Here is a 69,173-nt window from a genome sequence, read left to right as displayed (position 1 = left end):
CAATATAAATCTTCTAAACCAATGTTTCTCAACCTTGGCAACTTTATATTGCATGGACTTCAACTCCCAGCCAGCCACTGGCAGTGGGGATGGGGATGGGCTAATTCTCTCAATAAACCTTACAAGGTTTCAAGATACTAAAAATGGAGAAAGAGGGTGGCGATGTATTCTCAAAATGGTGATTTCTGACCATGTTAATGTGATTATAAACAGTCATCTCACACCACCAGCTGAGCAGCATATGCATTTGCTGGATGAATAAATATATAAATAATGTGCTGCCAGAATAAACAATAAAGAACTCCGCTTGGAAGAACTGCCACGTGTCATTCTTGGTTTGGGTCCTGGCATTTTGGATCATAAGCCTGTATCTGAAATATATACTCTTTCTTCTCTGATTATTGAAGAGTACAGCATATTTGAGAATTCAGTCTACGTCTGAATAATTTAAGAAATTTAATTTGCAATTCTGCTAGTTATATCAGAGGTTTGGGGACATACTATCTTTTTTGAAACATTATTTTTACTGTCTTTGATTGTGCCACACAGTTTTTTTTAAAAAAAGAGAACTGACCATCTTCTTTTGTTGGTAGCTAGGAAAAAAAATAAAAGGAAGTGTTTCATTTTAGAGGGGGTCTGAGTGTGAACAATTATGTTGTTTGAAAAATTTATTCATTTGTTAAAGGTAATTAAAATACAATTTTATATACATTTATCCTTTTAATATAAAATCAAAGCATTTTATCAAATATCTTTTCAGTTTATCAAGCAACACAGTGGAGGGCTTTTCAGTGAGAAATAAATGAGTTACAGGATTTAAAAAGTACTTGAACTGTATAACATTGTTTAATTAACTTTATGTAATCTTACAAGCTGCATTGCTAAACTAACTGGACATTTCGGAAGTTAACATCAGCCTTTGTGGAAAGCAGGGAGCTGTTCACATTTGAGGGGAAAGTATCTGCTTCTCCTTCCTGCTATGACATCTGGATAGTTTAATTTATAACTTACTTCTTACTACCAATATTAATTTCCTTATATTACACAAACCAACCAGTTTGTCGGAAGTCCCATAAGAAACTGCCTGAATAAGTGAAAACTCCCAATTATGGCTCCCATAGTTATTCATAAGTAGACATGTTGGTTCTACATTTTTAAAATAAAAATTGGAACCAAACTCTTGATGTACAGTATCTGCTGAGTCATTTGAGTCCGGGTGTAAAATCTTTCCTTTGCTTTCCCAATATAGATGATGGGCGCTGCCTATAATACCAGATGGTTAGAAAATGGAACCCATCCCAATGACTTTTAGTAGAGCAGATAAGACAGACTTACATAGCTTTAAAAATGTAGGTGCCAGAATGAAGTGATAGCACAATAGTGCTTATGCATTTGGATGTTGTTTTTAAAAAAAATTGTTTTAATTGACTTAAATGACTAATTGCCACAAGTTTTGAAATAGTTAGCAATACAAATGTTGTCAATATAACTAAAAAACAAATCCTGCAAATATTGAGAGACATTTCCAGAGTGACGTATTTTTTTTCTCTGCTGTACATATGGGAAAATGACACCTCAGAAACCTTGGCTGAGATTAAATCCTGCAGTTATTGTTATTATCACAGAGAGGTAAAGTAGACGACTAATGTCACGGAGACACGCTATGTGTGATTTTCATAATCCAGTATCAACTGCATTTAGAAAGCATTAAGATTTAGTTTCCATTTCTAATTATTATACTGTTTATCGCTGGACTAGTTTTTCATCATATTACTAATTTAATTTGCATACTAGTGAACAGTTAGTTTTGGCGAGTCTTACAGTGAAGAGATCTGCAGATGATTTATCTGTTAGTCGCTTGTATGGGTGCGCACTTTCTTTCTTGGAAGGACTCCTTGTTCTTGTAAGTTGAAGAGGGAATGATATAAGTCATCTTACCACATAACTTTTTTTATTGCAAAGTTATTATTATACTACATTCTCTGACTCTGGAGGAAGGGATCCTACCCAGAAACATATTTTAAAGAGAGAAAGAAAGATGGCAGAATCTCAACCTTCCCTACCTGGTGTCTCTTAGATGCGTTAAACTTCAACTTTAATCATGACCCTGTTGAATTAAGGATAATTAATGAGGCCCAATGAGGGAGATGGGGGCGGGAGATGTTTAGAAATATGACACACCAACTAACAAATAAAAGCAAGGTGTATTAGTTTATCACAGATCATGTAAACAATGTGGGATAACATATTAGCCTCACTAGGTGGTTCAGTGGCTAAGACACTGAGCTTGCCAATCAGAAAGGTCAGCAGTTCCGCGGTTCAAATCCCTAGTACAGGTCTCCTGCATGAGCAGGGGGTTGGACTAAATGACCTCCAAGGTCCCTTCCAACTCTGTTACTGTTACATATAATGAAAAAGTAGTAAAACCAGTATATCCTTGTTGCTCTGCATTCATAACTAGGAAAAGGAAAAGAGCACATGGGTTACCTAATAACTGTTAAAATTGTTAGCGTGATGGTTAAAGTGCGATTCATATCACAGATGGAAAATAAAAACTTTGGCTTTTTTCTTATTCATTTAGATTAGAGATCTTCATAGAAAGGAAAATAATTTATTATCACATCTCATACATACCATTAAAGTGATTTGATTTGCCAGCATTGTTTTAATGTATTAAACATAGATGTTACTTAAATTGACAAGATTACACAAATCGAGGTTCCCTGCATTTCCATTTCTTTTCAAACTAACATCCAAAATGAGCTTTTCTCTCCATGTTTCAGGGATTGAGCCAAAACTATAGGCCAATCTTTATATAATGTAACAGTGGTACCAGAGTGTAACAGCCTTTTTATTTTTTTTTTATCTTGGAGATGAAAATAATTATACCACTACTTATAATGAATAATATCTAAGAGGGCCATGCTAAACATTCAAAAGAGTTGCTTTACAACAAGCATTCAAAGAAACACTTTTTTTCTATTAAAACAGTGACATCCTTTTGAAGATAAGAAATTTTTCTCCAGTTGTCTATACATTTGTGTGTGCACAAAAAACATTCCTGTTGGACTACCAGTGAAGCACAAAGCTTTGCAAGGACATGTATATGGAGACAACTTTTGAAACAGCCATGATAGTTTTGTGAAAAAACTTTAACTCTACAGAGTTATTTTAACATGTTTTATGAATCATCATTGTTCTCACTAATACTAATCACCTCCAGTCATTAAATCCAATGTTGAGTGATCGCAACTTGCAACTTCCTGTTGGCTTTCCCATTGACTTTCCTACCTGGAAGCCGACAGTGAAGATTGTAAATAATGCACATGACCATGGGACATGGCAACTCTCATAATTGTGCACTGTTGCAAAATGCCCAACTTGTGATTACAGGACTGCAGGCAAGCTATGATGGCCACAACTTCAAGGAATGGCTGTAAACCACCCTTTTCAACATTGTCAAAATTCCTAATGGTCACTGGAAAATGATCAGTAAGTGAGGACTACCTATATATTATGCTGTTGAGGCCTTTTTATTGAACAATAAATATAAGTAAATATATTTTGAGAAAAAGAAGAGTGCAGGAGAAAACATGCTAATAAAAACAAAAAGCACTCCAAACAAGAACTTTGTATGGGATCAGGATAAAAGCTTCCCTTGGTTCCTTTGTAATAGAAACAGGAACAGTCATTCTGATAGTTAACCTCATATGAGGTTAGCTGGACAGGTAAAGGCTATGAAACTGGTTGTACCAGTCTGTAAGCCCAGGTTATGCTTTCTCTCATATCATAATGCAGCTTCTACTTTTGCACCATATCAGTCTAAATACTGCTAAATTACTTCCACTCATTTGTGAGGTATATTGAGACGAACATCCGACATCAGCAACTGACATTAACTGGTAAAGAGCTCAATCTAAACCAGGGGTGGGCAAATGTGGCTTTTTTTACAACCTGTGGACTTCAACTCCCAGAATTCCTGAGATAGCCAAGCTGGCTATCTCAGGAATTCTGCGAGTTGAAGTCCACAGGTTGTAAAAAAGCCACATTTGCCCACCCTTGGTCTAAACCATATTGTTTGCCATGATGCAGTGAAGAGAAAAACTGCTGTCACTTAGCCGTATTATTTAACATAAGCTTTAGGAAACGCTCTACTTTCACCTCAGTACACACTGTGTAGAGTTAAAGTAGCTGGAACTATATGAGTTTATTTTTATCAGCCTCTTAACATAAGGATGATTGACCAATTGAAAGTAATCAGAGACCAAAAGCTGAAATAACAAGAGGAAGAAAAAAAATTAATAAAAAAAGAAGCTACTGGGAGAAGCAATAAAATCTTGTTCTAAGTGGTTTTAGTATCATCCATTATATCTTTCTGGCCCAAATATTGTAATTAGAAATGGGACACATGGTGTTGAGGTGATTCCCCTCCTTTCTCTGGGTTCAGAAGCAGAGTGATTGACCCTGAAGCCCCTGCTTATGGAGTGCTGTAGAGTAAGGAAGATGATCTTGACAGAAATAGGCCACATCCGTTTCCAAAGTGACAAGAGAAAAAAGATCTTCGTCTTTATCTTTATTTGATTTATATACCGCCCTACTCCCAAAGGACTCAGGGTGGTGAACAGCCAAACGATAAAATACATAAATACAAAATTTAAAAACAGAATAAACAATTTGGCCCAGACAGATTTAAAACACCCCAATTATTTAAAAACAGATTAAAATTTTCATATTAAAAAGAAAAAGGGAAAAGATTAGGCCAGGCCCGCCTGGTGGAATAAAAAGGTCTTGAGAGCGTGGCGGAAGGTGCGCAGATCTGGGATCCTCCGTATCTCTGGGGGGAGCTCATTCCAGATAGTAGGTGCCCCCACAGAGAAGGCCCTCCCCCTAGGGGCCACCAGTCGATATTGTTTGGCCGACGGCACCCGGAGGAGCCCCTCTCTATGAGAGCGTACCAGCCTGTGGGAGGCTATTGGTGGTAGTAGGCGGTCCCGTAGATAACCAGGTCCTAAGCCATGGAGCCCTCTAAAGGTGGTAACAAAACCTTGAAGCGCACCCGGAAGACCACCAGGAGCCAGTGCAGCTCGCGCAGGAGAGATGTTACATGGGAACGCCATGTCGCTCCCATTACCACACACGTGGCCACACTCTGCGCCAGTTGGAGCCTCCGGGTGCTCCTCAAGGGGAGCCCCATGTAGAAAGCGTTGCAATAGTCCAGGCGGGAAGTGACGAGGGCATGAGTGACCGTGCATAAGGAGTCCCGATCCAGAAAGGGATGCAACTGGCGAATCAGACAAACCTGATGAAAAATCCTCCCAGTCACGGCTATCAAATGCTCGTCTAAAGACAGCCGGGAATCCAGGAGGACGCCCAAGTTGCGAGCCCTCTCCGTGGGGGGCAATGATTCGCCCCCAATAGTCAGTGATGGCGCCAACTGACTATATCGGGACGTCGGAAACCACAGCCACTCAGTCTTGGATGGGTTGAGCCTGAGCCTATTCCTCCCCATCTAGATCCGCACGGCCTCCAGGCACCGGGACATCACTTCAAGGGCATCGTTGGGGTGGTCCGGGGTGGAGATGTACAGCTGAGTGTCATCAGTTCACCCCGAAACCACAGATGATCTCGCCCAGCAGCTTTACATAAATGTTGAACAAGAGGGGCAAGAGGACCAATCCTTGCGGCACCCCATATATGAGGGACCTCAGGGTCGACCTCTGCCCCCCTGCCAACACAGACTGCAACCGGTCAGAGAGAAAGGAGGAGAACCACCGCAACCCAGTGCCTCCCACCCCTAACTCTTCCAACCAGTGCAGCATGATACTATGGTCGATGGTATCAAAAGCTGCTGAGAGATCTAATAGGACCAGGACAGAGGAGCAACCCCTGTCCTGAGCCCTCCAGAGATCATCTACCAACGCGACCAATGCCGTTTCCGTGCTGTACCCAGGCCTGAAATCCGACTGGAACAGATCCAGATACGTTGTTTCATCCAGGTGCTGGGGGAACTGTTGCGCAACCATGCTCTCAACAATCTTTGCCACAAAGCGAGGGTTGGAGACTGGACAATAATTAACCAACATTGCCGGGTCTAGGGAAGGCTTCTTGAGGAGAGGCCTCACCACCGCCTCTTTCAAGGCGGCGGGAAAGTCACCCTCACCCAATGAAGCATTTATAATCCCCTGGAACCAGCACTAACCAGGAGGGACACAGGTCCAACAAACATGTGGTTGTGTTTAGTCTGCCCAGAATCCTGTCCACGTCCTCAGGAGTCACAGGATCAAACTCATCCCAGATAACATTCTCAAGACCTGCCACAGTCCCTCCCCCTGAGACTACCCAATCAGAGTCCAGATCTTCCCGAATCTGAGTGATTTTGTCATACAGATATTGGACAAAATCCTCGGCTCTACCCTCCAAGGAGTCCTCCTGCACTTCCTGGTGGAGCAGGGAGCGGGTCACCCTAAACAGGGCGGCCAGGTGGTTATCTGATAATGCAATAAGAGCAGCAAAATAACTACATTTTGCTGCTTTTATTGCCACTAGGTAATTCCTAATATGAGATCTTACCAGTGTCTGGTCCGATTCAGAAAGACTGGCCCTCCAACTACTCTCTATGCGTCTTTTCCAGCACTTCAACTCCCTCAGCTCCTCAGTAAACCAAGGAGCCAAATGAGATCGGCGCCGGGTCAGAGGCCGCAAAGGCACGACCTGAACCAGAGCTGCAGCGGCCGCCCTATCCCAGGTGGCCACTAGGTCTCCAATCGAGGCGTGTGCCAGAGCCTCAGGAAATGGCCCAAGCTCCATCTGGAACCTATCAGGTTCCATCAGGCGCCTGGGGCGGAACCATCTTACCGGCTCCGCCTCCCTGCAGTGGGGTGCAGTGGTTTGAAGGTCAAGACGAAGAAGAGAGTGATCTGACCATGACAAGGGCACAGTAACTATATCCCCTATCTCAAGATCACTCAACCACTGTCCAGAGACAAAAACCAGATCCAGCGTGTTTCCCCCCATGTGGGTAGGGCCATGGATTAACTGGGTCAGGTCCATAGCTGTCATGGAAGCCATGAACTCCTGAGCCACCTCAGACGTCTCACCCACGGACGGCAGGTTGAAATCCCCCATGACCATAAGTCTAGGGGTGTCATCCGCCACCGCAGTGATGACGTTGAGTTGCTCGGGCAGGGCTGCTGCCACATGGCAGGGAGCCAGATACGTGATCAGCAAACCCATCTGAACCCCGTGACCCCATTTCACAAGGAGGGATTCACAGCCGGCCGTCTGAGGAACAGTGGCTTCCCTCGGTCTCAGACCTTCTTTAATGATAACCGCTACCGCCCTCCCCTCCCCTGTGACCTTGGCTGATGGAATGCGTGGAAACCTGGTGGGCACATTTCAATGAGGGGAACCCCCCCCTCCTGGCCCAACCAGGTTTTCGTAATACCTGCCATGTCCGCTCCCCCCTCCTGAACAAGATCACAAATGAGGAAGGCTTTATTTACTATGGACCTGGCATTGCATAGCATCAGCTGAAGGCCTGGGCCCTGAGGGTCTGTGCAACCTGGGGAACTAGTGGAGCCTTGGGGGCCGGAGCATGCCACCGCTCGTAGACAGCGAGTGCACACTCCCCTAACATGATATGCCCCCCTGCTCCCGCCGTATCTGCCCCTCCCACCCACTTTATTGATGTTCGAAACACTATCCGGATGAGCTCTGATCCCCCCCTCGACCCCGGGTCCCCCACCCCCCACGCCGCACTTCACGGCCAGACCCGACCCTCCCCCTTGTGGATTATCCCCCATACCCACAGCCCGAGTTCCAATCTGACCCTCCCCCTCCCTGGGACTCCTTAAAAGTTTAACTAAAAATTTCGATAAAAAACCCCTCAACCCCCTGGTTTTCACATGCCACCTCTCTGGGTCCCAAAATCCGTCATTGAGGGCCCTCGATAGTGAGGAGGGCCATATCTGCAAGAGGGGGGTATCTCGCAGCGCTGAAGATCCGCTGTTGAATTAAGTCCAAAACAAAAAGAAGGTATAGCAAGTGATTCAGGCAAATATACCTGTCATGGTATATGCAGATGACCTTGGAAGACAGGTGGAAGGGCCACAACATAAACAATGTCAGTCAATCAGCAGCTGAATCGGCATATGAAATGTGAGCTTAGCAAATGGCCCAGAAGAGATTTTCAGACTTGCAAGATGGATATCAGAAGCACAACCAGAAATATTAGTTTTAGTTTTATTGTAAGACTACATTAACAGAATCTTGAAAATGTACATTTCTTCACCTTTCACTTTTACTGTCCAAGAAACTAGGGAGGGTCCCTTCTGAGATGTTTGGCATGTCAAAATTCCTTCTGCAGACTCTGTTACTGCTTGTCTGACAGTTGTCTAGTTTGCAGCTTTCCATTTGTCTCCGAAGGTCATTCCCACATACCATTACATCACCTCCCTAATTCACATCAATATGTGAACTTTATTAATTTTAATTAATTAATTAAAACTTCATTTTAATTCCAAGATTCTTCTATTTTAGCTCACTGGAAATCTAAGAACCTGGAGATTTGGAAACACAGATTTCCAAGCAGATTATCTATTTCTCGAAGCTACTTCAGATTCATGTTCCCAGAATCTGCATTTATAAGCTTGCTCCTCTCTAGTTATTGGCTACTTTACCTTATTAGAACTGTTTCATAAATTCATAAACTGTTTGATCAATGATGTTCTACATTGTAATTGCTTTGTGGGTTTATATAAGGACATCACATGAAAAGATAGAAAATGGCTGAGTTAGGGTTGAAATATAAAACAAAACTTGTCACACGTTTCTGTTTACTAGCACTGTACGTTTTACTAATATTATTACTGTTATTACTGAATAACTTCAAAAACTCTGCCTTAGGCTTCAGAGACTTACAAATTTGCTACAGGGGAGACCAATGTTATTTCTCACAAGATTTTTATTCCAATAAAACCCAAAGGATTCTAATGTAGCTAGAGGCACAAATCTTCCTCTTTAGTTTGCTCATATTTTCAAGACATTATTGTTCTTTAATACAAACAATATTGCAAACACAATGGAAAACTGTTAGGAAAGAAGACTGAATAGTGTCCCAAATCTGTTAGGAATTATTTGCCTAGAAGCACTTTTGCAAACAAAAGACATGCTCATGTCATTACTTGTTTCACTATAAGATACAGACTGTCTATGCATGGCAAGGTTTTTGTGCCGAAGTTTTCCATGAACCAATTAGTTTTGGGAAGGTCTTTCAAGGGAAAGATATAGGAGAAAAATAGAGATTAAAAAAAATAGGTCTTTGTTCTGGTGTGTTGCGTGTGTGTGTGTCTTAATATATGGTGGTGAGAACACAGCCTTATACCATGAGATTCAGTATACCTGCTCAGTAGGTTACAGCATGTGAACTCAGAAAACTGGGTTGTGTTTAGCAATGATAATGCTAATTGTCTGTTGAGCAAACCAGAGACCAAAATGAGGCCATGTTTCTGCCCCCACCGTACATACCCCATGAAAGCTGTGTGTGTTGGATGAGAAAGACTACTCCACAAAGCAGCAGCACAAAGAAAAAAAAATTAAAAAGTGCGAAGACTGTAAGACTGGGGTGATATAGTGCTGTGTAATGCTGATTTGTTTATTGAAGTGGCCCATTTTCTAAATTCGATCGAAGTAAACAGGCTGAGCTCCGAACTAGAAACGAAACAAAACAACTTAAAACTAATGAAGGGCTCGAATGCACCACCAAGCACTTCAAAAAGCCCACCGGGCTAAGTACGGTACTACGCCAATTCCGAAGAGCAAAGAATTTGTGACAACATCGCGGGCTGTAGTCAGACTCCAGAGGCTGAAAGTACATTCATTGGGTTGGAGGTGGGGCCCTCTCTGCTACAAAAGTGAATGTGAGAGTGTACGATTCCGGACGGGGAAGTGCATGTGTGCGCGGTCGATGCACTGTTTGTGGGCCGAAGGTACAGTGTGCGAGTTGGGCTGGCGCGCTTTGGAGAGGGGTTGATGGGGAAGTTGTGCCTCTCGGTCGGGGTGAGGTTGGCACACGCAGCGCTCCCTAAAGAAGGAAAAGCGGGCGGCGGGCGGTTACTTGCAGCAGCCTAGAGACTCCCACCACTTCTCTATCTGTATGAAGCACAGCAGAGGCTGTGACTAGGGGAGCTTCGGCTAATCATACCGGCCCCCGCTTTCGGGCGGCAACGGAGGCGGGTCTGGTCGTGGGAGAGAGAGGGAGGGAGGCGGGTCGCGGAGGCAGGAAGGGCTGTGGCTGGAACCAAGGCTGTGACGGGGGCAGGGCTGTGGGACGGAGCGAGGCCCGGAAAGAAAGGAGGACCCTGACTGCGGAACCGGGCTGGGCCGTGCCGGCCCAGGTAAGAGACCGGAGTTGTGGGTGCAGGAAGTGAAAAGGGCGACGAAAAACATACCCGCGCCGCGGCCGGGACACCATGCCGCTTGCATGTAGTGGAAACCAAATATCCTGCGAAGGAGACGGGTGTATATTTCATTCCCTCCCCCCAATAAATTAAAAGATGTGCATGCCCCTTTATGAGCCGAACCCGAAAAGGCCGTTTAGCCCTATAGTAATATTTTAGCTTAGGCACGTGCAAAGCGCTTTATGTTTACCTGGGAACAGTTAACCCGCGCGCGCGGGCGCGCGGCTAACCCGTGTTTCCTTGTATGTGTGTGTCACTAAGATACGTATGGCTGTAATCTTAACGTGATTGGCTCCCTATGTGTATACGCAAATGGTGGTAAATACTTGCCACTGAGTGACACGTGCAGGGGTTGAACCCCTTGCGTGTGTTATGGACGAGATAAGGTTGCCCTGTTTTCTTATGGAAGTTATTTGAGACGAGAGAATTAACGGGGTGCAGTTTTCACAAAGCAGCTCTATATCTCCGACTCTACATGTAAAGGTCTAACAAGACACCAGCGCTACAGGAAAAATGTTGTTTATCAAATCGACGAATCACTTTCTAAAGAAGTGACGCTAGCCTAGGGCGATTTGGGGGCAAGGTGCCTTCAGTGTTCCGCCTACAAACGCACGCTCAGCGCCCCCTTTCTGAAGAGAGAAGGAAAAAGCTATTCGGCCCCAACTGCAGGCAGTGACAAATTTCCATGGGGTTTTTTAAAACGTACCATGGGCATAATGCTGGATTTGATGGCCCAAATGGGCTGGGCTGTCATGTATCGTCTTAGCCGGTCCGTAGAGGCAACCCCATCTATCAGAGCTAAATTGGATAAGCTCAAAACTACTATTTTGTTTTTGCATTGAAAATAGGTTGCTATACAGCCCTTGTTCAAAATAAGTTCTTGGGCTGATGAACTTTTTAAATCTTAGATTGGCTGAAGATTGCAGGGCTTGTTAGTTTAGCTGGCTTTTACTTTTTGTTGTTGTCTGTTTCCCTGTTGAGCTGTAAACAATATGTATGCTAGAGAAAGGGAATGTTTTTACCTTACAGTTCCAAAAGCAATAAATCTGCATGCAGATTCCCCCCTCTCTCTCTTCCCCAAGTTGTTATGGTCAGTTTCAGTTTCAAAGCAGTGTCATTTGGGCAAGTGTTAAGGGATGGGCCTTCTCTCCTAGCTTTTTAAGGCTTGGTTGTCTGCCTTTTCTTGTGCGTTTTGATAGTTAAGGTACTAATTCAAGAAGCAATAATTCTTTCTCAAATTCAGCCCCTGAAATTCTCTGCTGCTTGTTTAGTTAAAATAGTTGCACTTAGGTATTGACATCACTGTATTTCTTTTCACTGTGATTGTGTGAAGATGTGGCCTCTACTGAACAATGTACAACTTTCTTAATTGTCCCAAAGGTGCTTTTTCAAGATGCAACTGGACTTTCTGGTTTATCTTTGAAAATGTTTTGTTGGTCATCCAAGAAACTTCTTCAAGCTGAAGAAGCTTCTTGGATGAGAAGCGAAACATCTTCAAAGAAAACCCAGAAAGTCTAGTTGGCTGTTGAAAAAGCACCTTTGGGACAACCATGACCTGGATGACTGAGAATCTCCATAAATTTTCTTAATTATTTTTATTTATTTATTTATCATTTGTCACTCATTTCACAATGTGAGACAACACTAAGCACCTCATACATTTCTCTACTTTTTTTTTAAAAAAATCTGCTTTTAAAACCTGAACTGAAACAATAATGAAATAAATAATAACTTTCCCAGTGTTTCTACAAGATTTATTTTCACAAAATCAAAAGTGAGCATGATTTCATTTGCAATTTTTGTCTATTTTTTTCTCATATATATCAAATCTTAAAAAGATTTATACACTGCTTTCCAAACAGTTTTTACAGATAGTTTATTCTGGTCCATGTCAAAGTTATCAGATAATAGTTAGATAATTAACTATTTTGAAAGCCTAAACAAATAAAATGTATTGTCTGATTCAAAAAGTCCACGTGACAGACATTCAGTTTCATAAATAGGGCCACATTTATCCAACCTGCCAAGGTCTTTTGCATGGAAGGAAGCGTACAGATATGATCCATGGCGTTGGCAAAATGGAGGAATCCCAATTCTTTGGGTATGTAGGTCTTAAGAATATGTAAAGGCTTATGGGAAGCTCTTACATTTTGAATGGGATAGAAACCAGGGAAAGTTAACCTCGTAGTCTATTTTATACACTTTGCTAATACAAGCTTTAGGTAAAATTTATTGATGCTGTGTTTCCCTTATTTTTTATTATTATTTTCACACTGTAAGGTCTATATGTATTTTAATTTCCATAACTTTGTTTGGTTACTTTGTTTTTTATTTTATCCCCACTTAGGCAAGTTCTAAGAGTAATAAGTAGCATTTTGCGGGGGGGTGGGGGTGGGGGGGGAACAATTGCTTCCATTTAGTAAATTTGTAGCTATATTCTAAAACAGACATACTTATGTCTATATCTACATACATATCTATTTCTGTCTCTAGATCTATATAGCTATAGAGTATTCGTCTTTAAAGGCCACTAAAGTACTGTGGGAAGTTATCCAGTGTTAATTTCTTTGACTGATTCAGGTCTTATTAATTATTTTATTTTTAGCAGTTTTCATATTATATCGCAATGCTCTGAGGTAATTTTGGTGAGGAAAAATTTTATTTGGGCAGTCTCTGGCAAGGAAAGACAAACTTTGGGGTCTGGGACATATTTGGAATTATAACTGGTTGTGTTATATAAATGGCCACCATGGAATACTTGCCTATTAACAAAATGGCTACCAGTCTGAGCATAGTCAGTCACAAATCCAATTTATTGGAAATCCAACTAGCCCTCCAGGATAATTTATATCATCCCACTGGCACTTTTGTGAGGTCCAAATACTTTGTGGCACATAAATAAAATGCTAGAGGCTAATTATTTCCTTTGTAGTATGTCGGCTTCCTGTTTGTGTTTTTAAATGCAATTGGACATTCAGAAAGAAATAAAAATGGAAAGCTTTCATATTCTCTGGAACTCTATGAGATCAATTATAGGGAACAAAGGAAATCTAAAAAACTAGAGGTTTACCAGAGGTTTAAGATATGAAGTATGAAATTTAAAGTAATTCCTAACATAAAAATTATGGACTAAATATAGGTATAGATCAGAGGTGGGTTTCAGCAGGTTCTGACCAGTTCTGGGGAACCGATAGTGGAAATTTTGAGTAGTTTGGAGAACAGGTAGTAAAAATTCTGACTGGCCCCGCCCCCATCTATTCTCTGGCTCCTGAGTCCCAGCTGATTGGGAGGAAATGGGGATTTTGCAATAATCTTCCCCTGGATTGGGGAGGGAGTGGGGCTTTTGCAGTATCCTTCCCCTGGAGTGGGGTGAGAATGGAGATCTTACAGTATCTTTCCCTGCCTCACTCACCAAGCCATGCCCATTAAGCCACACCCACAGAACCAGTAGTAAAAATTTTTGAAACCCACCACTGGTATAGATTTAGTCTCAAATTACACTCAGCATAATGGATAAAGAAATGGATGTACCTATCAACATTGAAAATACAAATACTTTCATGCCTAGTATGAAATAGCTTATGTACACAAATATCTGCCTCATGTTCCAGTTATTGGAACATCTAAAACAATATAGTTGACATCCTTCCTTCCTTCCTTCCTTCCTTCCTTCCTTCCTTCCTTCCTTCCCTCCCTCCCTCCCTCCCTCCCTCCCTCCCTCCTTCCTTCCTTCCTTCCTTCCTTCCTTCCTTCCTTCCTTCCTTCCTTTCTTCTTTCTGCCTATCACAATAGTAAGCATTTTGGTATTATATCAGTGCTTTATGGCTGAAGATTTTGTATGCAAGTATTGAATGAAAAATAGATTTTTTGTTCCCATATATTGGCAATTATTTGAATCTACAGCACACTTCAAGCAGCTGTTCTTAGATAAAATCATTCGTTGGTAAGTTGATTCCCCCTGCTCTTAAGTGAATAATTTACAAATACTGTTCCCTTATATAAATGTGTGTATTTTCTTTTTTGTTTCTTTTGCAAAGTGTCCTTTAGATTTCTAACTACATTATTTTTATAAGCATAGGTAGTGCACTTTTAAGGACACAGTGGCTCAGTGGCTAAGATGCTGAGTTCTTGATCGAAAGGTCGGCAATTCAGCAGTTCGAATCCCTAATACCGCGTAATGGGGTGAGCTCCTGTTACTTGTCCCAGCTTCTGCCAACCTAGTAGTTTGAAAGCACATAAAAATGCAAGTAGAAAAATAGGGACCACCTTTGGTGGGAAGGTAACAGCGTTTTGTGCGCTTTTGGCATTTAGTCATGCCAGTCACATGACCACGGGGACGTCTTCGGACAGCGCTGGCTCTTCAGCTTAGAAATGGAGATAAGCATAGCCCCCTAGAGTTGGGAACGACTAGCACATATGTATGAGGGGAACCTTTAACTAGTAAGCTTTTAGCTACATAACTAATTCAATATCAATCAGTGCAGCATATGTCATCGCTTATCCTTATGTTGTATTGTCCTATGTAATCAATGTAAATTCCTTAAAAAAAAGCAGAAAAGTAGAATCATAAAATTATTTATTTTTTTAATATAGGATAGTTTGTGTTGTAGGGTTATGTTTTGTGTTTTTCCCCTAGAGAATAAACCAAAGAGTATTAGAAAACTAATCAAGTTTACCTTATGATTAATCATTTACCTTATGTCTTAAGTAAAGTAAAAGTACTTTTGATTACTTTTATAATTAGACTTATTTCTAGGAAGAAAGAAATAATTCAACCTTGAGGAAGAGTTCATCAGCATTGCCTTGTCTTGCTCTAAGTGTAGAGAGAGGGACTACTAGGATAACTTTGTTCATATTTGGGCACATATAAAGACCTAGCTCTCTTGAGAAGTCTATAATATTGGGAAATACATTAAAAAGATGTTTAGCAGCAAGTGGATAGACTCAAGTTGAGTAGCAATGGGTGCATTGTTGGGATCAAGTTGGGGACTGGAAAAAATTTGTATGACTAAGAATTAACACATAATCATATGACATAATCAATCAAGACAATTTCAGAAGGAGAGGCCTCATTGTAGGGAGTCTAAAAAATCATTCTGCAGTGGAAAAATGAAATCAAAGAACTTCAGTCATGTTTGGAATCTGGCTACAAGTTGTGTACCTATAGATTTTCAGTGCTTTCATGTTTTATTTATGTATATTTTAATGTTCTATAGCAGTGATGGCTAACCTTTTTGCTATCATGTGCCAAAAGCGGGGGGAGTGTGAGGGGGGTCACGCACATACGTGCCCACATCCATAATGCAACACACCCTGCCCCCTGAACATGCACGCGTGACCCCCCCGCGCTCTCCCCGCTTTTGGCACATGGTGGCACAGTGGGCCCAGTAGGCCCATTTTTCGCCCGCCCCAGGCTTCAGAGGCTTTCTTGGAGTCTGGGGAGGGCAAAAACAGCCTTCCGCCCGCCCAGAGGCCCTCTGGAGGCTGGAAACAGCCTGTTTCCCAACTTCTGGTGGGCCCAGAAGGCCCGAAAATCAGCTGGCCGGCATGCGCAGGTGTGCTGCAGCTGAACTAGGGTAATGTTTGTGTGCCCACCAATATGGCTCCATGTGCCATCATGGTTCTACAGGGTTGACCAAGAGGATAAGAAATCTTGGAGATAGGTGCTCTAAAACCATGGCCACCTATATTTCAGTCAATGCTTTTACACAATGTTTGCTTGGGTCATTTATTTTGTCCTCCACTTCTAGGATAAAACTCTGTAATATATATAGCATAAAGGAAATAAAAGTTTTCCTTAATCAAGATCTAAAGTTCAGGGTATGACACAAAGATAGACATTATTACCTAAGGATTGCTTAAAAATATTGCTCAAGTTTGCCTTTTGCAGTATTATAAAATTGGCAAAGTATTAGTATGCAAGTGCAAGTACACAAACAGGTACCACTTTGGTAGGAAGGTAACAGTATTGAGTGCACCTTGATGTATAGTCATGCTGGCTACATGACCGCAGAAATGTCTTTGGATAATGATAATGAGATGAGTACCGCATCCTAGAATCGGACACAAGAAGACAAGGGAAACCGTTATCTTTACCTTTTTAAGATGGAAAGACAGTAGAAGCTGGAGATGAGCGTATTATATTTTATTAATTTTATTTTAAATAACCCTTTCCGTTTCCTCCTCCAGGTTCTACATATTCAGTTCCTCCAATCTCTCCTTATATGTTTTTTCTCTCATATCTTGCACCATTTTTGTTGCCCATCTCTGGACTTTCTCAATATCTTTTTTTAAGTGAGGTCCCCAGAACAGGACACAGTATTCAAATAGGGTCTCATTAAAGCCCTATATAGCAGGATTAGGACTTCCTTTTTCCTGCTGGTGATCCCTCTAGTGATCCATCCCATAATTTTGTTTGCCTTATGCAGATGCCTGGCCACACTGTTTGCTCTTTTTGCAGCCATCTGCTATGAGCACACCTAAATCCTTTTCTTCTGTTGTTCTGTTGTTCTGCTGTACCACCAATACTGTGCCCTGCCAGAGGATTTTTTTTTTACCAAGTGTATGATCTTATACTTAGAAACTCTGAATTGCAGTTTCCCTATTTTTGACCATTTTCCAGCAATGCTAAATCATTTTCCATGTTATGAATATCTCCAGGAATATCACACACCTTTATTATTACAGAACTTTGTGTCATCAGCAAAAACCTTACCTAGCAATCCTTCTGTTATATCACTTACAAATACATTAAGTAGAAAAGGACCTAGGACTGAGCCTAGTGGTACACTTCTTGTGACTGGTCTTTGCTCAGACAGTGCCCCATTAAAAATCACTGAGATCTATCCATGATCCAACTTCCTATCTACTGAACCACCCAGTGGTTAACCCTAGCCCAGTGACGGCTAACCTTTTTGCCGTCACATGCCAGAAGTGTGGGGAGCGTGGGGGATCACGTGCATGCGTGCCCACACCCACAATTCAATGATCCCCCTGAGTATGTGCACGTGAACCCCCCTGCGCGGCCCCCACTTTTGGCACGTGATGGCATGGTGGGACCGGAAGGCCCATTTTTTACCCTCCCCAGGCTCCAGAGGCTTTCTTGGAGCCTGGGAGTGTGAAAACAGCCTCCCGCCCCGGGAGGTCCTTCAGAGGCTGGAAACAGCCTGTGTGTCCTGACATCTTGTGGGCGCGGAAGCCCCGAAAATCAGCTGGCCTGTGCGCTGGAGCTGAACTAGAGCAATACTTGCATGCCCACTGATATGGCTCCGCGTGCCACACCTGCCATAGGTTCGCCATCACGGCCCTAGCCTGTACGATGAACTCATGATGTGGAAATGTATCAAATGCTTTGCTAAAATCCAAATCTATAGCACCACCTTTGTCCAATCACTGGTGACATAATTTTAAAAAGTCAATCTGGTTGATGTGATAAGATCTGCCCGCAATAAGGGCAAGCTGTTTTGGGTCTTTTGGGGGAGGTTATGGGGGTTATGTGGGTTTTGGTCTTCTCCACCACTTATCCTTCAATACAGTTTCTAATTTTCAGCTATTCTGAAAAGTATTGTTGTCTTTATCCTTTTGATGATCTGCTTGTTGAGCGCTAATACAATTTTAAGCAGATTTTTACAAGGGATGTAAACATGTTCCTGTTTTGTTCTGGAGAATCCCATTTTAGAGTATTAGACAAATCTGATTGCAGAAAAATTTGTGGCAGATTAGGTTTCAGTTTTAGCCACATTTCTTGGCCACACCTTCACACATTTGCTGATCCTGAGTTAATAGAGTGGATGAATAGAGGAACTAATTTAGTGAGTGACAACGAGAAATTCAGCAATACCAGCAAGAGTGGCTGTTTTTGTATTATTTTATGATTACTACTGATGTGCCTCTAACTGTTCAGTAATACAAGCCGGAGTAAGTCATAATATAGTTTATTTTGGTTGAGTGTGATCTGTGAAACTTGCTACAGATTAACTCTATATTATATTCATTATAATAGTAATTTCTTTATCATTAAATTACATTAGCATATAATATGAATACCATATGTATTTCATAAATATATATGACGTCTATATTATACACTAATGTAATACCTAGAAAATACAAATTGTGCTCTGGAGTGTGTGAAGATGCAAAGTCGTCATCTACCTGCAGCTCCTTAAAGCAGCTGTGTTTTTTCTTGGAAAAAGATGGCTGCTTTAAAAAGATTACAGAAAACTACTGCAGTAGTGGTCCTGCACAATCCAAAACATCTGTCTGAAACTGGTCCTGAAGCATTGCGCAGCCCTGATAGCTACTGTGTTTCTCCGAAAATAAGACCCTGTCTTATATTTTTTTGAACTCTGAAATAAGCATTTGGTCTTATTGTCATGCACTCAAAAGCCCGATTGGGCTTATTATCAGAGTATGTCTTATTTGGGGGGAAACAGGGTAATACTGTAGTTCATGAAGGCAAATATACATTATAGAATCATTTCCCTTTTTCCTATTCTGTCTAGTTTATGTTCAGTATATTCCCAATACATATTCCAATCATTGTAAATTGTACTTTTAGTTACATATTTAAAAGGACATTTTAAGTATTAGGGAAATGATAACAATTTATTGTCACATGCAGTGGCAAATTATGTATTTTTTTCAGTCCTTTTCTTCATTGTTGTAATCCTGGTGAAGTTTACATACATGCACCCAAGAGAGAAACTAGTGCCAATGCAATTATGTTTGTCAGAATAAGAATATTGGATGAAAAAATAAACCACCTTATGTTTTATCTTTATAACTATAATCTCTATATTCATGTCTGTTATTTACAGTTTAAAAACTGCACATAGTTTCATAGTATAAAGTTGATGGCAGGAGGAATTTGGTTCTTAAAACTAATTGTAAAAATAAAAACAAATGGAAAAAATCAGGAACGCGGCCTGTTCTTAAAAGGTTACAACTCCTATGAGATTTCAAGAAGCTTCTATGTAGGAACTTTTCCTGTACAATGTCCCTATCCCTTCACACATTTTATACAGGGTTCAAATGATGTTGCTTCTACTGCTAAAATTAATATGTCCTTTTTCTTTTACAGAAAATAAAACAGACTCTCATAAGGAGGAAAAGATAAATAAGACTACACTGCACAATTATTGATCACAAATGAGTGACAAATTTGAGGAGACCTTATAGGTCTCAGCCATTAGGGCATGTTGGCACACAGTATTGGGTAAGGTATCAGACTGCATTTCATTTATACCAACAAATATGACAAATGGTTGTCTTTCTGTATTGGGTAAATATTTCTGACTATTACTTCATTATGCAATAACTCAAGATATTGTGTAATATTTGAGTTTGCAAGCTGGAAAAATGTACATTTTTATTTTATTCTTTTCCTTTTTCTTTGAAGGGAAAACCAGCAGCCAAGCCGAAAGTGCAAATTTAAAAAAATAAGAAACCATAAAAATACATATAGAAGCATAATTGGAGAGACAGTGTCCTTTTTAAAAAGGCACTCAAATGTATTATTTTTCAGCAAGAACTGCTGTGAAGAATTGCACATTATTGCTACTCTTGCACAGTTTTTCTTTTTAAACAATTTCTGCCAATTATGAGATGGTGGCATTATAAGCCAATGTATAAATTAAGAATGATTGAAAGAATGTGTAAAGTAGCCTGCTATTTGGATGGTGATAAAAGATACAGGCTTGGCTTTGCTAGGTTCCCCAGCTCCGTTTATTTAGAAATGTTCTCTTAGTTTGTAAGTCTGTAGAGATTCTCAGTCATCCAGGTCATGGTTGTCCCAAAGGTGCTTTTTCAGGAGACAACTGGACATCCTTGTTTTGTCTTTTGAAGATGTTTCGCTTCTCATCCAAGAAGCTTCTTCAGCTCTGATAGGATAGTGGGGAATGGAAGGATTTATATTCTTGCAGAGGAAGCTAAAAGTCTGTAGAGATTCTCAGTCATCCAACTGTTCTCTTAGTTGTTCTCATGTTTCGAGTGCACAGCCAGCTAGATCATTCCATTTGAGAAGTTTTGTTGGCTAGGTACATTATTGGTGAAGGAAGAGGCATTTGAAAATGCAGCACCAAAGCTTCCTGATAGCAAAGTAGCAGGATAGCTTGTTTTCCTTGTCCAAGAGAAGGGGTAGAAATACAGCATGAGTATATTGTAGAACATACTGCAGTAGCCACAAAAACATAGGTGCTAGTCTTGCTGGAAGCAAGTCTCCTCCTGTGGAGTCTTTGATGCTTTCTGAATCTGATTGCTTGCCTGCAGATATTTGTTTTCCAGACTAGTAACATCTTCAGTGCTAGAAAAAAGCGAGTTTGCTCTCTGTTTATATACAGTAACTTCAGTGGTGGGTTGCTCCCGGTTCTGTCCGGTTCTATAGAACCAGTAGTAAAACCGGTGGGAGGCTCCGTCCACCTGGTACGATGTCATCATTGGTGATCTGCTCATGTGCATGTGTGAGGTCCCGTAAAGATAAGTAGAATCCACCTCTGAGTAGCTTGATTTGTGTGTGTGTTGGTGCGCAGTTGTTTTCTCCTTGGTAGTTCCTTAATTAGGGCATTGTTTACTGTTTGATTGTTTGGTGTTAATCTTGGTATTAATCCCTGATTATCTGGATTTTGATTGCAGGTGAGGAGATGTTCTGGCCTTTTTCTTTCCCTTTTAGCTTTCGTATTGTTTCTTTTGAATGGTGTGAACATGTTGTTTAGTTCTATATGCCAGTTGAGTGCTGATTTGTCTAAGTGCCAAGCTTCCAGAAATTCCCTAGCATTTTTGAATTTAGCTTGGTTTAAGATTCTCATGGTTTCCCAGTTGAAACTATGATTACGACTGTCCACATGTTGTGAAATTAAGATGTTTTTCATTGTTTATCCTGACCGCTGATTAGTGCTTGTGGATATACTCTGCTAGTCTTCTGCCTATTTGTCTTGTGTAGCGGCTGTTACAATTGTTATACCTGACTCCTGTTATACATATATACATGTTATACATGATTCCTGTTTTTTCTTCATTAGGGCTACTAGGCGTTTTTGTGTATTCAAGATACTTTGGAGGGATTTAGTTGGTTTGTGTGCTACAAAGATACAATGGTTGTAATAGTTTGTTAGTTGCTTCTGATAAGTTTTTTATGTATGGCACTATTATTTTTTTCATAGTTTTTGGTAGTTGTGCTGTGGTACATTGAGAAAAAAGTAAGGAACTTTTTGATAAAGTTGTGTGGTATCCATTTTTTTATGTAGTGATGATCATCAATTTAAATCATGATTCTGTTGGATCTGTTGGATCCAATTACCTCTTTTTTCAGTCTTAAATAATGTCATTACTCCCCTCCCTCCCCAAAAGCTAGATTGTTGTTTTATGCAAGTATCTGCAGCAGCAGTCCCAAACTGGATTCTTAACTCACAAATATGCAATTACTAATTGTCCGTTACCATAGAATATGCCCCCATTATTCCTTGAGAATGGTTCCCCCCAGTTTAAGAATCATTCCCATTAGCTAGGAGTCATGATCTACCTTTCTCCAATAATGGTGGTAATGTATGTCAGTAGTTCCTTGGTATCAATCTGCAAAATTAGATCTACTGTATATTTAATTGTTTCACTATATGATACATTATATTTTGACATTATTTTAAAATTTGTATTAGTATTTGTGTTATTCTTGGCTGATTTTTGTTGTCTTTTGGCATTGTGTTGAAAGACGTGTTCAGAACCAGGTATCCCAAAATCTTAAATTTCTTAATTAATTTCTGCATTCAGGTCTTTAACATAATTTTTTGGGTTTAATGAGCTTTCTCACCTTTCAATCTGTATTTGTATATGTGTGTGTCTATGTCTATCTCACTAGCGTCTTAATGGTATGTAACTTCCTTCCTTTGTTTTTAGCCCCCTCCCCTTCATGTTTCCTCTTACCTCATTGCCAGTTCTTTTTTTTTTTTCTTCCTCTCTTCTCAGCTGATCTACATTTCACGTCATTCACATGAATATATTTTAGGGATTCTTCTTCCCTTTTTTCCATCAATCTCCAGGTCTTTTTAAAAATATTTTTGTTCTAATCTTAGCATATCTCAAAGGCTGCTGATGCATTTTCTGGTGCTATGTATTGCTATTTTCACTCTCTTCTGATACTTTAAAATAGAATATCATGTCACAGATTTGATATATTTTCACTCCTTTTCCTTGCTCTTTATCATTCCTGAAGTGGGGCTATTGCACATTTCTAAAAACTAAAAATTCTTTGATAATTTTAGGTGAGTTTTGTCTTTCTTGAAAGTAAGAGTTGTTTCTATCCATGAACTATGTAGTTATATTAATGAGACAGTTAATTAATTGAGACCAAACAGTAGCTCAGTTTTATACAGTTTCTGGATGAATGGAATGGAATGGAATGGAATGGAAGAATGGAATGGAGTAGAATAGAATTTTTTATTGGCCAAGTGTGATTGGACACACAAGGAATTTGTCATTGGTGGATATGCTCTCAATGTACATAAAAAGACAAGATACATTTGTCAAGAATCATAAGGTACAACCCTTAATGATAGTCATAGGATACAAATAAGCAATCAAATCATACTAGGAAACAATCAGTATAAGTAGTAAGGATACAAGCAACAAAGTTACGGTCATGCAGTCATAAGTGGGAGGAGATGGGTGATAGGAATGATGAGAAGATTAAAAGTAATCCATGATTAATATTTTAGAGAATGATAATAGTTACATATATGCATGTACACATGTACACATGTTCTGCTGTCTAAGCACACTATAACATATACAAAATCATAGTGAAAATTATTATACTTCTTCCTGGGCAATCATCCAGTCATTTGATGAGACAGATAAGGCTGTGGTTATCATAAAAAGGAGTACTTGATATGCCACCGCAGTACGATTGTCATGGTTTTCTTCATAAAGCCATGAAGGAGCCAAGATTTGTTAAATTACTGCATGTACAGAATACAATCATTACCAGATAATCATAGATATCTATCATCCTGGTTAGATGTTCTATTCCTATTGCTGCTGTAGTGTGATTGTCTTTAGATGACAGGAAAAAAAAATCTGTAGCCTGTCCATTCTGGCCTTACATTTGAAGTTTCATGTGCTCTTCCAACTTTTCATGCATTTTTAGGATGTGATATTATATCCTTAATGCTGGTTATAGAGAGAAAACTGGTCCCAAGGAATTATTTGCCAGAACGAATTGATGCTATACCAAGGTAGACATGTTCGTCATTTAACATTTCAGGATAAATTATGATTACTATTGAGCTAGTCATCACATTATTGTATAATGTATTGTGATTACCACTAGAAAAAATTGATGGTAAAATATATTCTACTGGAGTGGTTATAGTAGGGTCTGTTCCCAAGTCTTTTTGTTTCTAAAAAGTTGAGGTTTGAAGGGATGATATAAGCTCTTTTACATGATTTTTCCTTTAGCTTTTCAGACAAGGTGTGTTCTGCATCTTATGGCCAAACAGTTAAAGAGCAGAAGGAATGCAAATTTGAAAGGGCTATATTATTAGTCCTCGAATTAGGATTCGTCACTTAGCAATCATCCAAAGTTATGACATTCCCCCCCCCCACATGATATTTATTACTTGGTTCCAAAGTTCTGATGCTTCCCCACCTGTGATCACAAAACTGCAATTTGGCTGCCCAGCAACTGATCCAGATTAATGTCCGTTTGCAACATCCCACAGTCATATGACCATGATTTATGATGCTTTTACCAAAAACCAGCAATTATTTTTGGGTTTTGGCCATAGTGAACAATGTGTTTGCTTAATGACTGTGGATTCACTTAATGACTATGGTGTTTGCTTAATGATTTCTGCAATAGATTGTAAAATCTGTTCAGTCATGTTTATGACAGTCACAATTTATGATAATAATGGGCTGGCTCTGTTATGGTCATAAGTTGAGAGGTATCTATATTGCACTTTTTCTTGCAGGAGATAATTGTTCCAATTGTGAATCTATCTAAATTAACTGTGATATCTGTTTATTAAAAAAACAAAATAACATAACTTATAACAGGTGTCAAACTCAAGGCACGTGGGCCAGATTCGGCCTGCTGGGTGCTTAAATCTGGCCCACAGGGCTGGCCTGGAAATAGCAAAGGACCTGCCCACTGTGCCTCTGGCAGCCAAAATGGGGCCAGAGGTGCACACACTCAACGCACCACTTTTTGGCTGGCAAAGTGCTGCAGGACGCCGTCAAGGCTGAAAACAGGGGTCCAGGGGGCCCCCTGTAGCTCCTCCGGGCCCCATTTTGGCCAGCAAAGTGCTGCATGAGGCATCTGTCCCGTCTCTCCACCCCCTTCCCCGGCTGGCCCTTGGAGGAGAACTAAAATGCTGATCCAACCCTCGAAGAAATCCAGTTTGACACCCCTGACTTATAACAACATATGTCTTTATTTCTAGTTAGTATCTGGGACAATAGCTCCCGGTTCTGTCCAGTCCTTGAGAACCGGTAATAAAAGCGGCGGGAGGCTGCCCCACCTGTCCGGACATCATAAGGTACGATCTGCGCATGCACAGAAGCTTCTGCACATGCGCAGAAGCACGCGCTCCCGTTGCGAACCGGTAGTAAAGGTAAGTAGAACCCACCCCTGATCTGGGAATATGTAGTATTATACTTAGCTAAACGTCAGGCACAAAGGATCAGGACTATATGTTAAATTGCAGTTCAGAAGATTTATTGCTCAAGCCTATGCACAATAATCTAGTCAATTAAAGTTCAGTACTCAATTGATGCCAAGTAAGGGTCAATGGAATTCAAGAGGTTTGGAGTTAAACTGTTTTTGGCAGTGTAATGACTCTAAGCCAATGATGGGCTTACCTCCATCCCTCAATCCTGCCTGCTCTTCTCCTATATTAATAGGCATTTTGTTTGAAATGTTTATAAACGTACATATATGCAATTTGTAATTCTGTTGGTTTAATGCATGTGCACTACTGTGAGAAATAAATGAAGATGAGTTATTTGATTTAGTCAGCAATTCTACACACACACACACACATACACACATACAGGTGCAAATCTTAGTTCTCCAACATTGGAAAATTAATTAATTCTTGGTTAGATTACAGAGTGCCACTATTATTTCAAATTATTTCAGCAAACAACTGCTGTACTGTTAACTTTGAGTATACCATAATGAGAGAATAATTTTGGTCTATTGAAATCTAGGATTGTCAGTAGAACAACTTTTTATATAATTATGAGGTCCAATTTGTTTGATAGCTGTCAGACCCAATTTGACTTGCAACCAAAATACCTTTTCATTTATATTTGCATATTCCTGAAATAATGTCATATTTTTCTTAGAATACAGATGCACTGCACAGATAGCACCTTTTTTTAGTGGTTTTGTAATTTTCCTCCAGATTAGTTAGTAATAAAAGTAACTAGTTTTAAGGACTTCAAATTTTGCCTGGCTTGTTTAATTCATCATTTGACACTCAGTATTGACCTTATTTTTTTTTAATCTATTCCACTATTCCCTAGTCTAAAACTTTTTTTGCTGGTATATTTTAAAGTCTTGAATTAAGCTCACCTTCTGTCAACTTCAGTGACATGGTTGTGTCACTTTCTTGGCAACAGTATGGAAGTACTTTATATTATCTTCTTCCAGGTAATTTTATTTTGTCTGAATAGTTTACAGTCCTAGGATTCCTAGATGATCTTCCATCCAAGAACTGACTAGACCAACTCTGATTAGCTTCTGAGTCAAGATAAGATTGGTTAGGTACTGCTATCTATTTAGTACTGCATTCTGCTTTAAAATATTAATAGTCCTTTCCACCCATGAAATGATGATAATAATAAACATGCACACCCTCGTAATCTTCAAATTGGACTTACCCCAAATATATATTTTTCATATGACTTCTATCAACAATCTTCTAGCCTTTAAAACTGGAAAAGAACAACTTCTCAAGAAAATGAGAAATCAAATCCTTGCCTAAGATAAGAAAAGGGCTTTTCTTATATAATAATATAAGAAAATAATAGCTTTCCTTGCATCATAATGTTTCTTTAAACAAGGGTAGCTTGGTGTCTTAAAAGAAACTGAATTCAAAATACTGGCCCAATAATATAATTGAAAATCTGGAAATTAAACCCCAAAGAAAATTGGCAGATTTGTCAGTCCCTTTAAAAACAATACTTTATCACTTGCTTAAAATAACAATTAACAGGGATTCCTTCCCTCCTCTCTCTCCTTCTCTCTCAGTCTCAGTGTTATATTTGTCTTCTTCATGAGGCTATTACAATTTTCAGGCATCTATTTATATCAGTATGAATCTGAGTTAATTTATATTGTTTAAGCAAAGAAGTTTTGTTTACTTAATAATTATTCCAAGATAATTAATTTTATACAATAAACCAAATCCCCTTTAAAATTTCTCAATCTAGATCCAGTTGAAAGCACATTAGACTTACCTATAGAAGAATCTGATAAATGACTAACCAATATCCATACATTTATCAATAAGATCCAAAATATTAATAGCACATCATGTTCCACTTCAACCATGTTTATACTACAAATTTCCTTTGATTGCTTAATAATTCAAGCAAATAATTCTAATAACAAATCAAATTATGATATCAAAGGACATTCTTGCCAAGGCATGAAATTTGTAAATAATAGCATAGGCAAAGTGCCATACATACCTGACTCATAGATGCAGCTCATGTACGGTGTCAAAGGGATGGTTAAAGAAGACAGAATATTGAAAGAAATGGGGAATTCAAAAGGAAGGGAAACTAGTTACTAGAACAAGCATAGGTAGAGTTTTAATGTTGTGCGCCACTCAGAGTCACTGTGCATGAGTTGGGTGGTCATAATTTGATAGATAGATGATAGATGATAGATAGATAGATAGATAGATAGATAGATAGATAGATAGATAGATAGAAGAAGAAAATGGAACAGATGGAATTGTAATTAAGCTGTATCTGAAGGACCACACTTTGCTTACACTGCACTTCAGATGGAAATGACTAATACTTGACATTCGGTAGTATGACAACGGATTGGGGGGAGGTATCTCAGTAAGTGACAGAAGGGATTGAATTGAGTCATTGCAAAATTCAGAATAAAGTATTAGGACTTCAAGGTCTTCAATTGCTGCCATCTTTGCTTTGCTGAAGTTTCTTCAGTATATAATATACTGAATTTAGAATTGTTATGGAATGTCATTTTTAAATGTATTTAACCATTACATTATACTGAGACATTATTTTTGCATTCTCAATGCTATCCCTATTACCCTTCTAGAAAGCAGGTAACCACATAGCTTTAACAAAATCCATATTTTAGATATGTTTTATTTTCCTTTAACATATCTAGAATATGACTCTATGCCCAAAGTATAATTATTCACTATTAGATGGTCTTAATAGCATGCTCCCCATCATCCCCCGGAACAGAATCTGCACTAACAGATATTTTGTGTGTAATTGTGGTGGCAAGACTTTTTATTGTATTTGCTACGCAGTGGGATTTGACAGTGAGTAGAGTACAGTATATTTGTTACAGTGATAATATGAGGAACATGTTAGTGTGTAGTATTCTAAATTGGGAGAAGTAAGTGGTGTGTTAAAGGTCATATGTATTTGCAACCTATGTCAATCTGGACTCCAATTACTAACCTGTCACTTTTCTGTATCTATTAGTGGGCTATGCACTTCAGCAGACACATATTCATCCTGGTCATTCTGCATTATCTTCACAAGATCATTGCTACATGTTATGTAACAGCAAATTTCTAAAACAGAAACATCCCACCTTCCTAATTTTCCTACATATAAACCTTTTCCTGCAGGACAGTTCAGAATCCATTGATTTCCTAATAAGTGTGGACAATGGTCAATTCAGAGAAAAAGTGCTTTGGAACAAACATGGGTGCTAATGTGCCATCTATCAGCAACTCCTAAAAGCAGGTTTGAACACTTGGGAATACCATTTTCCCTTCTGGTCTGTAATACAGCACAGGGTTAATTCCTAATATCTAAATTTCTAAGAAGGTACCTTAATATTGTGCTTAGTAGCACTTTCATATTCCTTGGTATCTGCCCTTCCATACTCTATTTAAGATTACCTTTTTAAAAAAAGTGGTGGAAGGTATTGTGAGAGTAGAACCCTAGCCTCAAACATAGTATGCACTTTAAGTATGTTTCTGGATATCATATAGATTGTAAAAGCATTCTTAGAAAATAGAATTGTGGATAATTGCAGCCCCGCTTTTTTTTTTTTTAGGAAAATGTGCTAGTTTGGATCTTTGTCTTCCTACAGCCCAAGGGTGAAATGCTCCCGGTTCCATCCGGATCGGGCGATCCAGTAGCGATTGTGGCAGGTGGTTCGGAGAACTGGTAGTGATGGTAGCATGCGACTCCGCCCACCCGCCCGGGTGTCACTTATTTCCTGCTTTTAAAAGGTAAAAAAAAAAAGGCTCTGACAATCATGCGCCACAGCTGTGATCGTCAGAGCCTTTTTTTTTTTCCTTTTTAAAGCATTTTTTTTAACAACCTATTTGGCTGAAAAAGGCTCTGGCTGTCGCGAGGCACAGCTGTGATTGTCAGAGCCTTTTTTTTACTTTTAAAAGCATTTTTTTTACAACCTATTCGCCTGGACACGCCCACCCGTCACATTACTGCCACCATCAAGCCACGCCCACAGAACCGGTTGTAGCAAATTTTACCACTGCTACAGCCTATGAGATCTCAGATAAATTTCTGTGGACTATAGGGCAAGCCCCTTTATTCTAAATTATTTTACAGAAAATTTTCCTCTCTGGCTATTTACTTTTGCAATTGTTGCTATCAATTTTAACTTAAATTTTAATGCTTCTAGGATAATTACACATGTTCCAAGTACACCAAAGATTTCTCCACAGGCACTTAGTCTTGCTGGGAGTTTCTAGTTCAAAGACTTGAATAATGATTCCCTTCATTATAATAGTGGGTTTTCATATTCATGAGTGAGTTATAATAAAACAAGCCTTTTTTCAGAAAAAAGGTTTTAATGTCTGGGACTTGGTAGTAAGTATTATTGTGATATATGTAGGAAGCAAAATTTTTCTGTTACTAAGTAAAGGAATTAATTATTTTTAAGCTACACAGCAGTTCCTTGAATCCTAACTTCACATGTTTTCAAATATTTTGTAATTTGTTGAAAGAGACAGAAAGAAGTATGGATATTCAGATATTTTAATTTTAGGATTATCTATGAGTAGGACAAAATACAGCATTGCCTGATATTTCTGTATTTTCCAAATTAGTCTTTTGGTACTAGTTTCTTTTGTACAGCAGGTCAGTTTTTAATTTCATCCCCAGATTTTGAAATTTAGAAATGTTGCATTTTTGTTTTTCTAACTCCCACATTGTCCAGTCTTTTTCTAGCCTTTCTTGTAGGACAGAAATAGGCCAGCTGCTTCTGGAAGAAGTCAAAGAAAGACAAATTGGTAAGAGAATAGGGCGTTAATAAATACTTGGCTTGCTTGTGTCAGGACAGCTATAAGCATCTGTCAATTGACAGAAGGTGTGTCACCTTTTAACTGTTTTTCCCTCCAAGGGAAGTGTTGGTGGTGGCAGCTTCTTTCAGGCACCGCTTCCTGTATGACATGGCTGGAGTCAGACTGCTGATCCAGACGGTAGAATAGAAAGTGTCCTATATTCATTGGCAAAAGCAAAAATACCCACACCACAACTTAATCTACTAAAAAAGGCTTATTCCCTGTTTATTTCGGTCTACCATTTGATGTTTATACCTTTGGCAGAACAGGTTGGCTTTACAATTCTGTTTCCCATGGTACACTAAAGCCAATAATATGGCCTTAACTTGGTCTTGGTTTATAATCTGACAAAAATGACCCCTCTTCTTTTAATTGCATGCATACATGCATGCAGCATTTTAAATCATGTTTATAGCCAAACTGCTTCAACAAACTCTTCAATATCTTAGATGTGGAGATTATATGTTTTTATTTTAAACATTTTGTGTGGGAGTCGGTATTTTCATATTTCTTTTCCTTAGTTGATAAACATATTGCTTGTTTTCCCAATAAATATATATTCAATTAGACAGAGAAGGCCAATCAATTATTATCTACTTTTACATCTTACGCAAACAGATAGAGTGGTTTTTAAAACAATTCCCAAATAGCTATCCTGTTTTGAAAATTACATAAGCTGTGACCTTCCTTGACAGCCAAACATGCCTGCTTATGACGTCTCTGATTGCAAGCTCTGTACTTATGGTATATCCCTTTTTTACATACTTTCTTCTTCAGCATTTCTTTTATGTCTGTACAAATGTTAAGGACAGCTTTTAAAGGGCAGGTTATTTTATTTGAGATAAGGTTGGGGGGTTATGTGTTCTGACAATCTTGAACCCCCAATTCTCCTTTTCCTCTTATAAAAGAAGTAGAAGGGGTTTGAGGGAGGCCAGCAACCATAGGATTTTCTTGATAACTTTGGCACTGCATTGCAAAACTTGACTAAATTATCTGGTTTGAAAATAGATGCAGGGGGATTACTTCTCACATTATTTGTATCCCACAACTATGAAGATAGGGATAGCCTAATACCTTTCTGCGGTCTCACTTCCTTCTCTCCACCCTATATGTTTCCACACTCAAAGCAGGATGCTCCAAAAGCCACATAATTATTGTGCAATGAGTCTGGTCAAAAGTGTTTGATGGAGGGGGGAGGGGACAACAAAATGAGCCAAAGCATTTGCTTCTCTGGCATGGTTGGGATCAGATACACAGAGCAGCTATTAAAAGGTTGCAAGTTCCCCTGGGCCTATTGCTACTGGATCTTAAAATTAGTGGTAAGGCACACTAATTTTACAAATATGTTTAATGCAATGGAGAATGTGGAAATAAGATTACCTCTGAATCTGCTTTAATATGCATATATAAGTAATTCTTAATTTACAAGTATTCGTTTTGTTATCATTCACGGCTTATGACTGGTCCTCACACATATAACTATTGCAGCATTTCCATGGTCTTGTGATCAAAATTCAGGCATTTAGCAATCAGCATATACTTGCCATGGTTGTGGTGTTCTGGGATCATGTGATTGACCCTCAACCTTCCCATCCAGTTTCTAACAAGCAAAGTCAATAAGAGAAGCCTACAACTATGTCATTCACTTAACAACTGCAACGATATGCTTAATAATCATGGCAAAAAAAGGGTAATAAAATTGGGCACAACTCACTTAACAACTATCTTGCTTAACAATAGAAATTTTGTTCCTAATTGTGGTCATAAGTCTAGGACTACTTGTATATTAGTATCTTAATTTAAGTTTGGTTGGGGTGAACCCGTAGTTCCAGTATTTGCTTGCCACACTTACAAGTTCCTTTTTAATGATAGTGTGTTTTCTGTACTTTGTTTGAAAAAGGAAGTACATTTATTCGCGTGGTGAAATAATTGTTAAAAAGAATTACATAGAGCTGGGTTAGAGAGAATTTTGTATAAAGGAGAAGAAGGTCATGACATAAGGTGGAGAAGTGATAGCTTCTTTTTTTATATAATGTCTGTAAACATAGATATTCATCTTGCTACCTGCAGGCCTCTATTCTGAGAGGCAGTAAATTATGCTCTAAATATGAGCTGTTGAGAACTAGCAACAGATGAGTATCTTTATGACTGTATTTGAAAATCTTCTAGAGCAACTTTGATGATCTCTGGTGTTTTAGGTGGGTGTTTGGCTATTGTCATGATGATGATAATTATTGAATAAAAACAATGTTTTCCAGTGAAACAAGAAGTAATACATGCTTTTTCTATCTAATAATCTTTGATCAATAATAGCCTGTAAGAATAACTAATATAGTTTACAGCCCATTTTATTAGAACAGAGTAATGGAACATCTTGGTTCTCCTTGATCTCTCAGCAGCTTTCAATATAGTTTCTTTCTGTTCTGTCTGTTGGAATTAGGACTAGTGTTAAGATCATTTTCTTCCTTGATTTGTAGTCAGATCCAGTTAGTATTGACCAGAGTTGAAGGGAAATCAGGTCTGAAGCTCCTATTATGTGTGGATCCTCAGAGCTCACATTATTTGGATGGGGAGAAATGGCCTCAAGTTGAATCCTAACAAGATTAAATGGCTGTAGGTTTGAATCCCTGGAACTGGGAGATTCACAGATTCACTTGATGAGGCAGACGACAATTTCTAAATGTAATGTTATATATTTATATGCAGTTGCACTTCCTCCTCAACAGATGCACAATTGAGGGTCCTCTTAGGTTCACAACTCCTGCTGGAAGAGCAAATGGCATCTGTGTCTAAGAAGGCCTTTGCCAAAATCCATTTTGTGTGCCAATTGTATACAGTTCCCACTATGGATGTATAATGTGTCCAAATATATATGTAACTGTTTGTAGGGGGAAAATGTAAGATGAGAACAAGAATCAGAATCTTGTGAAATCTCTTGATAATTGATGTTTTATAGGAGGCAATGATGATAGGTATTTTATGAATGACAAACCTTCCACATTTTGTGAGGATATCCACAGTATATTTTCAGAATTCTAAATGAATGTCTAATGCTATGTGGAAATCACCTTGGGAGCCAGGAGGAAGTGCCCACAGCCCAGTAAAAAACTGAGCCCAAAGGACAGGTAGGGATGAATAAAGCTTCTAAGAAATAAAGCTTTCCCTGATTTTCAGGAAAATAAAAAGTAAGGGTAGGAAAAGGTACTTTTAGAATTTCATTACTGTAATGTTACAATAAGGTCAATCTTGATTCTCATGATTGGTACTTTAATCTACATGTAAAGGGCTACATGTAAGTATCTCATTTACCAGAATGATGGAGTGAGGAAGCAACAAATAAGGCAGCTATAGTAACATGTAATTAGGCTTCCCAAGTATTTCAATAAGATACCTTCTAATGCTTCACTTGTACTTTTGGTATCTGGTGATTGAAATAAAATACAATGACCAAAGCTATTGCAAATTAAAAAGTAACACTTTAATTTGTATTTTATTAGTCACAATACTAATTGAATTCAGTCTAGAGGAATATATTTTCTTATTTATTATGCCACAATATTTAATTAGAACATCTTGTGAATGCTGGTCTTTTCATTGTGCTGTAATTGGCTATACAGCAGATCTAAAGTTTTTATCTATATTTCTTGCTGGAGTCATAAAAAACCAGAATTTGCGTACAAAAATTTGTTATTAAAACCACAAGTTGACCAGTTTTTCCTTCCTCATTAAGGAAAATGCCTCCTCTGATGGTGATGTTTGCTTTGAAAAATAACAACTGCTGAGTCTGATCTACATATTTGTATCAGGATCGCAGCAATAGTAGAACTAATTACAGATAGGGCTTGTTTATCAACCACTTCATTTAGCAACTGTTCACAGTTATGATAGTGATGAAAAAATAACTTTACAACAATCATCACATTTATAACCTTTATAGGACTTGAAAGCCAAAGGCAACTGAAGTAAGATCATGAACATAGTCGCAGTTTCACTTAATGACTTCTTTGTTTAACAACCGAGTTGTTGGTTCTAATTCTGGTTGCTAAACTAGTACTACTTGTAAATTCTTGCTTGCCTCTTTAGAATGGGTACCTCTCCCTTCCTCCCTGCACAGATCCAAGAGCTAGGTCTGTGAACCAACAAATGGGACCTCAAAAAATGGGGCTGGGCTCAGTGGAGTGAGAGAGGGGTTTATAGAGTAAGCCAAAGGAAAGAATAGTTAGGCTAATATAAGTAACTCTGTATAGTCTTCTTGGCAAACTTTGTCCCAGTAAATAATGTATAAAGTAGCACATACGTGCAGCCTAAAGGGAATATGGGCTGATACTTTTGCTTCCCATCTCCCTCTAGTGTTCTGCTAGACTTAGACAGTATTTCTCTCCTTTCCATCTCATTGCAGGCAAAAGATCCATGGACCTTCTACAGTAACTACAGCCCCTGTGGCTTATGGCCCACATTTTAGGAAGCATTGGCAAAAAAGTTAATTTTCATATATCTAAACCCAAAACAAAATGCATTATCAAGTCCATTCTGTACTATGACAGTAAGGAAAGATTGTTTTGTCACCAGTGTAGCCTTGGAATATTGCCCAGACAAGCTTTTCCTAGTACTGTAATTTCGAATTTAATCTGTCTTAGCTCTTTAAGAATCCTTGAATGTACATATTTGCAAAAGTACTCTTCTTCCGAAGGACGAATTTCAGCTTATAAAGCAGAGAGCGAGAGCTACGGACTTAGTTGAGTGCTAGCGACTTGCTTGAGTGCAGCAGCCTTCTACAGCCAGTGTACTCAATCTTTGAGTGCAACAGTCTTCTGCAACCAGTGTGCTCAATCTTTGGCCAAATATTGGCTGAGAAGAAGCAAAGGGGAAAGGTCTCACTGCAACAGTAGCTGCAGAGTGAATAATAATTGGTCAACTTCATTTCATTCAGGTACCTCCAAGGGGAGGAAATTTCATCAATATGTAAGTAAAATTTGATTTCTTGCTTCTCATTTGTAGGTGGATACAACTTCAGATTCAACTTTGGATAGCATTGTATTCTTACTAACTAAATGTCTTTACAATTCCAGTGTTTGTTTTTCAGGTGAATTTGCTAATAAGGAAAAGAAACGTTCATTCTGGTTTACAAGAAAGTTTCCTCCAACTTTGTTGGAACTGGGTTTAATGTTTAGGAACTGTAACTTTTGAAAAACTTCCCCTTGGGTTTGCTTTTGGAAAACATCTTGTAAGATATGCTATTCTCTATTTCTCTTCTGTCCTCTTCCCCCCAAAAAGCTTAATATTATGGGGATAGGTAGGTAGCTTATCTGTATATATTTGATTTTTTGAGTACAGCAAATAACTGTTGCCTCTGTCAAATCCGTTATTTAATTTTTAAAAATATGTTACCTTCAATTTTTAGTTTCAGGAATACAATCACTGACTTTGAAATAGAGAAGCAGCACTAGAAGGAAGTTAGCAGGAGCTGATTTTTCCAACTCTACTCTGGCATAAGTTTTCTGATTTGAAAACATCTCTGTTAAATTCTCTCCCCTGATTAATAGGTTTAACTTTGTTGCAGGTGACTAAAGAAATAAACATTAGATAGAAGCACTTTCTTCTTCCTAGGTTTTAGAGATCTATTCAAATTTCTTCCTACTTGGGAAGGGGATATAAAGTTGAAAAGCTCACTTTTTTCAGAGTCATTCCTTTAGCACAGGGCTGTCCAACTCCCAGCCCATGGGTCGGATGTGCTGGCCACGCCCATGTCCAAGTTAACGAAGACTATCATGATAAGTCACATGATGCTATTGTGGTGATGTAGTTGCTTTAGCACTATTCTAATGAAATCTAAGCTATTTTCTGGAATCAATGGACAATAGAAGCTCTCTTGATGAAACTAGAATACCTGTTTATTGGGATAATTCTGTGAAACAAATGATTTGATTTTGTTGGATCAAGGGTTTTCTATGTTACTTTTCAATATAAAGAATATAGTAAACTAACTTTGGATGATAGTAACATGTTAATTAGGTATTTTAAGAAGCAAGAAATACTTGCTTCTTAAGCAATACCTAAGAAATACTTAGATATTATAAATTTGTAAGAAATTTAGAAAATAGACCTGACTTAAAATGAATCATAATGTTAAAGATAAATATTTTCAAAACTTAAGACTATTTCAGGAGATTTTCTCTTTTTCCATCAGTTGTGCTTTATTTATTCCTAGGTTTTTCTTGCCTTTACAATAAACATCAAGCAATTTTTTCCCCAATTCATTCTTTCAGTAACATATCCAATAGTTTCTGGCACTCTTGCTAGACACCTAAAAGCATGTGGGTGGATGTTGCTGTTGAATGATTGGGGGAGAAAGCAGGCTGCTGGAGACAGCTGATCTTCTGGAAGGAAACTGTTTCTTCCTGTCAGTGCAGCTGGGAAACAGCCGCAAAAGCTATAGGCATAAATTGCTATTGTAGAAGTGTAAGTACTTGTGGGCAATGGCTTATATTAAGCCTTGTGACTCACTGTTGTAGTCTGTCTGATGTTTGATGCAACTTCTGTTAGACAGGTGCCAGATCCAAATGTATATATCAACATTATAGATGAATGATCTATAAAAGTCCTTGCCAAGATCACCCAAAATGCCTCTAGGTGGCTTATAACAATTTAACTTTTACTTCCATTCCCATATCAGGTAATTTATTGGTATTCTAAGCTCTACACCTTATGGTACACTTACGTACTCAGTTTAAAGTTTTTGCACAATTTTCTTTTCACTCCGCATCATCACAGCACATTGTGTTTCTGTATAATTTGTAGTGTGGGACTATTTATCACCGCATCTCATCTCATGTCAATTCCTTTCTGTAGAAATTAGATGTTTCTTTGAACAGAAGTAGGTATATTTACTTATTATTGCTGGTCTGTTTCTCTAATTTAAATGAATGCAGCAAGGGTGTCGAGCCACATGTGGACACATCCAGGCTTCCTTCTTGGATTTGGAACTTCCTGGTTGGGGGCGTTTCATGTTCATTTTTTTCCCTTTCGCACGGACTGGGACAAGACAAGCTGAAAAAGGGTCTATAGACTAAAATTGACTAAAATATCAGAGACAGCAAAAATCCCTATGATTGAAAAAATCCGTATGATTTTTGGGCAGCAGCTAAGAATGCTACTGAGTTTTCCTTTCTAAGGAATGTTTCTTCCTCACTCTTAGCCACCAGACCCAGAGCAGCAGCATTATTAAGGGATTGGAAAAAAATCCAAAATCAATGCATTTATGCTTTTCCTTGTTTTCATTAGGAGGTGCTAAGTTATGGCAGTGTGGATCCAAGCTCAACAACTTCAAGGAGATGCTCTAAGACAAATGCAGGCCCTATACGGACAACATTTCCCTATCGAGGTTCGCCATTACCTCTCCCAGTGGATTGAAGCCCAGCCATGGTAAATGAGTGTGAAAACCTGGTTGTCCAGCAGCATTTTCAGCCTTGCAGAGGGATGATATGGAATGGGATATTAATCTTTTATAATTGAAATAAACCTTTGTCTTACATTATACAGGAAGCATGTTATTTTAGTTCTATTGTTCTGGTCTTGAATAAGGTTTTCTCCCCTCAGATTACCTCACTGCAGTGATAACCATCATCAAGCAATGCATTCACATGACATCACATTTTACATCACATTGCTTATTGATGAAAATTATGATTCCAGTTGTGGCCATAATTCATGGACTACCTAGAATTTCTGCCTATTGTATGAATATCCAGAAATAGCAACATATGCTGTCTTTGCCTTCTCATTTTGACGCAGATTATATGAAAGGTTCCTTTATTGTCCTCAACATTTTTATGCACATATCCTTCTGCTTTGTGACCCAATTTTCAGGGATTCCATAGATCTTGACAATCCTCAGGAGGGTGTCAGAGCTGCGCAATTGTTGGATGGACTGATTCAGGAACTTCAAAAAAAGGCAGAGCACCAAGTGGGTGAGGACGGCTTCCTTCTAAAGATCAAACTTGGTCATTACGCCACTCAGCTACAGGTGAGTTACAGAGGCTGGGAATTTGGAAAGTAAAAGATGGTGTTTTCAAACGTTGCTGTGAATGAAAGGCTAGTTTCCCACTCTATCTTAGGTTGTTTACTCTTTCTTTACAGAATACATATAAACACTGCCCTCTGGAGTTAGTACGCTGCATTCGACACATCCTATACCACGAACAACGTCTAGTGCGAGAGGCTAGAAATGTGGGTATGATTTACTTTTACATAAATGTTTCTCCTTCCTATATTCTTAATATGGCCAAATATATATATATATATATATATATATATATTTATCCATACTTTTTTTAATTCTTAAATTTCCTTATTTACAGAGCCCTTTACTGGCCAGTAGCATGGCTGACGCCGTGACTCAGAAGCATCTTCAGATCAACCAGACTTTTGATGAATTACGCCTCTTCACCCAGGACACTGAGAACCAGCTGAAAAAGCTTCAGCAGCATCAGGAATATTTCATCATCCAATATCAAGAGAGTCTTCATCTGCAAGGTATATCTGTGGGAATAGAGGAGGAATAGTATGTCATTTCCAAGATTGTAGTTCAGGAGTGAAATGCTTCCAGTTTTGGACTGGATCACCCAATCGGGTAGTGATGGCGGCGGGTGGTTCAGATAACCGGTAGCAAAAATTCCTGCCCTCCCGCCCCCCCCCCCCCCCATGCCCAGCTTCGGCTGAAGAGGTTGTAGAAAAAATGCTTTTAAAAATAATAAAAAAAAAAAGCTGGCCACGTCCACCCAATCACATTACACACCCCCTTCCAAGCCATGCCCACAGAACCGGTAGTAACAAATTTTACATTTCACCACTGTTTTAGTTCTAATACTAATACTAATATCCAGTCTTCATAATACAAATGATGGAGTAATAGAACATACATTTGGATATGAAACACTCCATTGTCAACTCTGGCATCTCCTGGTAGCATTAGAACAGACCTCTGTTGAAAATTCTGCAGAACCAGTTTAAAGTGAAGTCAGCTGGATGTATGGGATGCCTTTCAATGTTCTTTAACTGCATTTTTTAAAAAAGTAGTACAGGTAGGTCTTGACTTACAGCCAGTTAGTGATTGTTCAAAATTATGATTGACCTAAAAAAATGGGATTTACAACCTGGATTCTGACAATCAGATTCCCTTCCATGGTCATGTGACTGAATTTAGGGCACTCAGCTGTGCCCTAAGGCACTCAGGCAGCATCATATAACCATGTTTTACAATGATTTTGCTGAAAACTGGCACTTCTGTTTTTTGGCAAAATTGCATCCATAGTGAACCACTGGTTTGCTTAATGAATGTTAAGGAATTCACCTAACATCCCTGATGTTCACTTTGCAACTGTGGTATTCACTTAATGGCTGCCACAAAATATGTTGTAAGAGTGGGTCAGTCATATGACTAATCAGTTTAACAACCATTGTAAAGTACAATCATAATGGGCAATATGTTGAGGACTACCTCTAAAACAACCAAACAGATAAACTTGAACGAAGGAACTCTCTTCTGGTACGTGAGAGTTGAGAGCCGATTGAGGTAAACTTAAGGCAAGGATTAATTTTATGCTTCCTTTCCAGCCCAATTTAGTCAGCTCTCTCAGCTAACCCCTCAGGAACGTATGGTCCGTGAGCCTACTTTACAGCAAAAGAAGTCATCCCTGGAAGCTTGGCTACACCGGGAGGCTCAGACACTGCAACAGTATCGTGTAGTAAGTCACATCCTCCCAAGTCCTAATTCTGACTTTCTACTTTCTTTCCTATTAGGCTTTTGTTGTTGTTGTTATTGTTAATACCAAATTCAAAATGATTTTTGTACTCCTCAGGAACTGGCTGAAAAGCACCAGCAGACACTGGCTTTGCTTCGCAAGCAGCAGACTATAATCTTGGATGATGAGTTGATCCAGTGGAAGAGGAGGCAGCAACTAGCAGGAAATGGTGGTCCCCCTGAGGGGCCTTTAGATGGCCTGCAAGCATGGTAGAGAGCATGAGAGGGAACAGGGGGTTAGAGAGAAAAAGGATGTAGGAGAAGAGCAGGCGGAATGGGGTGGGGTGCAGGGAATTAAGCACGTCATCAACTTAGAATCATTATGTTACCACATAATAAGTCCAGCTCTCTTGAAGTCAGGCTTCTCTGCCTTGTGCTCACCTCTGCTTTAACTTCCTCCACTCACCTATCTCTTCCCCAGCTCTGCTCTTTTGGTTGCACTGCACTGCACTGCACTGCTTACTCCTGCTCTCCATCACTACCCCTTTCAGCCTCCAATTCACCTTCACCATCTTCTTCCTCCCCTTGTAGGCCCTCCTTGTGCAGAGTGCAGGACAACCAAAAGGACAGAAGTGGGGGAAGATAGCCAGGTGGGGGGAGTTGAAACATATTCTGCAGTCATAAATGTAGGCAGGCTGCCAAGCACCCAAATTTTGATTACTGGTATGCTTCAATGGCTGTAACTTTGAGTTGCATTTGTAAGTACAACTCATTCAGCACCATTGTAACTTCCAACAGTCGCTGAACAAACAATAATCAAGTGAGGACTACTTGCAAGTTATATCTGTAAAAGATTTCTACCAATCCCATTCTATATAAGATGAATGTTTTTCACTCCTTACAGAAAGGAGTGCCAGTGATAGGTCACAAGAGTACTTGCATTCAGCTTAACATAATGGCTGCTATAGCTAGTCCCTACTTCCTGATATCTTTTCTGTAGAATTTTCAGAATTGCATCCTGACCCATAGATTGACCAAAAAAAAAAAAACCGGAAAAGGAGATTACTATTAATCTGAATTTGGAACCCTTTCTAAAATATCCTCATCCCTGCCTTTTCTTTATGTCTTCAGGCTCAGTGCTAATTCAAATTAAATTCATGGTTGATGCAACAATTACATTGTGCAGCATATTCATAACATTAAAAATCCACAAGCAAATGAAATAATCAAATTAAAAACCATACTTAACAACCATACATGGCTACTACACAACATAATTTGACAGGGCCATTTATTTTTATATGATTATCTCTTGAAATGCAAAACAACAATATTATAGGATTGATCCGATATCCTAATTTAATTGAACCCAAATAATAAGCAATAATGATGGATAGTAAAAAAAAAATTGCAAAAACTAGCCCATAGTCTGTGTATAATACAATACTTCTCTTGAATTTATAATCTGAAGTAGCTGTCAGATAGTGTGGTTTTAGGCAGTTTGAGCTTTGCCTGTTTTTTAAAACAACATTCATAAATATTCAGTATAATGGTTGAAGATAGCATGTCTTGACATCATTAGGAAATATGTGTTGGGATCATTTTCCCTAAGGCTTTTTGTGCTCCCCATCACATACTTCTTTCCCTAGGCCTCACTAATCCTTATATACATGCCCCCTCTTCTTTTCCTAATTCTAAAGTTGTTAGTCTTTCAAGAATTAATGTGTTAATCTTTCAGATGCCACAGGATTCTTCTTTGTTTCTGACAAACTAGAATACAATGAGTTTTTTCCCTAGGTGTGAAAAACTGGCTGAATTCATTTGCCAGAACCGCCAACAAGTACGCCGTGCTGAACACTTGTACCAGCAGCTGCCTATTCCTGGACCAATTGAAGAGTTGCTCTCAGATGTTAATGGCACCGTCACAGACATAATTTCTGCACTAGTCACTAGGTAGGATTGTGTTGTTAGATATACTTGCTTCCTACAAGGTGTGTAATAATCTGTGGGTAGTTACTGAGATATTTTTGATATGCAAGAATTTTCTTCTTCAAGGGATGGATTGATTGTTTGAATAAATGCTTTTTTATTGCTTTGGTATCTATTGCACTTGAATATGCTATATAGATAGTCTATTTCTGGTTCTTAGTTATTTAAGCCTTTTTGCTTGTCTAATAGGTTATTACACAACTTCTTTTGCCTGTTGTGGGTTGTTGCTATGATATTTGAGTAAAATTAGTCCTTGATTTAAGACGATTTGTTTAATGAGAGTTCAAAGTTATGGCCTCAAAAAAAGTGATCAATGACCCATCCTCAAAATTACAACTGTTGTACCACCCAAGTCATGTGATCACAATTTGGGCTCTTGTTTTATTATAATTGCAGTATCTAGCAGTCATGAAAATTGCAATTTGCAATCTTCCCAGCCAACTTCTGATAAGCAAAGTCAATTGGGGAAGCTGGGTTTCCTTCATTCACTTAATGACCACAGTAAAAATGGTTGCAAAATTGGGTTCGGTCATGTGACTTGCTGATAGACCATATGACTTAGTGGCCAAAATTCCAGTCCCTGTTCTGTTCATAAGTAAAGGTCCACTTGTACTTTATTGATATGTGTATGTGAGTGTGTATTTTTATTCATGGGGGTTTGTAGTTTGCCATTGTTTTCTTTGCTGATGAGATGTATATACTGAGTCACAAAAGCTAGCACATTTATTTTTGCATTATTTTTCACCTTCTGTAACTAATGACTTGGTCTTTCCTCTCCCTTTCCTCTTCTTATAGCACATTCATAATAGAAAAGCAGCCTCCACAGGTGCTAAAGACCCAGACTAAGTTTGCAGCGACAGTAAGACTGCTGGTTGGTGGAAAGTTAAATGTTCACATGAACCCACCACAAGTAAAGGCCACCATCATCAGTGAGCTGCAAGCCAAAGCCCTACTGAAGAATGAGAGTACCCGCAAGTATGTATGTTTATTAAGGCTAAAGAAGCAAAGGGAAGGAGGACAGAATCCATTTCTCCTGAACCAGTTTTCTTACTGCTTACTATCCTCCATAAGTGCAGGTTTCCAGCCCCAACACTTCTGAAGGATGCTGCACTAAGAAAAGTCAGAAGATGTCAGAAGATGTGAAGAGTAGAAATTAATACATAGAAATATACCATTAATATTCTTAAATAAAAACATAATTATTGTAACTTTGAAAATTAAATTGGCAAGATACTTCCACTGTTTATCCAGGATGCTAAAGAATTAAGGGCAAGAAAGTCTGAATTTCAACCCAGCTCTCAGGATTGAAAGCTTTTAGCCTTATTTGACTTCTTTGCCACTCTTACAATGTGTGATTAAGCCAACTTTCATTACTTATATCCTTGTTACAGTTTGTCAGAATTTGGTTGGAGAAAACTTTCTCCTGAGGTAGAAATTTGATCAACATTATAGGAAACATTTAAGCTTACCTAAAGACAAGGGCAACAGAGCAAAAAGTGGCTGCTTGGTTTTAGGTAATTCAGTGTGCATTGTACATTCATTTGCTTGTAATAGATGTCATAATTTTGAAAAGCAGATTTTTATGAAGCCATGAGAACCAATCTAAAATCTCCACTGGATGGAGCCATATCATTGGTATATCCACAGTGCAAAATTAACAGTCTCAGTGGAAGATAGTAAATCACCAGTGGTATACTGGCTTGCATTCAACTAGCTGCCATTTCTTTCTTTTGGCAGTGAGTCCAGTGGTGATATCTTGAACAATTCCTGTGTTATGGAATATCATCAGGCAACTGGAACACTGAGTGCTCATTTCCGCAACATGGTGAGAGATGTCTTCGTGATTCATACTATCTACCTCCAGCTTCAAATCTCACTGTTGTTTTTCCTATTGAAAATGTAACTAAGGAGGAAAGCCTCATTATCTATTGTAGTCTCACATCTCCTAAAGACTAATTCTAGATTTAGCTTTTAATAACAGGTGTGGAAAGTAAAGTTACTAAGAAAATTTCCCTCGGAAGATCAGCCTGAGTATATAGCTGAGTTCCTGTTCACATTTACAGTTTTTAATCTGAGTGATATGTAGACAATTTGTGAACTGTTTCCTATTTCTTGTGTCTCCCTCTATTATCTCATCCATCCTTAGTCCTTGAAGCGGATCAAGCGTTCAGATCGTCGTGGTGCTGAGTCAGTGACTGAGGAGAAGTTCACCATTCTCTTTGAGTCTCATTTCAGTGTAGGTGGCAATGAGCTGGTATTCCAGGTGAAGACATTATCCCTGCCAGTGGTGGTAATTGTGCATGGCAGCCAGGATAATAATGCCACTGCCACAGTGCTGTGGGACAACGCTTTTGCAGAGCCAGGACGTGTGCCCTTTGCTGTGCCAGACAAAGTGATGTGGTCCCAGTTGTGTGAGGCTCTCAACATGAAGTTCAAGTCTGAAGTCCAGAGCAGTCGTGGACTCACCAAAGAGAACCTCCTCTTTCTTGCCCAAAAGCTCTTCAATAGCAGCATGAATCATCTGGAAGATTATAACAATATGACTGTCTCCTGGGCTCAGTTCAACAGGGTAAATAAGAAACCAATTAATAACCAGATTTGCCAGAAAACCACTTTGTGGGAAGTAGTTTGGCCTGCACGCCTTTTCCATCACCATAACTTTCTCCCCAGTCTTCCCCCCTCCCCTTCGTTTCCCATCAGCATCACTATCATGTGTTCTCTTTTTTCTCTCTGCTGCTCATTCTGCATTTGAGATAAAAAAGAGACAATTCAGTTTGTAAATGTAATCCTGAACTGTCTTGGAGCTACACATGCAGCTGATACAGTAAACAGCGAGTCATGTGAATGCAGATTTATTCCATGCCATTTCCAAAAGAACATCTCTGTGTTCTTATAACCATCATTTTATTAAAAGAACTTAATCTGTTGATGGTCTTACTGAGAACCTTTTTTTTATACAGGGGGAAAAAGTTTTTTATAAAGAGAACAAAATTTACCTAATGTTGAAGTTCAGTTTCTTGCTTTTTCTTGGGCTTTTTGGTAATCTCTTCATCTCAGTCCTTGATCTCCAAAAGGGAACAGTATTGATTTACCTCACAGAAATGAGAACAATAAAGAAATTTTACTATTAAACTTAATGGTAATCCTAAGTATGCTAGAAGAGTTTATTCATACAACCTGTGAGAAGAGAGTAAATCTGTTTTGAGAAGATTAAAAACCAAATGAATAAATTCATATATATTACATTGACAACAGCTCAGGAATGCTATTTCTTGCATAATGTAGACTAAAGATGTATTAATCAGACAGTGAGTTTTGAACTCTGAATTTCTTACCTCAGAGCTCATTCTTGACATTAAATAGGCTCCCATTAAACTTGAAGATTGTTTGTTTTCAAGACGGACTCAGAATTAATCAATTAAATAATAAGTCACTCTAAGGGAAGAACAGATTAGGATGTACAGATGATACAAAAGTTGTATTAAAAATATCAAAATAAAAGATGCCCACAATCAGGTGAAAAAAAAGGTAAAAAGTTATGCTTAAAAGTTGTGAAACCTTTTGAATTTTCGATATTTCTGCATAAATATGGCCTAAAACATGCTCTATTCTCCACACAAGTCTTAAAATTAGATAAAGAAAATCCAATTAAATAAATGATCAAAATATTAAACTTGTTCATTTATTTATTGAGAAAAATCATTTAAAGCATGTAAGCTTGGAGGAAGTATAGCACATTCCTCCTTACAGAACAACTTCAATTTATTAGTTTCATTAGATATACATCAAAATCTTATTGAAATAGTTTAAATACTATCTCACCATATGAACTGTCTTCTTGCATCAGCAGAAATATATTTGGGGACTGTATATAAAACATGTAGTTTACTGCATGCATGAATTTTGTACAACTTAATCAACTACAGGCAACTAACTGAATTCCTTTTAAAAATTGAGAAACAATCACTCAACAGTGCAGTGATAAATAATAAAAATAAATGAAAATCTCCTGTGATTAGTCATTCAAATCCATGGAGGCTTCAAAGTTTTTCCAATTTTCATTCCATCAATTTGAAATCACTTAAGCTCAAAAGAACATGTATTATGTTTCTGATGAATATGATTGCTTGTGTATTTTACTATAAAGCTATTCCTTCTCTAATATACTAGGGTAGGATCAGAAAAAACATAAAGACTGCCAACAACCAAAGAAAGATTCTAGAACCATGTTTTTCTTTTTTTTCATTTAACCAGGAAAATCTTCCAGGGCGCAATTATACATTCTGGCAATGGTTTGATGGAGTGATGGAAGTCCTAAAGAAACATCTGAAGCCTCACTGGAATGATGGGTAAGAGTCCTATCCCCCATTCCCCTTCAATTTATTTTTCCCTGCCTAGATACTTTGCTGGTTGATTTCTCTCTATTGCTTCCACTTCTCTAGGGCTATTCTAGGTTTTATCAACAAGCAGCAAGCACATGATTTGCTAATCAGCAAACCAGATGGTACTTTCCTCTTGAGATTCAGCGACTCCGAAATTGGAGGGATCACAGTTGCCTGGAAGTTTGAAAATGGTAAATTCTTTTTCAACAACACTAATGCCTATTTTGATCACTATGAGAACATTGGATCAGAATATATTGAGCATATATCTGATTATGATCTGGGATTTTTGCAGCTGAGAGAATGTTCTGGAACTTAATGCCCTTCACCACCCGTGACTTCTCCATCCGCTCCCTGGCAGATCGCCTTGGTGACCTCCCATATCTCACTTTTGTGTATCCTGATAGATCCAAGGAAGAAGTTTTCTCCAAATATTATATGCCAATCACTTCAGGTAATTGCAGAAAAGTGCCTATTTTTTTTCTGAGTGTTGTCTTTTCCAATTGATACATATGACCCTTTCATTCCCAGCAGAGGAATCTAGACAATTTCAAATCCTTTTTTCTTTGATCATATAAATTGTATTACAATGACATACATAATTTTAGAAACATATCTGGTATTACAGGATACTATCAGAAAATGTTTTTTAAATGCATTATTAAAAAGAGAGGTAAATGCTAATGCAAAGAGAGAAGGCAGTGGTACCGCTAGATTGGAACTGCATATTTCTCTAAAAGACGGAGATAGTGATTAAGGTGATTAATTGAAGTAAAACAGATATTTTTCATGACTAGTTTTTCTTTTTCTGTTTGGTGAGGAAGGAAAAGTTCTCTTTAATGACCAGGTCAGTGACTGTTTTTACAGTTGAATGTTTGAGAAGGATAAACTGTGTTTCAATTTACTTAATCATTTTGAGCAGTTTTGAAAAATAGTTATATGCAAATCTTTAACATGGATTTTTCTCAATAAAAGATTTGTAGATCAACAAGGAAAGGGAATGGTGTAGCTTTCGGAATGAATATTGTACAAGCAAAACAGACAAGCCAAATTAATTCATTCCTCCTTGGGGAAGGGTTTCAACATGCATGTAATTAAAATGAAAAAGAATACCAGATTACTACTATTTCCAAAAAGGATTCCTAAATGAAGTTTGTCTTGTACGGTAACTATATACTTCATTCTCACATACCCCAACTCCTTTTTTTTTGCAGCAAAGGCTATAGATGGATATGTAAAGCCGCAGATCAAGCAAGTTGTGCCAGAGTAAGTATTGTGGGTTGAGAAAATGCATTTTGATTCTTTTAAAGGGAGAGCGAAATAGGGAAGAAATGGTAGCTATTTACTTTCAACTGGAATTCTTCCCCCCTCCCCCCCAGTTCTCTTTTCAGTTCTCTTTTCAGCTAGGAGTGCAATAATTTTTAGCTTTAGATATTGCACCTCCCATTTTTAGCTTTAGATATTGCACCTCCCAAGGAGGATTTATGATTTTAAAAACTTGAAGCAAGCAACATAAATCCAGTTTCCATTTTGCTAGCTTCAGTGCAAAGGTAGGACTGAGAAAAAGTTGATAATGTTAAGGCGTTGTAGCTTGATGATTGCATTTTCTAAAAAAAGAAGTTTGATCCTCTGTGCAGTTATGTCTCTGCTTTCTGATTCTTTTCATACCAGGTTGAGTGTGGATATTTATATCAAGGAAGGAATCTGAAATGTGTATTCCTGCTTTCCATAAAATCAAGCCCAAATAGTTTATGTTCTTCTTACCACTGAAGGATCCATTGGTATCAGGCAAAAATCTTTCTCTGTTTCTGTCCCATCTGTTGTAGGTTTGCTGCCTCTTCAGGAGATGCTATGAGTGTAGGGGCTTCCTACATGGAACAAGCATCATCACCGGCTGTTTGCCCTACTGCTCCTCACTACAACATGTACACACAAAAGTAAGTGAGGCAAGACCTTTACCATTGAAAGTTCTCTGCTTTGTAGTGTCTTGCATTTTATAGTTGAAAACATACTAGTCTCACAACATAAATATTCCATTTGCATGTTCCTAATCCGCTTTAAGACAGAGGTTGCTGTCATATCACTGCCTAGTTAATTGGGGTTGGAACAGACTGAGGCATTCTTAAGTCCCCTGGATGGGGGACGAAATATATAAGACTAAGAATAAAATAAGAATATTAATATTCTTAACAAGAAGAATTGCATTTGAGAAGAGACAATAGTCTCTCTTTGGGTTCTTGCTGCTTTCATCAGAATAATGAAAGCAGTCTCAGAGCATTGTGCTGGGTGTCACCCCTTTCTTGATGCACTCAGAAAAGGGATAATACCTGCATTGAAGTGCTGTTTGCATCATTTTGACAAGTCCCTTGTTCCCTCTGTGGACACCACTGGTGAGAGCTTTCCTAAATCTCCTGATTTAAATTACCACTAAACAGCTATTTGGAGAACAATGTGATTTATGGGAAGGACATAGCATGGGAAATGTTCCTAGACATCACAGTGGCAAACATTGCAAAGGTAGTTCTGCCAGCTCAAATCTCCAGTCGGTTACTGCCTCTCATGGACAGAGGTTGTATAGACTTGTAGTAGGTGTTCTATTTTTGAATGCTATCCCTGTACAGAAAGGAAAAATAATAAGCTAGGAGAAAATGAAGAGGCATAAAAAGTGTGGCATATCAACATCTCACGATCCCCAGAGATTCCCCAGAATTATGGAGCTCAGATGTAAGTCCTATGGAGAAGATATTTTGCCACTTGGGGAGTGATTTTTTAGGGCTAAATAATATACCTTAAGCTTTACAAGTTCTTAAGACATTCATTTACTCTTGCAATGCCTTTCCCATGTTTTCTGTCTTTGGAAGTGTGCATACTTTGGGAGTGTGTCCTTCAACATTCCACACAAATCATTTTGAACTCCTTTAATCAACACCTTTGCACTGCATCTTACCATTTCCTATTAAAATATTTTTGAAATTTACATGAGATTTCTTTTTAATGCAAAAGATCATCTTTTTAAAGTGATCCTAAACCCACTTATCACAGTCTAAAATAGTAAATTCATTCAATTTAGACTTTTCTCGTTTGCTTTTGCTGCAACTATAGTCTGTAATCTTAACTGTATGGGCAATATTTCACCTTACCTTATCCCATTTGTTAGTATTTCCCTAATAAGAACAAAGATGAAAACATAAAAAATCATATCCATGAAAATTAAAAAAAAAAAATTAAAGAATTAGGAAAAGTCACTTCCCCTCCCCTCTCTAAACTGGAGGGGGAAATGAATGAATTTGAGAGGACTACATATTTTTCTAAAACCAGATTGTTAGAGTTCCTTCCAAACAGCCTCTTGAGAATGTTTTCAGAAGTATCTTTTTTAGAATTCAGAGTTTTTTCATGATGCTCTTTCTCTCTTTTTCTCAGTCCTGACTCTGTGCTGGATCCAGAAGGAGAATTCGACTTGGATGATTCAATGGATGTGGCACGACATGTGGAGGAATTGCTGAGGCGCCCCATTGACAGCCAGTGGATCTCCCATAATCAGTCTTGATCCTGCCCCTTCCCTGGAGAGACCATGAGGCAACTGTGAAATATTAGAAGCCCTTCCCTGAGCGAGTTTGTAGCTGCTGTAAGAATGGGTTTCCTCACCCTGTGGGGGAACCTCTGGCTGAGAGGGTAAGGTACCTGAGGGACAGTAAGTGCTGTTTCTCCTCTTGCCCATGCGGGGAAGGCAGTAGAGTGTATCGCTTTATTTTCCATCTGCTCTTCTGAGAAGCTTGCCTCAGGCTTTCCGCTTTTGCATACTGTCTCCTTCTGCCAAGCTATCATTTCATTTATACTAGGAACCCTCCTTCTGTTTCCTCCTCCTCCCAGAATGTAATACACTGCCCTTCTTGTCTAGAAGCCTTTTGGTATCTGGGACAAGAAGGGACTGAGCTATGGAGAAGAGTAAGCCTTATTCAAAGTCTTGTCATTTAGTGTCTGATTTACTTTTATTCTTTGCTGCTTCCAAGATAAACAGTATGCTTATGCCTGCATTTGACTTCCAGGTTACGTGCCTATATGCAGCATTCTGTGTAAAAGAGGCATTCACTTTGGGAGCTTTCTTTGAGCCTTCGATGCAATGCAGCCTAACCCTGCCCAAGTGCTCTGGAGCCTTTGTTCTATGCCTAACCACTTACTTCCAGCTTTTTCAATTTGCCTTGTTGCAAGATGCTTGCTTACCTACAAGCTCCTGCATTTAGTGCTATTGGCTTTTGACATGTCAGATGCTTTTTTCCCCTACGAATCACAAATACAGCAGATTGTGGAGGATGCTTTCATTTAAATACAGAATTACAATTAGTATAATGGTTTCCCTCTTCTCGAATTTGAGGGTAGTGACTGGGGAGCAGTTCCAAGGATTTGACTGCTAAGTACAGAGGGAAGAAGACATTTTGACTTCTAAATGTCCCAACAAACATTTCTATTCTCTTCCCCCCTCCCCCCCCCAATGTCTCCTCATTAGGCTGAACAACTGGGAAAAACAGATTCATATATGCACTATTTTTATACCTAGTATTCAGTAAAGCTCAGATTATTTTAACAGTTACAGATTTTACACATATATCTGTGGGCCGGGTGCTATATTTAGAAAAATGGTCCAGTTTCCAGTCCAGCCACAATTATATTTTTGTTGGGATTGACAAATTACCCAGCAAAAGTCATGAGGGCCATGGGGGAGAAATTGCCTAAGGATTGGATTTTAGTTTTTGCAGGATTTCTCCTCCTCTGTTCATTGAAAACAAACAAACACACGCACACACATTTTTCAGAGAGTTTATTTAAAAATATAAAGATTAGGTACTTTTATCTAAGCAAAAAAAAATTGCAACAGAGGGGCTTAAGTAATTTTTACTCCTCAGGAACTCCCCCAACTTCTGACTGAGCTAGGAAAAAGCATGTCATGCACTTTGCCCTGGCGGTAACTCTTACAACAACTGTTTTGAAGGTTAGAAAATATACATCTTTAGGGTAAACAAAGCCTAGTCACTTGGGAGTCATCCTTAAAGGTCAGCTGTTGTTGAAACTATTTCTTGCTTTCTGCTAATATTTTGTTTTCAAACAAGTCATTTCTAGGAATAACTATGATACTCTTTAGGATAGTGTATTCATTATAGTAGAATCATCTGAAAATGCATCAATAACTATTGTCTTTGGAAAATAGATCCCCCCCCCACCCAATAGCATTTCTGTTGCAGATCTTTTGGTGGTGGGTTAGTTGCTTCACTACTGTAATTCACTTTTCTTACTAATACCTACGATATAAGTAAAAAATTTTCCTGACTTCCTGAATTATTTTGAAAAACTGATGCTTAAAACATATATACACACCTAAGCTTTTTCTTCTGCACAAGCATATACTACTTAGTATTTTTAAAGATTCCTTCTCACTATAATATATTTACTTCCATCTTCTTTCACTGTACAGTGATACAGTCATTGTTGCAGAATCAGCAGTACTATCTTTACAGTATTTTTAGTATAAGTAAAAAGAAAGTCCTGAGGAAATGTGCCCAGGACCATACAGTTATTCTGCAGTAGTAATTTAGCCTCTAGCACAAATTAAATCTTTGAACTTTATTTACATTCATTTCAATTTTTTCATTCATAATTTTGAAATCCTTAATAGATGCCTTTTCTCTCCCATTTTTTTGATTAGTCTTTTCATTGCCTTTATTTGAATGACTGTGGGCAACAATGCTTCTCAAATATCACTTTCTAAGCTTTCTAATTTCTAAGCTGGGATAGAATGTTCCTGGGAAGTATCATTTATACCCAGTTCAAAAACTTCTCAGATCTTAGGCCAAACTTGTGCCCTCCAGATGTAATGGACACTAATACTTATCATTCCAGCTAGCAATTTATAGGGGTGGCTGATCTAGCCCCAACTTCCTTATTTTATCATCCTTATATGTTAGCTGACTTTCTTTCCTTTCTCAGATTCTTTTGAGTTGCACAAAAACATCCCTACTGTTCTTAAAGCAAATATTAATTAATAATTTTATGTAGTTATTGTATCAGCACAATTTTACAAAGTCTATTCTTAATTATCCATGGGATTCACTTCCAAATAAAAATGCAGAGCAGAGGTGGTAAATCTGCAGTCTCCCAGATTTTTTGGATTGTAGTTTCCAGCATTCTGAATCATCATGATCAATGGAAAGGGCCTGCAAGGGACTTGCAGTTTTCATAACTATATATATATATATAGTCGCCCTGAGTCTTCGGAGTGGAGCGGCATACAAATTAAAATAATAATAATATATGAATCACATAAATCATACTTTCCCATATCTTATTTTAATGATGTCATAGCAGCCTGGTTCACATACTGTCTTAAGCCATAAAGTATGGTTCATGAATCATACAGTGAAGTTTATACTCTTCCTAAAGGCAAATCAATCAGGTTATGATTTAGCATAATGTGTGGACCCAGTTTTAACAAATTTGCTGGTTCTGCTGTGTTTATAGTAGAAAACTTGTCTTCAGCAGAAGAGTCTCCATTTCATAAATTATATTTGGGGTTTCTGCACAAAAAGGATACATTCTACCCCGAGTTAAGGCCCTTTCCTGGTGATAGAAGTATTTTCCACATTTGCATTGTTTGCAGACTGCATAGCAATTCAATATCTGTAGCCACCAATGTGCTCATCAATATCTTCCCTTATATCTGTTAAACTTACTATACCATTTGACATTTATTTATTTTTTTTAAAAAAAGAATAAGATACCAGAGTTCTCCTGCATTATCTTTATTTCTGGAAGTAATTCTGGACTCACATGGCTGCAAAGACAATTCTTTAGAGATGATGAGTGGCTAGCCCCTCATCTGGAAATATGTACATCTCTCCAGAAAAAAAAAACCAAATAGCTAAATTAAGGTGCTAAACTATCAAATGACACAATCACCATTTAATCTTGGATAAATGAGCATTTGTAAGAGGCTGTTTGTACATGAGCAAGTCTACTTTGCATCTTCTTTACTGAGCTTGCTCACAATAGTTTTCAAAATCTCACACGTCCACGGAGACTCCCTGCTGCCCGTGATTTACATGACCTGAGGTTTTATTGAGCCTTTTCCTCCATAACAAGCAACAGTCCCCACCTTAACTAAGTTGTGTTCTAATGCCATTGGTTGCTGTTCAAGAGCAGCACATAGAACTGACCCCAGAGATGCTTTCTGCTATATAGATTGATTTGCCCACTTGAAATGAAAAAAGATCTGCAACAAAAGTATGTTGTTAATGGTGCTTCTGTTTAATTTAGTAAAAATTGCACATACATTCTTGGTGGACTGTGCCTACTTCACTTTCATTCGTCCAAAGAGTCTGTCTGAACAACTGTTATAAATCTGGCTATTGTTTCATAGTGTGGAGGAAGGGAGATATCCATAAAACTGAGACATAAAAACATTGCACTATTTTAAAGAATTGTTTTGCCAAATGTTTAAATGGTATACAAAGTGAAGTTTTCTGCTAAATATATTGTTTGTGTTTGAAAAAAACTTACAAAGCTAATGTTTTCATTTTTGTTTTAAACTATAAAAGGGAGAACAACTTCAAGATATATTGCTTAAATGCTTTTAAGGGTTTTTTTTTTTACACAAAAGCCATCTATGTGAAAAAAAATCTTTATTTTGATGAAATAACCATGTTTTGAAAAAAGATGTTGTAATCTTTGTGCTACAATAAAGTATTGTAGGGTAGTAGTGACTAGTGTGGTTTTTTACTCAAGGTGCCCAGTATATTCAGAGAAAAATATTGTGCCTGTAACTGAACAAATACAGTAACTTGTTGAAATACTCACAAGAAACACGAGCTACACAGTTTGTACGCTAATAAATATTTGCAAATATTTGTGAGAGACACAATGAGGCATCCGTGTATAGGTATTATATCAGTGTGGCTGTTTCACTTTTCAAACATGTGCACACTTCACAAACTTGTATTATTGCAATTTGGTTTTTTTCTCCTTGAGTAATTTTAATACATGCCTTTTGGCAATTTCAACTTTTGCGTACCGTAAAATAAAACATATTTCAAAGTTGTAATTAGCCTTATTTGTGGACTGCTATTTAATAAAACAACCAGCTGATACGACATTTTTTCCCCCAAATAGTAACCATGTTTTTCTGTTTTCGTTTTGCTGCTTTTCTCAAGCAGCAGTTGGATTTTTCTTTAATATGAAGCCTTACATATGTAAGAAATGTTGATATATATTGTGTCACACAGAAAGCAGTTAAAACTATTACTTTTTAATATACTTTTATTTTTTGGTGACTTAGTTCTTTACATATGAAAAGTCAGCTACATTACAGAAAAAAATGATGCCCAATGCATATTAGGTTTGTATTTTAAGGCAATAATTCAAACAATTCCATGATGCTATAACCGTGATGGCGAACCTATGGCACACGTGCCACAGGTGGCATGGGAGCCATATCTGTGGGCACGCGAGCATTGCCCTAGCTCAGCTCCAACGCGCATGTGCACACTGGCCAGCTGATTTTCGGACCTTCTGGGCCCACTGGAAGTCGGGAAACGGGCTGTTTCCAGCCTCCAGAGGGCATCCGGGGGGATGGGGAAGGCTGTTTTCACCCTCCCCAGGCTCTAAGAAAGCCTCTGGAGCCTGGAGAGAGCGAAAAACAGGCCCACCATGCCATCACATGCCAAAAGCGGGGGTCGCATGGGAGGGTCACGCATGCATGCATGGGGGTGGTGGAGCAGATTGAATTATGGGTGTGGGCACGTGCATGCGCGGCTCCTCCGCACAGCCCCCCCCCCCCGCTTTTGGCACGTGATGGCAAAAAAGTTAGCCATCACTGTGCTATAAGATACCATAGCTTACTTTTGAATGGCCACACGTAGATTTGTAGATTTTACTAAAGATCTTGCATGACCCCTTCTGTGCTTTCTGTGTTCCAGTTCCCTATTCCATTGTCACCAATTTTCAGTAAACAAATGAAGAGGAAAACATTCAACTTAGAAAAAATGAATGAGATTTTATAAATAGATGAGTTGGTGGGTGGGTGGGATGGTTGGTTGGTTGATAAATGGGGCAGAATTGTGCCACAGTAACACATATTGCTACATCCTTTGATTAGTAGAGAATATTGCCTTCCCCAAAGCAGATAAATCACACATTTCTGACAACCATTCTTGGACATTTGGATTGGAATAATATTACTAAATGTATCCATCCAGAACATTATCTGATTCTTTGGATATTCTGCCTCACTACTCACATTCCCTGCAGTTGCTCTATTCTCTGAAACAAGTAGGAACAGGAGTGAAAAACAGGCTAGCATTCCTCACTTGTATTCTTCTAAGTATTTTGCCTTAGTGCACTGGACCCAGCACTAATATACATTGAGAATAAATTAAAAACAGCCACTTGCATTCATTTTAACTACTTGCTTTAATTTTGCTTTGTCCGAAGGGCATTCTGACGGTGGCTGTATAATGCCTGATGTATTGTGAGCCAAAACTCACATTGAATGTGTATCTATAATTTTACTTGTTTTCCATTTCTGCAACAGAAGGTTAAAAAAAAACCCAGTCCCTGCCATCTCGTATATTCACAATGCAGTCAGCAGAGAGCGCTCAAATATCAACATTTTTATCACCCTGGGCATGCATCTACGCAACCTATAGCCAGGTGGTTTGTTCTCTCTAACTTATAATGGTGAAATCTCCAACTTTTTCTCCAATTTCAAATGTGTCAAAGAGTCCCTCTTCCCCACAGCAGAACACGCAGTTCAGACCATCCAGTGCTGACATTGCCCTCCATAAGTTCCAAACACCAAAACCTGTTTTCTCAGGCGCAGCTAATTTCTATATAGGCTGTGTTTACTGACCTCAATGGTTGTATTTGCATTTTTAAGAGTCATTTTTTAAAAAATGTCCAAATGTCCTGGGGTAGGGTAGGGTGAGGAGAGGCTGAGCAGCCAGCTTGCTTTGATGATTAAAAAACAATTGTTATTTGCATTATACATTAGTTTCTAGTGATACCTATAACAGCCCGCAGAGACCTCTGGCTAACTGGGATCAGGAGTCTTTCTTAAGTGCAAAATGAAGCTGTAGTCTCTCAGAGTGCTAGGCACTCCTAAATGAACATTACCAAAACATACTTGTATGTTTCTAAAATATGTGTGTGTATACACACATACACACACATATACATACATACATAACATATATACACACACACACATTTTTTTATAAAATCAAATGCACGTTTCTCAAATCAGTTTATGAGTTCTACAAAAACCCTGAATAAGGAGAGCGAACTCTCTCTCTTTTTTTAAAAAAAAAAAATCTTTATTTACATTTCATTTAAAAAGAAAAAACAACATAAAATGACAGACAAAGCAGTACAACAGTAAATATACATACTTCCATATAGTACCTTAATGAACAGGTATTCGGTACTATAACTCTAAATTATATTCCGGAGAAGGCAGAACATCTTATATTTCTTAGTGCATCACTTAGGTCTGTCCAACCACACTTACCTTATACAATATAAATTTCTCTTTAAATACCAATCCTCAACTAATGTGGGTTATAGATTCCTCTTTTCTAACCATTTATAGAATTTGTCCCAAGCTAAACCTACTTGTGTTTGCTCTCTATCCTGTAACTTTTTAGTTAACGTATCTGCTTCCACACATTCCAAAAAATTTTTTATAATATCCTCCTCTGTTGGGATATTTTGGTTCTTCCAAAATTGCGCGTATGTCAGTCTTGCCACTGTAATGATATGTAATGCCAAATACCATAGATCCTTTTTTATATTTTCCGGCTTGGAGCCGAGCAGGCATGTCTCTGGTCGCCAGTCGATTTTTAACACTAATATCTCATTGAGCCATTTTTTAATTTTCCCCCCAAATATCACTGCCTTCGGACATGACCACCATTGGTGACAATAAGTGCCACATTCCCCTCCACATTTCCAACACTCCGCCGACTGCCCTGAGAACATTTTAGCTAGTCTATTGGGAGGCAGGTGCCACCCATATATCATTTTATAGATATTTTCTTTATAGGCCGTGGATACTACTAATTTCATATTATCCCACCAAATCTCTTGCCATTTACCTAGGTGTATTGGGTACCCAAAATACTTCCCCCAAGCGATCATAGAATCTTTGACTATTTCCTCACCTATCTCTAATTTCATGAGCAATTTATAAGATTTTGAAATCATACCTTTTTCTTGACCCATCAAGATTTTATCTAATTCTTGTAATTCTAAGGAGAGCGAACTCTCATGAGGGGGCAGCATCTATCTACAATGGAGTCAGCTATAGGGCAAGCAAGAACCTGTTCCCTGCAACTGTCTCTTTATGCTGGACAGTCTTAATCACAGTAATTATTATTGGCAAACTTGCAAAAACTATCTCAAAGAAAAAGTGCTAGAAATAAGGATTTATTTTTCCGTCAGTTGTTTTAAATCAGCTACACTAGTGTTTTTCAGCCTTGGCTTTGGGAATTCTGGGAGTTGAAGTCCACACATCTTAAAGTTGCCAGGTTGAAAAACACTGGTCTACACAACAAATAAGGATGTGCAAAACCCTCAACTATACTTCCCCTCTACTTTGGCATGTTAAGCCTGTCTGTGCCATTTAAGTCTAAACATCTTAGTTTGCAATTTCACAAAGAGTCCTTTGTCTGAAGCGGCACTAAAATGGCTCTTAAGCCCCAACCACCTACAGGAAGGAAGGAACACAGAAAAGTGGTTTCACCTGGCAAGGAACATACAGGAAGAGTTACATCTTGGGAAACTGGAAGTGATACTTCTTTCATTTAATCTTATTCAACCTGTTGCCCTCTGGATGTAATGGTATTGCAATTCCCAGACTATCTCTGGCAGCATGAAGAATAGAAGGTGCCTTAACTTGTCAGCATAATGTTCAATTCTGAGTCCCTGAAATGCTTGCTTAATCTACAAAGTGGTTAAATCAGAGGTGAAATCCAGCAGATTCTGACAGGTTCTGGAGAACCGGTAGTGGATATTTTGAGTAGTTCAGAGAACTGGCAAATACCACCTCTGGCTAGCCCCAGAGTCAGGTGGGAATGGAGATTTTTCAATATCCTTCCCCCAGGAGTGGGGAGGGAATGGGGATTTTGCAGTATCCTTCCTGTGGAGTGGGGTGGGAATGGAGATTTTGCAGTATCCTTCCCCTGCCACACCCACCAGCCACACCACGCCGACCAAGCCACGCCCACAGAATCGGTAGTAAACATTTTTTTTGATTTCACCACTGGGTTAAATGGTTTATTAAAAAGTTTATTAAAAATAAACATTTAGGCTACTGGCTTGCAAAGTCAACTTCTTTTTTAAAACATCTGGAGAACTACAGATCACAATGTCCTTCTCCATCTGCCACCTTGAGAGGTGCTGTTAGGAACTATGGTTTAGCTGCATTTGAGGATCCCATGTTACCCCCCCCCCCCAAAGTTCTAGGGGCAACTAATGCACTTCATTGTTGCATTCAAACTATATACCAGTGATGGCTAAACTTTTTTTCCTTGGGTGCTAAAAGCGTGCGCGTGTGCACTACTGCATGTGCACACGTCCCACACCCATAATGCAATGCCCCTCCTGCATGCCCTACCACCCTGCGCATGCGCGTACGACCCCCCCTTTTGGCCTCACATTCCAAAACAGCTGGAAGAAGAAAAAAAAGCCTCACCTCCCAAAACAGCTGGGAGGGGAATCTCCGGAGATCTGGGAAGGCACAGGCAGCAGAAAGTGAGGAGAAAGATAGGTCCCCGGCACGTCTCCCACTTGCAGGGCAGACTCGAAAATCAGCTGGCCAATGGGAAGTGTGCGTGCATGCACAGTGGAGCTGAGCTGGGTGACGGCTTGCGTGCCCACAGAGAGGGCTCCACGTGCCACCTGTGGCATGCGTGCCATAGGTTCACCATCACGGCTAAATACTGTATTGCTATTTCTCTATTCATTGAGATCGCTTCTCCATGTTCCTTATCAGAAGAATCTGAAACAGTTTAAAAAATGGTTGGCATTTGGTCCCAGTGGTTTTTACCGGCTCTTGGGCCAAAAAAGACTTTTGCAGCAGACTTCAGTGGATGTAATCTGTGGTATGAACTGAACCAATTGTGTTTCATTGAATAAACTAGAATTAAGCCAACAATGGCTTAACACTGGTTGAACATTCCAAATGAGGTAGTATTAAAAGAGAGAGAGAGAGAGAATGGGACTGAAAGGTGAAAAAACCCTCAAGTTTAAGCACTACCTCTTAACATTAAGTCTTGATTTTTAAGAAATAGCCAGCTACTTATAATTTAAGAAAAGAACAAATCTGACAAGAATAATGGACTGAGCCTATTTTCTATCTTATCTTTCAGCTGCTGCCACTTGATGAAATGGTAATTGTTGGTTATAGCTGTGGGGGGAAAATCAGGGAGGTGGCCTTTTTTTCAGATAGTCTTTTTTGTATGAACCTGCAAGCATGGAGCTACATGTCCAACTTTGACACCATAGCTGATGTTCGGGTTATTGATATACTTTTTCGAACAGTATGTAGTAAATATGAATTATCTCCGTGATCAAACCAAACTAACCCTAAACTGAAAGATAATAGGTTCATATATACTGCATAATGTAGTTTTCTGCTTTTTAAATTTACCATGTTGTATAATAATAATCACAATTACTATTTGTTAATCATGGTTTATTACATGGAATATTGGACAAATTCAGTCAATGGTAGTTTATTATATAAACGAAGGCTATCAGATATGGGCTACAAACATATAAATGACTTCTAGAGGGCAGCAAAGAATTAGAATTTTCTATATCTCTTTCCTGTTATCTCATGGTCATTTGGACTTTTTGCATCCTAGTTTTAGTTATCCCTAAAACAAACCTCCTTTAATGATGTATAAATCTAGTCAATAATCTTGCTTGTTTAACCTATTAAGTTGTTTAAAGGAGTAGCATGTTGATCAAACCTTGAATGCATCATCTTGACTATACTTTGTACCCAATGTTTGTTCTTGGATAATATATATCCCAAAACTTAAGTTCCTTATTTTGTGCAGGCTTGGAAGTGAATATTCCTAAGATCAGCAGTGATAGAACAAAAATGAAGAGGATTTCATTTTTGAAATGAAAATTCAAAATTCATTTTTGCCCCTTCTTTTGTCCATCTATGAGTTTCAGTCACTTGTTTTGGCTGTTGCTTCTGCAAATGTATATATAATCTGGACCCTTTTAGTGGGGATTGACTCCTGGCAACTGACTGGACAAGTCCCTGCAGTTTTCCTGAATGTGGTTTGCCACTGCCTCTTCCTTAGAGCTAACAGACAGAGAGGGACCCAAGGTCATCCAGTTAATTTTATGCCTAAAATAGAATTAGAACTCTAGCCTGATGCCTTAACTGAGGGGTGTCAAATTGGCGGCCCACAGGCTGGATGCGTCACATACAAGCCACGCCCACCCCAGCTCTGTGAAGGGAAATAATATTATGATACGTCATGTGATAGCACTGTGACGCAGCGACTTTGACACCCATGCATCAAACTGACTCTTGCAAATATATGTAGCAATGCTATAATCACACAGTTATCTTTGAATGCATTCTCCATGATACAATTATTCAATATTTATGTAATTTTCTTAATATTTGGGTAACTGAGTTGCTGATTAATAAAAGTTTGCAGAAATTGTCTATGCAAATTTATCTATAGTCAGGTAGAAACTTTTTTGACATGAGATGTTATTACTAGTGGCAGGCAAAAAACAAACAGAGCACAGGAGGATATCCTGTAACCACTGCGAAAGTAGCTAACTTGGCTACCATTGAACACAGTTGCTCCCCAACATACTAAAATTGCCCAAGTACTTTAATCCTGGTTTCTACCAGTTCAGACTTTGTGTGTCATGCACACAGTTACTACTATTTTATGGGCTGGTAAAATTGATTTATTTGAGGATGATTCTACCTAGTAAAAGTGAAGTGCTGTGAGATAACTTGTGGATTAGTGGTTTTCCTTTTTTTTTTTTTTTTGCTTTAATTTTCTTTCATATAGATCATGATTTATCAATGCCATCAAGTCAGTGTCATCCCTTAATGAATGCATTGGTAGACTTTATCCAGGATGAATAAAATTATATATAATGATTTAATATTATATGCAAAGATAATGTGATTCAGAGCTTATCTAACATCCCAGATGTAAGCTTTGAAGTTATACTGAATTTTGTTGTGGTTATAAAACAGAAAATGAGAAAGGAGGTACGGATGGGGTAGAGAACAGTTGGAATAATTGGGCAGAAGAAAATCAAGAATGGCCTCCTCAAAGCTCAGCTCTACATTCTATTTTAAATGCCAGCATTGCATCCTTTACTGACATGCTTTGAATGGAACTACTTGCCGTCTGGAATTTTTGGGCAACTGCTAAGTTTGCAGAGGTTTCCCATCATGAGCCCTCCGGCATCCCAACATAATATGATAGCTGGGTCTAACTGGACTGTCATAGTTATAATCTCTTTCAATCAGAGCTAGTGCTGCTATTCAACAGTGAAACAGATGCTCCAGGCAGCAGGCTTTGGAAGCACAGTAGAACAGCATTATATGCACCACATGGTCTGCCTTGCTGCCACTAAATTGATGCTGTGGGAAATTTAGTCCTGTTGCCAGTGTAAAAATAATATTCAGCAGTTAGCCAGATAGCCTCCAGAGTCTGGAGTCTAGAGAAGAGGCTTTATCCTTAGGCAGCCACAATTTTGGGGCCGTCACAAGATCTTAAATGGAAGCAAGAGTCTTGATGAAGGGCTCTTGATGAAAGAACCGCTCATCTCCCAGTATGGCTATGAGAGCTCATCAGCAGAGATGGGGACCAGCAGAAAACACTTTCTCCAAGGACTCCAAACACAAAGCAGCCTTGTTAACGGAACTGCCCTTCTCAAGCCACAGGCTATCTGTTTGTAAGATGCTGCTGTGGGGAGGGTTGGTCATGTAGAAGGACTTAAGACAACTTGGTTAACACATTGTGCTAAGCTATGGTTTGTTGAATAATTATTCTGGTTCACACAATGTACTCAGGTGTCAATCAAGTATTACAAATCACAATTAGATGGGAAATCAGATATACCTGATTTGGTTTGGGACTTTGGGACTTCATCAAGAAATTAAACTTAAGATAATTACATTTCATAATGTCTTTATCAGTGGTGAAATCCAAATTTTTTACTACCGGTTCTGTGGGCATGGCTTGGTGGGCATGGTGTGGCTTGGTGGGTGTGGCTTGGGCGTGGCGGGGAAAGATACTGCAAAATCTCCATTCCCACCCCACTCCAGAGGTAGGATACTGCAAAATCCTCATTCCCTCCCCACTCCTGGGGGAAGGATATTGCAAAATCCCAATTCCCACCCCACTCTGGGGCCAGCCAGACCTGGTATTTGCTGCTTCTCTGAACTACTCAAAATTTCTGCTGCCGGTTCTCTGAACTGCTCAAAATGACCGCTACCAGTTCTCCAGATCCTGTCAGAACCTGCTAGATTTCACGCCTGGTCTTTATGCTAACCTATCTTCCACAGATACACTGAAGAGTGACTATGGTTAATTATATGGAGGCTACAGAATACAAAATCTGGGGTTTCACAAGGTTAAGGTAGTTGGTAGTAAATTATACTGGAAGTTTCATTAAGACTTTTGACTCAATACTAAGCCAGAATATGAGTTTTTGGTTCATGGTTTTATTGTGCTATAGATGCTATAGGTATCTGCAATGAGCAAATGATATCATGTTATAACACAAAATCATCAATTATAAAATAACACAGCAGATAATTACTTATCTTCTAATATTTTTATGTTGTAAGCCACCCAAAGTCATTGGATAGAAGGGAGGCAAATAAATTTTGTAATTGCAAATTATATAAATTATATAGATCCAATCTGGATCCTGAGGTTTAGTCTTCCAACCTTTTGGGTACCAGAGCCATCCTCAAAGCTCCAGCACAAGTCTAATAGCTCAGACTAAATCTCTGGTCACGGTGACCGACCCAGATTGGATCCTGCAATATTATCCTGGAAACATATATTTGCCTTCATTTGCAAGGTATTATGAGATGCATGTAAGATCATTATGGCTTGTACTAGGTCAGGGATCTGCAACCTTAAACACTCAAAGAGCCATTTGGACCCGTTTCCCACAGAAAAGTAAACACCCGGAGTCACAAAACCCTTCCCGTGCCTGACTATTTCTTGAGTGGCCACAAAACTAGCATATGTAATTGAGTTAAACGTTCTGTTTTCTTCTGAAACTTTTCTTTTCTTGGATTTATCCATGGTTGGCCTACCAGAGGTTGAAAAGCTCAATAAATCGCGTGCTGGTGGGTGTCGCACATTGGCAGTTGCTATACATATTTTGAGTGACAGGGAGCCACAGCAGAGGGGTAAAAGAGCCACATGAGGCTCCAAAGCTGCAGGTTGCTGATCCCTGTACTAGGTCTACGTATAAGCCTAGCACATATTATACTTATGGCATATAATTTTTAATTTTAGCCTAGCTAAAATGTACTTAATTTATCCTAGTTGCCTATCTGGAGGAAGAAGCGTTATATGCAATATAATAATTATACACTGCTCAAAACAATAAAGGGAACACAAGCAAAAGACATCCGAGATCTGAATGAATGAAATAGCCTTATTAAATACTTTGTTCGTTACATACAGTAGTTTGTGTTCCCTTTAGTTGTCTGAGCAGTGTATAAACTACTGTATGTAAAGAACAAAGTATTTAATAAGGCTATTTCATTCATTCAGATCTCGGATGTCTTCTGCTTGTGTTCCCTTTATTTTTTTGAGCAGTATATATAACAAGTAATACTTGAAGTCATTATTAACTTAGTTGTTGGTTTTGGTCCTACGCATCTCCTGAGCTGTCTCAAAAGACATCTCTTTTTAGGGACCAGATAAGATACAATGGCTAATTCTTGATTAAGTCCTTCCGTATTTGAGGGGCGGAGGGGAAAGTGATTTGTGGAGAAGAGTCATGGATTGTGTCAAGATGTGGATAAGGCAGTTTTTAAATTGTTTTTTCCTGTGCCAAAACTATTTTCACTTTGAAAATTTCCCCAGCTACTCTTTGCTCTAACAGGTTCATTTTATATGTCCTAAATTCTTGTTAACAGAATTGTTGATTTCAAATATGTTATGACTTAATATGGTGGCTTGCTTCACACAGGCTTAATTAAGCAATGCTACTTCCCACAAGTTGTTAGATTCTAAATTATAAGATCCATTTTAGTCTACTTAGTATGTTGTGTCTCCAAGGTGCCATGCTCCAGTGTGTCAGACTGCATCTCCCATGGTTCCCAGTCATTATGGCTGCTTGTCATACTACTTTTGGAACTATGGGAGTTATTTTCCTACTTACCTAGAGAATCAATTTAGGAAATTGTCTGAGGACGGATATCTGTACATTTTTCCTGAGAAGCACCTCGTTTGTGGGTAGAAATGTTAAAATTAGGAAATTGTCCCAGGGAAATTCTTTAAAAACTTTTGTCTACTGGGACTGTACAATCCTAATTTAACTGGCAACCCTATAAATGATTTAAAGAACAAATGCAGTGGAATAGGAGAAAAGATATCCGCACTTCTATGCATTGTCCCATGAAGCGTGTGTAATACAGGGAGAGTCTCTGGCCTTGTTTCAAAAGAGCATCATTCTACAGGACGCCAAATATCGATGCTGCAGCGGAGCTCAAACCCAGTGTTGTTAGAAGGCCCGATTCTTAAACGGATACACTGATCTTCTCTTAGCTTAACCTAACTTTAGGTTAGGTCGCCTGCGATGTCTCGGGTTTATTCCCAGTGACATGCAAGTCATTTGATCCTGATGGCAGCTGCTCGCTGAGCGTATAAATTTATACGCTCAGCGAGAATTGCATTCGAATTACATAAAAGAAAGGTGTGCTTGTACATATTTTAGAAACATTAATTTGCTATTCATTTGAGAGAGCCTGTTGTTCCCTAAATCATGGCTTGATTTTCCAATCATCAAATGAGAAGTGGGTCTGCATATGTGAATAAGACTAACGCGGGGGTCGCCTTTGTAGGCGCACGTTCGTGTTTAACGCCCGGCACAATCGTGGCGAGACGTGGCGCGGCGCTCGCACAGGCGCGCGCGCGCGGCTCCACCACGCGGGGCCGCAGAGCATTTGGAGATAGAGGTTGAGAGGGGCGGCCGTGCTTTGCCTGGCCCCGCCCCGGCCATCCCTCTACCCCGGCGGCGGCGGCATCAGCAGCGGCGGCAGCGTCTCCTCGATCGTTCCCTGCGTCCGACCCTCCTTCCTTCGCCGGCAAGGCAGAGCAAATCGAAGCGAGACAAGGCACGCTGACGCCGGAGCAAGAGCGGGAGCGCTCGGTGGCTGGAGACGCACAAGGCGGAGGGCGCCACTGGGGCAGCCGCTGAGTACTCCTGCCTGGCCGGGCCGGTGCGGCTGCTGGGAGCCCCGTGGGGGGATGGCGGACGGGGCTCCCTGTGTCCTTCCTTCGGGCTCGCCCCGGCCCGGGGCCCCCAGCGTCCCGCCGCAAGAAGAAGGTGCTGCGGCCGCTGTAGAAGCTCCGGACGACCTGAGCTCGCCACGTTCCATTTCGGGCAGCTCGGCGGGTACCAGCCGCGACAACTCGACCGAGAGGGACCCCCCAGTCCTGGCCAAAGCTGCCCCTGCCGCTGGCATTATGAAGGTGGGTCCCAATTGCTTGCGCCTCCTCCCGCCCGGCGACCTTTCTAGTGAGCGTCTCGCTGTCGGTTCCTTCGGCATGTGTGTAACGTCTCTTTCCTTTATAAACAGGAATCCCACTGGGATTTCCCACCACCCCAATCCACAAGGGCAACCTACCTGAACTTAAGCTAACCTCCTCCGGCCGCAACCTGAATATCTCGGTTCTGTCCTCATCTGACCTTCTAAATTAACCGAGGGACCCACGGGAGATTCCTAACCGATCTGTTTTTTTCCTTCCATGCAGCAGCACCCCTTCTTCTGAATGCCCTCTGCTTAACTTCCTCCCATTTCTAAAACAACAGGTTCCGAGTCTCTTGCTATGAGTAAATTGGGGGGGGGGGGATACTTTGGTTTTTTACTTTGTTTGCTAAAGACAGAGGAAAAGTCACTGCATGTTTGCAAAGGTGCTCTGGTCATCATTCTTTTCTGATATTCTGGAGATTGGTGTGTATATGAATGGTGTGTAATCAAGAAAGAGATTCCGGATTCAACCCTACTTCTGATTAATGCAATTTCTCTCTGCAACATCTCCTAGCTATTCTTTATTTCCTATGCTCAACCCAGTCTGAACATTCACATTGGCTGAGTTCATATGATACACATAACCAGGTCAGTTGCAATCTAGGCACTGCATTTGCACTGTATAATATGCTTGTTTAATTCAATCTTTTTTTCTCCCTGGTTTGATATGTACAAATCCAGTCTATTTGGTTAATTCAAGGTCACGTGTATGAACCAAAACCCCAAAATGGGTAAATTCAATAACCAGGTTGTGTTGGGTCAACCCAGCTTCTTTGTTCCCTGAAACTGGGATTGCTACTCTTTTTCACCCTCTCCTGCAAAAGACTGCTTTCAATCCCTCATAAATTTTCTTTCTCGCTCCTTAGCTCATCCAGAATGTTTATTTGAAAAGTCATTTCACATACTTTATCCTGCTGCTTTGAAGTTCTAGTAGAGATGCCTTTGAAAGTCTGGTTCCTATATGTATAAATGTTGTTTGATTTTTCTGTGTTAGTTCAGTGGTTATGGGGTGAGAAGGAAGCTGAGTTAAACCTCTGAGCCCACCACAAAAAAACTAATGCATTTGAACAGGTATGCATATTGTGACTGTCACTACTATTGGTTGAAGATCCACATGCCATAGTACTCTGCTGTTGTAACCATCAAGTGATGAAATGAGCCTAAGCCAAAAGTGATTCAGCTGTATGATTTTTATCCCTTTCGCTTTTTTGATAACCCTTCTGTAATTATCAGTATTAGTATTGCCTTGCAGGATTATTTTATGTGGGAATCACATGCTGGAGCCACTTATACCGGTAGTCTTCAATTTATGACCACAATTGGAACTGGAATTTCCACCATAAGTTCTTGCAGCCATAAGTCAAGTTGGACCCAATTTTACAACAATTTTTACAGCTAATGTTAAGCAAATCTTCATGGCTGTTAAGCAAATCACATAGTTGTTAAGTGGATTCAACATATCCAGTGGACATTTTTTTGCTAGAAATCAGCAAAAAAGATCACAAATCACAACCACATGACTGCAGGACGTTGCAGCTGGTTGTTAAATGCAAGCTGATTGCCAGGTGCTTGAATTGCAGTCACAAGTGCAGAGATGGTGAGTTCAGATGGTGTGTTCGTTGTAACTGGGAGTACAGACTTTAACTTCCTTTTTCAACAGCTGTTACTGGTGTTAAACCACCATTAAATGTATAGCTGTAAGTTGAGGACTACCTGCATATCGCTCTCCATACAGGAATTGGTGCATGCAATCCCTGTCATTTTATTTACAGCCTTGAACTTGTACAATTAGTGGGGCATTTTTCATATGTTGGTATTTCTGCAAGTTCATGAAAAGACACATGGCAATTGGCAGTCCAAGACCTGAATTATTTCCAATGGCAAGAAGCACATTGAATTCAGGTTTTGCTGATGGTTATGCCTTTTTAATGAATGAGGTTCATATGGTGTATAATAAATAGAGTACATAGAGCTATGAATTGGCTCATTACCAGTTTATTTCCATAGCCAACGTGAGATTTCCAATCTATGTTTGTAAGGAATTAAGGATCATTATTCTACTTTAACAAACCTGGTTTCCTTTTGTATATCATATTCTTTAATATTGTTTCTCATACTAAGGTGTTAGCATGTTACTAAATCTCTGAACCATATTTATTTATTTATTTATTTTATTTTATTTTGATTTATATGCCGCCCTTCTCCGGAGACTCAGGGCGGCTTACAGTGCGTTAAGCAATAGCCTTCATACTTTTGTATATTTATACAAAGTCAGCTTATTGCCCCCACAAACTGGGTCCTCATTTAACCTACCTTAGAAAGGATGGAAGGCTGAGTCAACCTTGAGCCTTGGAGAGATTCGAACCAGCAGTAAATTGCAGGCAGCTGTGTTAATAACAGGGTGCTTTAAACCACTGTAGTACCAAGGCTCTAATATTCATTAGAAAGAGGAGGATTATGGATCACATGTGGGACCCCAAAACATCTAATCAGGAAAAAAAATAATTCAACTGAAAGCCATGAAGGCTGGCTTCTGCAGCAAAAATGAGCTCCACGCTGCTCCACAATGTATGAATCAGTCAACTGTCACGGGTCTCTTGAGGGAATGTTATCTATGTCTGCTTATGGTGGTGACTCCGCCCCCCCTCCCCTCCCCCCCCCAGTTTTCCAGCAAAGCTTTTTACATAGACTTGGTCCATTCAACTGGAAGAGCTAGGATGTGAGCTGAACCATCATTTCTTCACAGGATCAGCTGGTCAGCAACAAAGGTGTTAACCTAGCAGATTACAGGAGATATCTTCTGCAAATTAGCCAAAGCCTGATAGGAAGACAAAAATTGTTTTCTGTCCTTGAAACCCCCCCTCCTCTCTGTGAAGTGGTCTCAGGTTCCCTTGGGCTATTTATGTCTTGTTTACTCAAACTGAAGGGATCAAGGCCATTTCGTTTTGGTGGAGCCAAATTTCATGTTTTTGAATTGGTGGGAGTTTGTAAGCTTGTGGGCCTCAGCTCTGGGAAAAATTGTTTCCAAGAGGTTCTGCTGTTTGGATTCTATGATCAATGAGTCTGAATAGAGAAAGGCCGTCAATGTTATTTGATGTGTTTGGGTCATTAGTGCACCTTCACAACTTGATGTGTTAATTTTTGGTTTTATACAATGAATTATTTTCATGACTGCAGCCTTCCCAAAACTACTTAAAGTAGAAAGCTATATCTCTAATTAGAGATTAACAACATCTTAAATCAATT

The 69,173-nt window shown here is 39.1% G+C and overlaps 2 protein-coding genes across 7 annotated transcripts in view; both read left to right on the top strand.

Annotated features, from left to right (window-relative positions):
* Positions 1-9,857: 9,857 nt before the first annotated feature.
* LOC117664595 (signal transducer and activator of transcription 5B) lies at positions 9,858-53,846 on the top strand. Of its 6 annotated transcripts, none has more exons than XM_034415672.2 (17): positions 9,858-9,986; positions 37,274-37,414; positions 37,859-38,015; positions 38,129-38,218; positions 38,350-38,524; positions 39,605-39,735; positions 39,850-40,001; positions 41,529-41,684; positions 42,516-42,695; positions 43,458-43,545; positions 43,867-44,289; positions 45,975-46,069; positions 46,163-46,293; positions 46,398-46,556; positions 47,317-47,368; positions 47,929-48,039; positions 49,523-53,846. In XM_034415672.2, the coding sequence occupies exons 2-17, from the start codon at positions 37,287-37,289 to the stop codon at positions 49,647-49,649; spliced, it is 2,355 nt and encodes a 784-aa protein (XP_034271563.1). In that variant the 5' UTR covers positions 9,858-9,986; positions 37,274-37,286; the 3' UTR covers positions 49,650-53,846. The 6 variants fall into 6 exon arrangements, with proteins under 6 accessions (XP_034271563.1, XP_087748237.1, XP_034271561.1 ...); XM_087892111.1 differs by having other exon boundaries at positions 9,936-9,986; positions 38,129-38,222; XM_034415670.3 differs by lacking the exon at positions 9,858-9,986 and adding an exon at positions 10,000-10,394.
* Positions 53,847-65,303: 11,457 nt separating this feature from the next.
* Positions 65,304-69,173, top strand: part of LOC117664594 (inactive phospholipase C-like protein 2) — a 53,872-nt gene continuing 50,002 nt past the window's right edge. Inside the window, exon 1 of the mRNA XM_034415669.3 lies at positions 65,304-65,868. Coding sequence (XP_034271560.1) covers positions 65,644-65,868 — 225 coding nt within the window. The 5' untranslated portion in view covers positions 65,304-65,643. The remainder of the gene's footprint in view (positions 65,869-69,173) is intronic.

Source organism: Pantherophis guttatus, chromosome 4 (genome assembly GCF_059756535.1).
Source record: "Pantherophis guttatus breed Tessera chromosome 4, ASM5975653v1, whole genome shotgun sequence".
In the NCBI taxonomy this organism is placed as follows: domain Eukaryota; kingdom Metazoa; phylum Chordata; class Lepidosauria; order Squamata; family Colubridae; genus Pantherophis; species Pantherophis guttatus.
Note: the sequence above shows the minus strand (reverse complement) of the source record. Positions and strands in the feature narration are given on the sequence as shown.

Bases quoted from the DNA above. Each gene is read 5' to 3' on its own strand.
- LOC117664595 (XM_034415672.2), top strand. From the start codon at position 37,287: ATGGCAGTGTGGATCCAAGCTCAACAACTTCAAGGAGATGCTCTAAGA. The intron at 42,696-43,457 runs GTATGTATGTTT...TTCTTTTGGCAG, and splicing joins AAGAATGAGAGTACCCGCAA to TGAGTCCAGTGGTGATATCT. The intron at 44,290-45,974 runs GTAAATAAGAAA...TCATTTAACCAG, and splicing joins CCTGGGCTCAGTTCAACAGG to GAAAATCTTCCAGGGCGCAA.